The 72,089-nt window shown below is 42.3% G+C and overlaps 1 protein-coding gene across 2 annotated transcripts; it reads left to right on the plus strand.

The window, feature by feature from the left end:
* The first annotated feature begins 211 nt into the window (after window positions 1–211).
* On the plus strand, window positions 212–55,971 carry CTXN3 (cortexin 3). Of its 2 annotated transcripts, XM_030193585.1 has the most exons (3): window positions 212–685; window positions 38,882–38,977; window positions 55,198–55,971. In XM_030193585.1, exons 1-3 carry the CDS (start codon window positions 655–657, stop codon window positions 55,431–55,433), a joined length of 363 nt encoding a protein of 120 aa, XP_030049445.1. In that variant the 5' UTR covers window positions 212–654; the 3' UTR covers window positions 55,434–55,971. The 2 variants fall into 2 exon arrangements, with proteins under 2 accessions (XP_030049445.1, XP_030049446.1); XM_030193586.1 differs by lacking the exon at window positions 55,198–55,971 and having other exon boundaries at window positions 38,882–39,596.
* Window positions 55,972–72,089: the final 16,118 nt, after the last annotated feature.

Raw genomic sequence — 72,089 nt, forward strand, 5'->3', positions numbered from 1 at the left:
GTTATTTATTATTTGGATTGAGTGGGAAAAGGGGCTGGGTTAGGGTGTCACGGTTGCCTATGTTAAAAACAATAACAAATTGGCTGGTGGATGTTTCTTTGATTGGAACAAATCTTTTGAATGAAGGCAGCCTCATATCACCTTCCCACTCCAGACCTCAGAAAGCTCTTGTGTATTAGCCAAGGCTGCTGAAATTCACACAGTGTGATCAGTTTGGTGGCAGGATAATAGGTGCTAATTGCCATCAAACGTGTGACAGCTGTCAATACTTGGAAATGGAGAGAGAGAGAGCGCCTGCCCTTGGAGCATGAAGAGGATTTGTATGCACTGTGACTCCTCTGCTCTACGACCACTAGACAAGCTGCTTAGGGTCCTGCTTTCCCTTCCACAGAGCAGCATCCGCTGAAGAGTTGCCGAAGCAAAGAACAGAAATGATGTCTCCCTTCTAAGGACCTGCAGTGCTGTCTGCTAATTACTCCTCACGTACAAATAGAGGCTGGACGGAAACTTGTTTTTCAGTCTTAACATGCTGTGCCAGTAAAGAGCAGACCTATGGCTTCGTACCGCTTGCCTTTATAGTGTAGACGCAGGGTGTGGAGGAATGTCAGTGGATGAGAATGAACGGATATCTATTGCAATCTGCTACACCAGATCATGGATCAAGTTTCTTCTCATCTAAATCGAGGTACTTGCGTCCCTATGTTCATGCTTTTGCAAACTTCATTATGTGCATGCATAGAAATTATCAAGGGGTGAAATGCTTTTAACAGTTTTATTTGTAATAAATTAGATGCACTGATGTTAGGAGTTGTAGTTACACACACCCTGGATCTCATTTCAGGAGGCAGATAGTAATCCAAAGTGCACTAAATATCAGTTGGATATTTTGAAGGAAGCACATGGATTAATGGCTACGTTAAAACCATTTATAACATGCAAAACAAGGAACTGAAACTATGCTTTGCTAGCTTGAACTAGTGGGGAGGAAATCCTGAGTCAGCTCGTTAGAAATAAAATTAGATAAAACAACCCACACACAGGTAGTAGGGGAAAACCATACTCTCATTAGGATAATGAATGCTTAAAGATGCAAGCCTTGCCTTGAGCCGTCATTATGTCACAACAGGAAAAACTATGGTAACATTAAGAAGAAATGATGGCTTTTTATTTCACTCATACAGAAAGTTGTTATTTTCAGGGGGGGGTTGTAGGAAATGAATCGTGCAACCAAAGTACTATGACCTACAGAGACATCCTAGGGAAAATAATATACCATATACATATAGGAAATGATCATGAGATTGTGTGCATTTGACTTTTTTTTCCCTAGGAAAACGATGTACAAGGGGTGGCTAGAGTTGGGTGTGTTTTTTTTTTTTTAAACACTATTTGTAAATGCAAGGTTAGATTCATTACAAGTAAACTCAGCTCTTATTCACTTGTTAACATAGTCTTATTACTGGTCTAGCTACTTGCTCACTTCCTTCCTTTTGTTTCCTGTGCCCCACCCAACCTCAGTCCAGAAGAAATATCTGGGTTAGGGATGTGTGTGCCAGTGGGAAATAAATCTGACAGCCAACCTGGAGCGCAGGCTCATAATCCTTTAAGATAATCAGAGCTGATTCTCAACATTTCGCAGATCAATTCAGATAAACTAACCATTTTCTGCTTAGCTTAACTGTCTTTATTTGACTGCCTCAAGGGAATATTCAGATGTACATTGCATGTCTGCAGTAGCCATATTTGAATGTTTGAACAGCTGCATACACCAGGAACAAATCCTAATAGGCTTGGATTAAAAAAAAAAAAAAAGCATTTTGGCCAGATTCAAAGTGAGTTGAAGCTCTCTTATTTGGCCAAAAGAGATTCATCAATAGCCACAGTCTGGACATAACTCCGGAGATAGGAGTATCTCACCTGCTAAGTTACCAATACTCCCTCCCCCCACAAACTTTTAACACTGTTAATATTATATATGAAAGCAATAACAACTATAACACGGGCTTATCGTTTATTTATTTTACTATACCATCACTTATTGCTTGGCAAATCAGAACAGTTTGCATGTCAATACAATAAAATATACATACATTAAAACTATTTAGAACTCCAGTGGAGGAGTGGTGGACTTTGGTCCTGGGGAACTGGGTTCGATTCCCACTGCAGGCACAGGCAGCTCCTTAACTCTCCATTGCCCCAGGTACAAATAAGTACCTAAGCCGCATTGAGCCTGCCATGAGTGAGAAAGCGTGGGGTACAAATAATTAAAAAAAAATAGGATAGAAGACAGACAAAACTTTCACAATAAAAGATTAGATCAATCAACTTAAACAACAAACATGCATCAAATAATGACATCAACAATTAAAAACTACTAAAGACCTGTGTAGTCAGCCAGTCAAAACCTGTTACTGATGATAACTGATTGGTAGTGTGTTTTAAGTGCTACCTGATATGATTCCTCCAGTCTAAAAGGCTTAGACAATGAATTCCATAATGCCAGGGATAAAAAAAAAATAGAAAGCTGATGAGCGAGTGGATTCCCGATTCCCATCTTGCCCTAGAAGGCGGGGGCAAGACCAGTCTATTATTGGTTAAATGAATGGACAGTATGGGCAGATGTGTAAGGGATGGTCAAGGCTGCAATCTAGGATGGGGTGGCAGTATGAAGTGCTTTTTGGGTTAGTGTAAGGAATTTAAATGTGGTATTACAATTAGGCTGCAGCTCCATTTATTTATAAACATTTAACATGTAAATAACAACAAAATTTTGACCCGAGCTACATAATGAAGTTGACATCACCCCCTCTGCTTGCCCTGATAGCTAAGCAGCACTCAACAGAGATACATGGTCCGACAGTAGGCCTTCTCCCGAGTGAACAGTTCGCACCCGACTAACTAGCTCACCAATCCAGAAAGCACTGAAAAAGGCAAGGGAAAAGTCAGCTCTCAGAAGTGTGGCCTCAAGTCAGAATAGATGATAGCAGAATGTATTGTAAGAAGGGTGGACAGCAAATCATATGTAATGGGGTATCTTGTTTCCAGGAGAGTATTATGACATCCCCCCCCCCCCCCCCCCCCCACCCTGCAAACATTCGGCGTACTAGGAAACTGATAAAGGGGTTTCCTTGGCTCATTGCCTTGCAGAAGAAGCCAAAACCAGCAACATGTCTCCGGACAGCCCTTTTTGAATAACCTTACTCCTTGGCATATAACACACATTCAGCCTTACACTTCTGTATGCCTGAATGTGTTATATGCTAAGGAGTAAGGTTTTGCACAATGACCCTTGAACTGCAGAATGCAACCACTGTTGTATCCTGCCGTATAAGCTGCCCATGTAGCAGGCACCACAGAAAACAGCATATTCCAGATCGTTGGTTCCCCAGGTTCCATAGATGGTCTGGCATAGGAAAACCACTCCAGTTTGCCTTGGGTTCGAAAAAGACCAAACTGAAAACAAGAAAGTTCATCTGCAATTTTATTATCCACTCCCAGAACATGTGTAGCCCTAATGCTTAGATTAATCCTCAGACAACACATACCAAGCTCTCTTATGAGCGAATTCACTAATAGGCATTTGGTAGACTGTTTATTAACCAACTCCACCACACCCTTATTGTCACACCAAAATAGTACTTGCGTATCGTGCAAGCGATCAGGCCACAACTCACATGCCACAATGAATGGGAACAATTCAAGATTCATCACTAAATCTGAATCAGTCTACGAAGCAGACCAAGTCAGAGCGCACCATGAACCTTGACAATAAAGGCCAAATCCCAAACCACCTGCTGTATTGGAATAAAGATCTAAATCAACTTCACCTTGAATGGGCAGTGACTCATTGAAAGAATGCAAGAATTCAAACCAGATTCTAAGGTCTCGTCAAACACCAGAAGACAAGTGCACAAACTATTGATGTCGCTTGATACGCGACATGGACACTGACAACCACCTAGAAAAATCTCTACCCATTGGGATCACCCTGCATGCAAAGTTCAAGCTCAAATAAGGGATTGAACTGTGTGGAGCATGGACGTCTTGGCACCTGTTCAATTAGGTTGGTAAGATGTGTAATCTTGCACTCCAGGAGATGCGTAACCATCTATGCAAAATCAATTTCAATGCCCAAAATGTAGTTATAAGAATTGGACCTTCCGTTTTGTCTGCTGTTAAGGGGAGCCAAAAGTGATGTGCAACTGCCAAGAAGGTGGGCATTAACTGAAGACATTCATTATTGTCTGAGGGATCCACAAACAAGAAATCATTCAAATAGTGTACCATCATATCGAAACTAGCTAACTGGGCTGTTACCTAATCCAAAACAAACTGAAAAGTTCAAAATATGCACAAGAGATGGAGAAGCCCATGATCTGCACTTATCAAAGTAATAGGCCCCCCTCAAAACAAATTCCTAACAGCAGAAAGGAAAATGGATGAACTGGAAGCAATCTAAATGTAGATTCCACATTAACCATCACCATCAGTACCCCTAGGCCACATCTGCTAGTCAACATAAGGTGCATGATGTACATTGCATGGTACAAAACTATTTAGGAATTGAGTCGTTAACTGACTATCCCACCGGATGGGATAAGTTGTGAATAAATCTGAATTTACCTGGGTCTTTCTTAGGAATAACAGCTAAAGGCAACAGCATCAAGACCAGAAACGCCTATGTACAAAGGGGCCAGTGATTCTCCCGAGGCAAAATTCCTCAGCTAGCTTACAAACAACTACCCCTCTCATCCACCTAGTAGATGGTGAATTATGCACCACACTGTTGATGGGGAAATCCTTGAAAAGGAATGACAAAACCTCACTAAAACCTATTTCAATGATGTCCTCCTCATTTACCAAATAGAGGCGTAACCAGGGGCACATCGCCATGGGTGTGGGCGCCTTCTGGAAAATGGAATCATTTTCCAACAGGGGCAGCCCCAGCCATAGTAACATATAGTAACGTAGTAGATGATGGCAGATAAAGACCTGTATAGTCCATCCAGTTTGCCCAAGAAGATAAACTCATAGGTATGATGTGATACCACATACCTCTACTTGAACTTGATTTGCCCTTGCCATTTTCAGGGCACAGACTGTAGAAGTCTGTCCAGCACTGACCTTGTTCTCCAGTTACTGAAGCTGAATCTGTCCAGCCATGATGAGGGTACAGACTGTAGAAATTTACCCATCATGGGATTTGCTTCCCAATTTCTTCTGCTTCTGTTGCCATCTAACTAAGACTAAGTGCCATCTAATTAAGGCTAAACTTGTTTGGTTCCATGACTTCTATACAGGATATTTATGGTTATCCTACGCATTTTTGAATGTTGTTACTATTTTCATCTCCACCACCTCCTGCAGGAAGGTATTCCAGGTATCTACCACCCTCTCCATGAAAAAGTACTTCCTGATATTTATTCCTGAGTCGTTCCCCTCCCCCCCCCTGCAACCTCAATTCATGTCCTCTTGTTCTATCACCTTCCCGTCTCTGGAACAGGTTTGTTTGTAAATTAATACCTTTCAAATATTTGAATGTCTGTATCATATCACCCTTGTCTCTCCTTTCCTCCAGGGTATACATGCTCAGGTCATCAAATTTCTCCTTGTAGGTCCTGCAACGCAAACCCTATATTATTTTTGTTGCTTTTCTCTGAAGTGCTTCAAGTCTTTTTACATCCTTAGCAAGATACAGCCTCCAAAACTGAACACAATACTCCAAGTGGGGCCTCACCAATGACTTGTACAGGGGCATCAACACCTCTGCTGGTTATATCTCTCTCTATGCAGCCTAGTATCCTTCTGACTATGCCACTGCCTTGTTGCATTGTTTTGTCATCTTTAGATCCTCAGACACCATCACCTCTCCTGAGCTGTACTTATCAATCTCTCTCATCCTAACTGGTACATCTCCTTTGGATTTCTGCACCCCAAATGCAACACTCTGCACTTCCTGGCATGAAATTTAAACTCAGTTCAATTAAGAAACCAATATATTCTTCACATATAAAATCTTAAGAAATAACTAATTTAAAAAATATATTTAAAATGTTATGTTTGGCGCTCAGTGTGATCAAAAGTGATCAGAGTGTATTACACTGGAAGAAGAGCTTCAACTACATTCAGTATACTCAAGTCAAAACCATTATCACACCAGTATGCCCATCCCTACATGCCTAACTAAATTGTCCATAATTTGATAACTCTAGGGACAACTCTTCAGTCTTTATTCAAAAAGTGCTCAGTCAAACCTTAGTCTATAAGAACCAAATCACAAAACATGAGTTATCACACTGTGGGTTTTTGAGATACAAGTTATGTGTCAGTTTTCCCCAGTGATTAATGCAGTATACCCCTTGATTTAGTTTGGTCATTCTCTGTCCATGACATCCCCCCTCTTAAAATTTTTTTTTTTTTAAATAGCATGCGCTTAGGGCAAGCAAGTAGGCAAAATATCACAAAACATTTTAATGAGTGTTGTGGTAGCCTGTTTTCCCTGCACTTAGGGGTCCTTTTACTAAGCCATGGTAAAAAGTGGCCTGCACCAATGTAAGCGTGTGAAATTGGCACGTGCTGGGCCATTTTTTACCGCAGCTTGGAAAGAGGTCTTTTTTTAATAGTGCAGTGAATGGCCATGCGCTAAAGTGAAAAGTAGTGCGTGGCTATTTACTGCCTGAGCGCTTAACACCAACTATTGGTTGGCGGTAAGGCGGTAATCGGGCAGCGGGTGGCAATGTGGCTGCGCTGCCGATTACCGCTAGGAACGCCCCCGCAGTAGAAAATAGAAAAATATTTTCCACCATGGGAAGCAGAGCATGCCAACTTCAAAACTACCACAGGGTGCCCACATTACCCCTGTGGTAGAGTTGATTTGGCACACACTACCTGTACATTAGCCCTACTGTGGCTTAGTAAACGGGCCCCTTAGCGTGCTTTGAGGCTTAATGCCTTTTAGTAGAAGGTCCCCATAATGAGGACTTAATTCCCATTCTCATTATCTTTTTCAAGTTATTATATAACATTGTTATGACGATATATGGAGGATCAATCACATTGAACACATTTTGCACAAATATATGGCCTAATGATGAAAGGATGTTGGATGGCTTATGTATGAAAAATTCTTTTTGGCTGAGCATGTTGAAGACCATTTACTCACTTATCTGTAAAAGGTCTCTTTGACTTTAACATATATATATATAGCCTTGATATTTGGGTATACAAGTGAAAGATGTATATTTACCTCCAGCTAACAGGGTGCTCCTGGAAATGATACAGTAGCGTGGTAATATAGGACATGACAACCAAAAAAGACCAATCTCGGGATCTGTGTATGGTGCCCAGATTTGGGCATCTAAATTTAGATGTGATCCCAAGATGCAGGTGCAACTTAATTGGCTAATGAGCCATTAACAAGCAATAATTGGCCAGCAGTAACCAATTATTTACGCTAATTGGCCCCAATTAGAATTTGCGCACGCATCTGGCTGCATGTTATTCTATAACACTGACCACTCAAATCCCATTGCATGCAACTTAAAAGGAGGCGTGGCCATGGGAAGAGCATGGTCGTGTCAGCATTCTGAAAAGTTATGCATATTGTTATGGAATAATGGGTCAGTGTGCCTAACATGGGTGCCATCATTTATACCATGTTTCAGCAGGCTTAAGTGTGGTGCCCAACGTTAGGGTACGAGAATCAGCGCTAAGCATAATTCTATAAAGGGTGAGTGCCCTATATAGAATTGCATTTATCGTCAATCTTTTCTGGTGTCCATTTTTGAGCACCATTTATAGAATCCAGCCCCAAGTGTCATGGAACAATGGTAATTTTGTTCTGCTCTTATATTGATGCTTATTTGCCATGGTGTGTTTAATATTGTTTGTTTGATTTTGTGTTTTCTTTTATGTTGTGTGTTTTGAAAAACCTTCAATAAAAATATGAAAAAAAAATATACAGTATATATCTTCAATGGTGCTACATGAAGAATCTGTGCTGCTGAATATGTATGGAATGCAGTGAATACTGCCACTGCTATACAGGGCCAGTCTTAGCAATTGCAGGGCCCTGTGCAAACCAGTTTGGTGCCTCACCTCTCTCCTGCCCAGGACTTAAGTTTTCAAATGAGGTGTCAGAGATTTATTTATTTAAACAGAATTATTTAATCCCCGACTTCTATTATAATCCTAGTGATTTACAACCTTCGGATACCCCGGACCAAAAAGGCAATAAAATGGCACTCTCTCTCTAAGAAGCACAAAACCAAAGGGTGAGGGGGAATGAGAGTGGGAGATGTAAGGGCTGGTTGGCAATGCAGTGAGAGGAGTATAGTGTGTCAGTGTTGAGAAGCACAATCACCAAGGGGGAGAGGAAGAAGAGAGGGGGGATGGAGATGGAAAGGGAAAAGAAGCTTTAACTTTTGGACAGCCACTAGTTGCAAAGCAAACTCAGTTAAACACAGGGCTCCCCTAGGAGCATGGGGCCCTGTGTGGCTGCCCCTGTCATTCATGCTTAAGGCTGGCCCTGCTGCTATACATTTATTCAGCAGGCCTAAACCAGTCGTGTACATTTCACCCAAGCACCCAAGCAGGGGAGGGGAACCCAATCAAGAAGGGAGACCCTTGACCTTGAACGGCTGCGGCAAAGGCTGGGCGTGGCAAACATAACTTTTCAAAACGTTGCCATGGCTCCTCCCTAAATGACAGCACTCTCTGCTGTGCCCTTGGCAGACAGAGAAGTATTAATTTACATATAAAAATTTTATATCCATTTTTACGGAAAAACATTCATTCAAAATGGTTATTTCCTCACAATTAGAAGTAAAACAATATAGGGATGTTATCAGTGGAGTACCACAGGGATTGGTCCTAGGGTCGGCTCTTTTTAACATCTTTGTGAGTGATATTGCAGAAGGGCTGTCTGGTAAGGTTTGTCTCTTTCTTGATGATACCAAACTGGTGAGGCCCCATTTACAGTACTGTGTGCAATTTTGGAGACTGCACCTACGGAAGGATATAAACAGGATGGAGTCAGTCCAGAAGGTGGCTACAAAATTGGTAAGCAGTCTTGGACATAAAACATATAGGGACAAGCTCAGGAACCTCAACATATATACGCTGGAAGAGAGGAGATATGATAGAGACATTTAAATATCTCAGGGGCATTAATGTACAGGAAGTGAGCCTTTTTCAGATGAAGGAAAAACTCTGAGGGGGCATATGATGAAGTTAAGAGGAAATAGGCTTAAGAAGAATCTAAGAAAGTATTCATTCATGGAGAGGGTGGTGGAAGCGTGGAATGGCCTTCTGGTAGAGGTCGTGGAGATGAGGACTGTGTTGGAATTTAAAGAAGTGTGGGATAAGCACGCGAGATCCCTTAGGAAAAGGAAGAGTTAGTGGTTACAGAGGATGGGCAGACTAGATGGGCCATTTCGCCTTTATCTGCCGTCATGTTTCTATAAAAACAAATAAGAAAAAGAACATTTAATTAAGACAATCACAGGCCTTGGTAAACAGTATAGGTTTAAATTCCTTTCTAAAGGACATTATAGAGTGTTGCTTTCAGTTCCATTGGTAACTGATTCCAGCATCCAGGTCCTACTTCTCTGAAAATCCACTTTCTCCACCTCATATAGGAACATAATCACCAAAGTCTCACTAGAACATCTGAGATCCTATACAGGTAATGGCACCGGATCTCAGAAGGTAAAGAGCAGACATTTTCCCTGATGATTGTTAATAGAGCTGTAATTGGAGAGAAACTCAATAATTAGATACTCCCATTGTATGCTGAAGTTTGAGCTGCCACCTTGCTATCAATAAACTGACAAAAACTTCAGTTTTAGGCTGGCGATTTTGGGACAGTCCTGGAATTCTGACCATTCATTTGTAAACCACATCAATACTAATTGTCAAAAAGCATAAATCAAATCCCATCCTGGTGCATTATGGGACCTGCAATACTGATTTCAATGGATAGAATCATGGACTACAAATACTATACTGCTTTGGGAAGTAAGTTCAAAAGAAGGACTGGCCAAAAAATCTCCAGCTTGGAACTGGGAAACTTGGCATCTCTGAAACTACAGAACACACTGTGAGCCCCCCAGTCTGGAAGAATACTGTTTAAGGGTTTCCCATTGACAGAACTGCCAAGTTACCCATTTCCAGAAGGGAGACTTTTTGGCTAGTCCTAGTTTTAACCTTAAATTCAAAAGCAGTGTGGGATTTGTAGTCCCTGGCTTGACCCATTGAAGCCAGTGCTGCAGGTCCCATAATGTATCAGGATTTATGGTTTATGGTTTATTTTATTTGATAAACCACCTTTCCTTACACAAATAACAAGGCAGTGTACAATAAAAGAAATAAACAAGAAAAGAACACCATTAATTTTAGAGAGACAGAAGGTATAGCAGAATGGAGAATAGATTCAAATAGTGCTCTAAGGAAAAGGGGGAAGGGAAAAAGTAGTAGTAGTACTAAACCATTGCGGCATCGCCAGTGGCTGACTGGACATTTGAAGGTTATTTCAAATAGACAAGTTTTCAAATGAGATCTAAAGCTAGGATAGGAAGTTCAAACCAGAGAAAGGGTGGGAGGAAATTCCAGAGCGAAGGGGCGTTACAGAAGAGAGCTCTGGTTTAAGTAGGTTCGTAATGAGCCTGATGAACTGAGGGAATCTGGAGTTGCTGGTCATTGATGGAGCGAAGGGCCTGGGTGGGGAGTAAGGATGAATAAGGGGAAAAAGGTAGGATGGGAATTCAGAATGTAATATCTTATGAATGAGAATTTTAAACTGGATACAAGGCGATATGTGCAACCAATGGTGATGAATAAAAGACTCATGTGAAAGAATATGGATAGCTGTATTTTGGATTGTTTGCAGCCTTTGCAGAGTTGATACTGAGGGAAGCCAGAGTAGACAACATTACAGTAATCTAGTTAAAAGTGCATAGAGAATGGTCTTCTGTGGAGATTCATCTATGTAAGAGCGAATCACTAGAATTGCCTCAGACAGAAGAAACAGACCGTAACAAGGGCAGATATTTGTTGGTTAAAGGAAAGCTCTTGATCTAGAATAATAACAAGGTACCTAAAATAAGGGGGAAGGAGGAGGTGCTGAGCAGTTGCCTGTAATCCAGCAGACTGTTGTTTTGGAGGGATTGATAGTAGAGAGCTGCACAGCTTCCGTCCCCGCGGGAATCCCGCGGAACCCGCGGGATTCCCGCGGGGACGGAGGCAGTTCCTGCGGGGTTCCCGCGGGGATGGAAGCAGTTCTGCGGGGTTCCCGTGGGGACGGAGGCAGTTCCTGTGGGGTTCCCACGGGGATGGAACCAGTTCTGTGGGCTTCCCGTGGAAGTGTAAGCTGCACCTGCACCAGCCTCTCATCTACCGAATACCAATTTATTTGAGTGCTGTCTCCTCCTCCTCCTCTTTGCTTTAACAGCATAAATGTGGAAAGTCTTCCATTAAGGAGGTGGTAGAGTCACAAATGATGACGGAATTCAAAAAGGCGTGGGATGAACACAGAGGATCTCTAATTAGAAAATGGAAGTTATATAAAAGCTAACCTTAAATGGCTGCATGTGTGTGGATATGTCAAGTGACACTTAGATGGCGACTCTGGCTGTGATGAACTAGAGCTGATACCTGGCAGACTTGTATGGTCTGTGTCTCATACATGGCAATCTGGTGTAGGATGGGCTGGAAAGGGCTTAGACAGCAACTTCAGTGGCTGGAACATGAGGACAGTTCTGGACAGAGTTTTATGGTCTGTGTCCTCCAAATGAGAAGATGAATAGGCTGGAGTGGGCTTCGATGGCAACTCCAGCAGTTGGAACATAAGGATGGGGCCAGATAGACTTCTGTGGTTTTTGTTCCAGAAACACGAAAGAAAGACCATAATCAAGTATATAATATCACACTCGTTGATTTAATGATGAATTGATCATGAGTGTGACTATTGGGCAGAGTGGATGGACCGTTCAGGTCTATTTGCTGTCACTTACTATGTTACTATTAATCCTCTTTGCTCCCAGGCTGGTGCACAGACCTCAGCTCTGAGACAGGCACGAGAATCAAATGTCACCTGACCTACTGGCGCGTGCATGTGGCGGCCTCTCAGCACACACTGCCAGTGAATCAGAGACAAATCTTACATGTGCGCACCAGAGTGTTCCAAGTTCCAACTTCCATTCCTTCCTTGCCTACAGTGCTGTGGCTCAAATCTAGAAAGAGACTGAGGGAGCTGACTGGAACTTTCTTTTATGTACTATTAAATTCTTACGGGGATGGGTGGGGATGGGTTAAATTCTTGCGGGGATGGGTGGGGATGGGTTGGGATGGTTTAAATCTTTGCGGGGATGGGTGGGGATGGGTAAGATTCCAGTGGGGATGGGTGGGGACGGGTAAGATTCCAGCAGGGACGGGCGGGGATGGGTAAGATTTCTGTCCCCGTGCAACTCTCTAATTGATAGTGATATTGCTCCTAGAGCAGTGTTTAAAGTAGATAAATAAGGGGAGAGAGTACTGGTCTTGTAGAAAAGAAGATTGTCATCAGCATGTATACCAAGGTCTTGTACCAGAGTAGTGAGATGGCTTAGAAAAATATTAAATAGAAGAAGAAGAGCAAGCATGGAGACCTGTGGGATACCACAGCTGAGTGGAAAAGGTTCAGAGTGGGAGGAAGAGTGAACAACACTGAAGGTGCAGTTATTGAGGAAGAATGTGAACCAGGAGCAGACAGTGCCAGAGGTGCCTAGGACACGAAGCCTAAGAAACAAGCTGGCAGGAATCCAGGATTGGCCTAAAATCTCCCTCCTAGAACTCGGTAACTTGGAAGCTCTTGGTTTGAGATGCCTTCACCTGCTCCAAATATATTTCTAAATATATGCAGTCTGGCTGAAAAGTCTCTCTCCTGGATCTGGGTAACTTGGCAGTTCTGTAGTAATGGGCTGAAGACCAGGGATGTTGGGCAAGTCTGCTGCAATTTTAATGTGGCATTAATTTGCATGCATATTATTTTGAGCATACCATAGCAATTTTTCTGAGCTAGTTTTGCGGTAGAGTTTCACTCTACCATGAACCTTTGAGCATCAGCCCCTCAGTCAGTGCCTCCTAGCTCTGCCCATCATCACATACAGTTATTGCATTTGCTGCCAGCTCTTTTTCAGGTTTCCTTCATTCCCTCTTACATTCCTGCTCTTTCTCAACACCACTCCCACCCCAGGACACTCACTATTTCTACTGGCTCTCTCCAAGATCTGGTGTTAAGAGACTTTACTTTGGTTGCTCTTTAGCTCCAGCAAGATTTAATAGAACTTCTTTTCTCTTCCTATACTTCCTACTCCTCAGCAGGTAGTGGTAGTAGACAGTTTTCTCATTCCTGTGTTCCCTTGAACAGTCCTGTAGCTTTTTAGGCTCTAAAGCTGGTTCCAATTCCAGTGCTAGTCAACGACCTTTCTATTGTAGAGTAGAAGATGCTACAGCTTGGAGGTTAGAAGTAACTAGTCCCCTTGCATAGATGTTGAGGGAAAGACCTGGAGCTCTGAGCCAAACCCTGAACTCATTGCTCTTAGGTGCACATCCTTCAGATTTTTTTTATTTAAATTAGGTAGCCCTTTGACTGCCAATTGCTTTTATTGGTGATTGACATAGGGGCCTTTTTACCAAATGGCAGTAAAAGGGGTCCTGCTGTGGCATTGGTGTGCAGGTTTGCTATGTATCGAAGCCTCCTTTTACCACCGCCGATAAAAAGCTTTTTTTTTCTTTAAATAAAAGGGAATGGCTATGGTGAGTTCAGCACTTACTGTGCAGCCATTTCCTGGGGGAGATCTTACTGCCTACTATTTAGGAGGTGGTAGGGGCTCTTGTAGTAGCCCAGCAGGAACCAGACAGTGCATGGCTCTGCCCGATTTACCACCAGGCACGCCCCCTGTGCTAGAAAACATAAAAGTATTTTCTAGTACTGTAATCATTGCGTGCCAGAAGCTGGACCTACCGCCGGGATCCTGAGCGAACCCAGTAGTAGGGCCAATTTGGCATGTGGTAACATGGTGGTATGGCTACTGTTGCTTCGTGAAAGGGCCCCATAGTGAATGCTTTATGTTAATACTAGTAAAAAAGGCCCGTTTCTGACACAAATGAAACGGGCGCTAGCAAGGTTTTCCTCGGAGTGTGTATGTTTGAGAGAGTGTATGTGAGAGTGACTGTGTGTGAGAGAGTGAATGTGTGAGAGAGAGTGAGTCTGGGTGTGAGTGTGTCTGTGAGAGAGAGAGTGTGTGTGTGAGAATGAGAGTGTGTGCAAGTGCGTATGTGAGACACAGTGTGAGAGAGAGTGTTTCACATAGATACAGTGTGTGTGACAGACTCTCTGTGAGACTGAGTGTATGAGACCAAGAGCGTGTGTGAGTGTCTGTGTGACACATAGAGAGTGAATGTGATACAGTGTGAGACATACAGTGTGTGAGAGTGAGAGAGAGAAAGACAGACATTGTGAGAGAGAGAGTGGTTGTGTGAAAGAGATACCTCTTTCCCCTCTCTGGTGTCAGGCCCCCCCTCTCTGGTGTCTGAGCCTTACTGTGCAGGACACTGAGCGCTGGCTGTGCTTCAAGGAACTGACCAATCCTATTTAATAAAATGCACCTCCAACATTCTGAAGCCGAGAAACCTCGTGTGGTTGGTCACTTCTGATTCTGACGAACCCGGAAGTACGTGATGTCAAATCAGGAGATGGATACAGACAGCAGAAATGCCTCAGCCATGCAGTCAGCTTCAGAATGTTGGCGGTGCGTTTTATTATATATGATGATGTGCTTAATGATCAACCTGATTTATGCTCTTGTAAATGCTTTCACATGTTGCTTTTTACAGTACCATTACTGTAGTAAAGATGTTTATTGTTGAACATTTTTCCCTGGATTCTATATATGGCACCAAAATTGTGGCACAGAGCAAAGATGCATGTGCAAATAAATTGTTTAAGAAGCCATTAACTAGAAATTAATTGGTATTAACAATCAATTATTGCAGTTAATTGGCAGTAATTGGAATTTGTACACGCATATGTCTGCGTGCTATTGTATAAGACCAGGCACCTAAACCCCCTAGCATACAACTCAAAAGGGGGCATAGACAGGGGAGGGGCAGGGATGTTCTGAAAAGTTGTGGAGGTTGTATAGAATAGCAATATTTCCATGCCCAAATGCAATGAGTGGGGTGCTGGCATTTACACCAGGTTTCAGCTGGTGTAAATACTGATACCGATCTTTGGGCACGGGAATCTAAGCAACATTCTATAAACAACCATGAGGAAGTTAACCCTGCCACTGCTGGTAGAGGCAGAGGGAGTCCAGCTTCCTGAGTGTTCCACTAGCAGGGTCTAAATAAATGTACACTAGTCTCTGCTTATATAACCCTATTTCACCAGCTGAGCATCAAACAGATTACGTTAGCAAATTTTAGGATTGTAGGGAGGTCAGGGCTGGGAACCATAGCACAATAATCCACTTACTCAGCACTCACCTGGACCCACCCAACCATTAGGCAAGACTAGGTGGTCACCTAGGGCAGCAGCTTTTTGGGAGCAGCAGATGCAGTCAAAATAAGAAGTCCTGACCACCCTTCCCCCAAATTCAAAGAATTATCAGCACATATTCTAACCTGTATTTTTTATAGGATTATTGTATAATGATGATGATTGTTGACTTTATCAAAATTTTGGGGTGGGCTGCAGGCTAGGGGCCTGAAAATTAATGGGTGGGGGGAGTGTAAGGCTGAAAGTTTGCATAGGGTACCCACTAACCTTGTACCACCTCTGGAACTCTCCTTTTATACAATAAGTCAGTCCAGCCCAGAATCTGAATTCTGAAATGAGGATTTACTAAACTTGGATTCTTCAGGGAAAAGAGCAATGCATAAAGGCAATTATATTTAGGTAGAAGTAGAAAAAAGTAATTTCCAACATTTAGTCTCTACTAAGATTCCTTATAAACCATCTCCCCCCCCCCCCCCCCCCATTTCTTCAGGCTTGTCCTTCCAGCTCTTCTTTTTTCCTGGGATGGATGTGATGGTGGTTGGTTTCCTGTTCCAGGTATAACCTGTGACCAGTGCATCAGATTTATAGGCTCTTTTGCTGCTCCCATTCCTTCAGTGTCCAGGTTCACTGCCAGGGCTAGCCAAAGACCTTCTTTCCTTTAGTGGGTTGGTATAATGGCCAGAGAAGCAGGCTAGATATTTATTACATACCTCTACAGTTTCCCTCTAAAAGGTGTCTTCTCCTGAGTCATACCACTGTCAATCACTGGCAGGAGGGCCATCCTGTTTTTCCAGATCTGTTAGGGTAAGCAAAATGTCAAAATTCCATGATCTTGGTAGAGCAACTAGAAGCCTCTGCAGATGCTTAACAGGCAGAACCCTATGGCCTCTATACTTGAACCCTACAATAAACAACGTCCGTTTCTGCTTTTACTCCAACTAGAGAAGGAAAACTCCACAATCTGTTAATACTCAATTCTTTATAAGCTCAAGAGGATCAGGCCCCCTCACAATGTCATTTATTATGTTGTAACACTTATTGTTACTCAGAAACATAGTGATAGGCAGGATCTAAATGAAATACATTAAATGAAGTTAAATGTGGCTGTGCTTGGCAGGCAATTCATTGCAATGGCAGTGACTAGCTGAGGATCATGGCCAGGAGCCAGTCTAGGAACCAGGGAACAGGGACAGTAAACAGAGAAGGGGCCTAGCTGGATACCACACCGTAGATCTCTTCTTATGGCTTGGAACAGGAGATCATTGTCCGGCTGGCAGTAACATATCAGCAACTGGCAGCAACAGCTGGCTCTAGTTGCTATGGAAACACCCTACCCTTCTTTGTTGTGTTAGGTAATAAAGCTGTCACTAATACCTACCACCACATTTTAATTTATGTTATTTAATCTAGGATTAGTAGGAGGAGAAAGTCCAGTCTGCCCTTGTCAACTCTCTTTATAGGTCTGTCCTTTTCTCTGCAGGGACTGCTTTAGGATCACCCCTCCTTTCCTCATGCTTGCAGAATTTGGGGGGGAAGAAGGAAGCAACAGGAAAATGGGGTTGGATTAGGGAATAAAGTGACTGTTCTCTGCTCCAGGCTCCCCTCACTTTCGCTGCAGGCTTCTGGAGCAGAACCCCCCTGCTGCTCTGGGGTCTGAAAGGAAGTGGTGGAAATGCATTCCAGGCCGTTCCCCCCAGAAATGAAGTCCTGTATGTGCTCAAAGTGTTTCTAAGGTTTTGTATTACTTCACAGAGTGCTTGGCAGTGGACAGATTTTGTCTTGCTGTTATTGTTATAATGCCAGAATTTCAATATATAAAAAGAGAACCTCACAGTGTCCATAAACAGATTGTTTCAAAAATACTGTAATAATTTAAAGCTGTTATAGAACTGACATGGATCACATTGAAATTTCACTGTTCCCTTTGGGGAAATCCTCCTCTTCAACTTGTAACCATCACACATATAGTTTTTAAATATGTAAACATTTTTTTAATATAATTTATTTTTTCAAAAATAAAATTGCCAAAATGAATGTGACTCATGTATTAATATGAATATAGTAATGTATTTGTATGGAGAATCAGAAAAGACTTGCCCAGATCCCAACATGGACCACATTTCACCAAAAGGCTGCTTCAGGAAACCCGATCACAAACAAGGCAAACTCTCAAGGTAAGTGATGGAGTGGAGGAGTGGCCTAGTGGTTAGAGCACTGGTCTTGAAATCCAGAGGTGGCTGGTTCAAATCCCACTGCTGCTCCTTATGATCTTGGGCAAGTCACTTAACCCTCCATTTACTACTACTTAACATTTTTCAGGTACAAACTTAGGTTGTGAGCTCTCCTGGGACAGAGAAATATCCAGTGTACATGAATGTAACTCACCTTGAGCTACTACTGAAAAAGGTGTGAGCAAAATCTAAATAAATAAGTACTGAAAGACAAAAACTCAAAATGTAAGAAATATATCAAATTGTACATAATATATATCAAAAAATAAAAATGCACGTTCACCACACTCACAACAACATATCAGAAAATGCATTTTAAAGCATGCTTCAAGGCACCAAGGATGTCAAAGCAAAAAAAAAGGGGGTGGGGGGGATACCTCACTATAAATCCATTTTAAAACTTTCAAAAATAATAGAACACCATTCTCCAGACTCAGCTTCAAACTGGCACTATCAGTACCTAGAACCATTTGAAAACAAAACAAACTAATGATGAAACGAGTAGCAATTGAGTAACCCAGTCATCAGACAGTCAAATGATTCTGTACAACCAATCAGATAGCCTCTATGACTCTCTCCCAGCCTCTGATTAGTAAACTTTAAAACCCAGCTGATTGTTAAAAAAACGTCATAAATGAAGTTGATAAACAAAAATATTGGAAGGGAAAAACCATTGCTAGAGGTCAATTTGAAGAAGTCATTTACAAAAAGCCCACCACTCCACCTCTCGATTCAAACCTGATGGCTTCGGTGAATTCATTGCTGCTCCCTTTTCCATAGTAAAGTAGGTGACCTCCTCTAGGTAACTTAGGAGTCTCCACTACTATAAAACGTAAATTCATTAGATCATGCTTCTCCGCAATCTAATGTTGTACTAACGGGGCTTCGATATGTCCATTTCAAATTTGACTTAGATGTTCATTAATGAGTCCTTATTGGTCTGACCGATTTGTCCAATATACAGTTTAGGGCATGGACATTTAATGATGTAAATTAGAGAATGACACGGGGACAAAGTTTGTCTCCGCCCCGACCCATCCCTGCAGGTTCTGTCCCCATCCCTGCCCCGTCCTCATCTGCAGAAGCCTCGAACAATTATGACTTTATATTTAAATCTTTTTATTAAAAGGAACAATATGCTGTGTAACTATTGTGTATAAATTACAAATAGAAAACAATAATAACCCTCCTCACCAACCCTCCTTCCAACCCCAATAATAGCTGGTTTCTACTACCCCAAGGAATCCTAATCCACCCTGTTAAAATGTCCAGGGGTACAAAATACAACCCATTCTGTATGCCCTAGATGGGAGAAATATGCCCTATGAAGCACTGTTATGATTTTTAAATCTGTGGATGACTAAGAAGTCATCAACAATCTCAGGATTCAGTCTAGCTTTCCTGTCTTCCATAGTCCTTCCTGCAGCAGAAGATGTCTCGTTAGAAGATGTGCTGGTAGCAGGATGTACAGGATCCCCCATGCAAATTTTGCTAGTTGTGGCCAGCATGTTTGCTTGTTTTTCAAAAAAATCAAAATATTGTTGTCTGCATCACTTAAACATAAATAACAGTCCAGTTCATTAACAGGCTTCAAAGTAGAAAATGATAGAGGGACACAATTTGTCCCCATCCTCGTGGGCTCTGTCCCTGTCCCGTCCTCGCGAGATCTATCCCCACCCCGTCCCCGCAAGATCTGACCCCATCCCCATCGCGGGTTCCCGTCCCCGTGTCATTCTGTAAACAAATAAGTACCTGTATATGTAAGCCGCATTGATCCTGCCATGAGTGGGAAAGTGCGGGGTACAAATGTAACAAAAAAAATAAAAATAATGTAAATCCCACTGCTGGTATTACAATCTGAAAAATATCATAAGTGATGTACACGTCAGTTAGTCAGGTGGTATATCACATCAATGAATAATGATAATCTGCATACAGTGCAATGACATGTTGTGTAGCCTACGATTGATACCTTTTGTTGAACCTCCTGAAAGGATGATCACATCAGGTATTGATGCAAATTGCGACCCCGAAAAAAATCACAAATCAGGGACTCTGTTGCAAAGCATCATGTTACTGCAGTACATGTCAATACTGTTTGATAATCCTCTTGATACAGAAAGCATGTTGTGAATATTGCAATATACATACCAAGGACGAACTTGTAAGATGTGCAGATGGTTGCAGCAATAACATCCTATGAGTGTACAACTTGTATGCATGTTTTATGATCCATGACAGTTCCTCTCAATATATGAGTACATATTGGATTTCAGGATAGTTCTATAACAGCTTTAAATTGTTATAGTATTTTAGAAACCATCTGTTTATGGATACTGTGGGTTTTTCTTTTGAGATTTAATTTCTTTCCTACAGTGCACTTTAACAATGTAGATACCCCTTTGATTTTTGGTTGTTACCAGAATTTGAATAGTTATTGTTTTTTATATGGGTAGCAGTTCTGCTTTTCCTGTGGGATGTCATTTCGTAAAACTGTGGAGATATATGCCCATTGCTTGCACAGAATTGTAATCATGATTTCCACACTAACTTAATACTTGATGGCAGACAAAGATCAGCATGGCCCACCCAGTCTGCTCAGTAAGGTGTTTAAGGTTCTAAGCACGCTCTGCCACACCCTTCTGTGCCCTAACACCACATCCTCATGCAAGCGCTGAACCAGCTGCTTTGGATCATGTGGCAACACTATTGCTATAATCACAAACAAAACCGTCACTAGTATCATGTTCAGTAACAATTATTTTTATAGAAATGCATTCAATCAACTCAAAAAAAAAGGGAGAGGAAAAAGCCTCAGAAAATGCAGGACATTTTACTTCAATAACTTATTAAATGAACCTGCTGCATCAATCATCGGCATAAAAAACCTCATTCCCAATTGAGAGTTAACATAAATTTTTTATTTGTAATTTTTATCTACATTTTTTAAAGATTTTTTTTAAAGCAAAATCCACTTCATATCCATCAAGAATGTGACTACTTAGCTTTAATGCAGCATGCTAATCACCCCAAACACTATTTGCTACTACACGATACATACTTCAGTGCACTACGAATGCGGAAGGTCAGATATAGTTTCTTTCAGCATTGGTTTGCATGTTTATGTTTATATATGCTGGCTCTTTGACATCTTTCAGGGATATGCAACTGGTATGTGTGAATGTAGCACCGTGAGAACTGGATATCCAGAACACAATAGTGTAATTAATATACCACATATACATAGACATTGCTATAGCTTAGCCTAATAATGCCTTTTTCACAGGAACAAGGTTTGGGTTATCTGGCAACCTTTTTTTCAGGTCACACCTGAAATTGCTTAAGAGACTCCTTGCAAAAGGCCTCTCAAACTTCTGAGATTTCTCTTTCAAAGGTGACACTGGATATGTTAGATGAACATAGCTGCTCACGCCTGTAATTTTCCCAAGGATGCCTGTGGGATGGAGGCATAAATGAGGCAGCACACACATCCTCCTTCTCAGTCCTTAAATGCTGTTCTGGACCACTAAAAAGTTAGTCCAACTTCATATTTTATTTCATATGCCACCTATAAAAAGATATCTAAGTGGTTTAGAAAATTATAAAATAACGAGGGAGGGAACAGAATAAAATCAAGGACAGAAAAAAAACAAGAATATACAGAAGAGACATGAGAACAAAAAGGGAAGACCAAAAGGTGAGGTTACAATTTTTACAAGAGGAGCAGATAAATACAGAGGAGGCAGTTGAAAGTAGACTCCAGCATAGGCCACTAAGCTAGGAGGGAGTTGGGAAAGGCTAAGTAGATAGCTCAGTTGTTTGAATAAATCTGGAGATGTCTTACCGTATACAACAGATAAAGTGGAACAGATAGTACCTGCCTGTTCTTTTCCCATAATGTAGCAGTTATATATTACATGCAGGGCTAGATTTAATATTGGGGTGCCAATAAGTAGGACTGGAGATGAGGGGAGGGATCCTTCCTTGGGAGATCAAACTTAAGGGAGGCCATTTTGAGACTGGAAAGCAAGGATGGGGGTGTTGAGCCAGAGTGTCACGGTGGTGCTTTTTTGAAGTGGCACCAATGAAGGCCTCTTTATGGTTTGGGTACTTGGCATCTTCAACATGTGAAAAGCAATTCTATAACCTAGATGCTGACATTTCAGTGCACATTAACCCCCAAATTATATAAAGTTGTGCATCCAAGTTATGGAATAAGGTCAGTTAAGCATGTAAATTAATTTAACAATGAGCTATTTGGTGTTAATGAGCAATAATAAGTTACAATCAACCTTAATTTACACTAATTGGCACCAATTAGCAGCTATGTGTTCAACTGCCTTTAGTCAATATTCTATAAATCGCATGCCCAAAATCTATTGCATGAAACCGCAAGGGTGTGTGGCCCTGGGAAGGGCATGGGCTGGTCAGGGGCATGCCTGGCAGTTACTTGTGCAAATGATAGAATACTAGTATTTACAGCAACCTTTGACTGGTGTTACTGCTCACACCGAAAGTTAAGCGAATAAAAGCAGACTTATGCTTTTATTCTATAAAGACAATTTTCATCCCCTAATAGGCTGATGCTCAAAACTACGGTGTGAAAATACCGCCCAAACACAGCTGCAAAAGAAGTTCCCAATGCTCAACGCTAATGGCATGCAAATTTTATGCTCTGTTAGCACTGAGCATTGGGAAGTAAGGAGGGGTGGGGGGAACTGCCTAGCACATGCACACAAGAGGGCGCCCTGCATGGCCAGGGGGAGGAGGCACCAGTGCGGCAGCCCCAAATTGAAGGGAAAAACAGGTATGCGGGCTTCACTCATCAGTTCTTGGACCCTTTTCTGTTTGACTCCAACATAATTGTCAAATCTCCTGTCTCACCCCCCCCCCCCCCCCCACCACCCCACCTTTTTAGCCACCACTGAGAATTCTGCAAAAAGATTGTTTTGGATGGATCTGGAATGTCTGTCTAATACTGAACCTTTTGTTCTTCTTACCTCAGCTGACACTAACAAGTCCTTTAGTCATGGCAATATGAATCTCAAGGTACCCCAGACACCCTAATGCCACTTCCGAGCTGGAGTAGGGTTTAAGGCGATGAGTGCCCTTGTGAGGCAGTTTTCTGATCAATGGGCAGGAATTGGAGATTACCTTATTCTATATAATAATTCTCACCTCCAACGTTCTGACTTGCCTGGGACCGTGGCTCATTCCGAGTTGGTCTGCTAGGCTCCGTAGATCAGGCTAACATCACCGTAGCCATTATGATGTCAACTTCAGAACCTGGGGGGGGGGGGGGGGGGGAAACATGCCTCACAGCTGATCCAAGTCCAGAGTAGGGTCGCTGGACATGGGTGGCTGGAGGGGGGGCAGGGGAGAGAGGATGGTCGCTGGACATGGGTGGCTGCAGGGGGGGCAGGGAAGAGAGGAGGGTCGCTGGACATGGGTGGCTGCAGGGGGGCAGGGGGTCGCTGGACATGGGTGGCTGGAGTGTGACAGGGGAGAGAGGAGGGTCACTGGATATGGGTGGCAGGAGGGGGGGCAGGGGAGAGAGGAGGTTTGCTGGACATGGGTGGCTGCAGTAGGCGTGGGGGGAGAGGAGGGTCATTGGACATGGGTGGCTGCAAGGGGAGAGGAGGGTTGCTGGAAGTGGGTGGCTGCAGAGGAGCCGAGGAAAACCTTGCTAGCGCCCGTTTCATTTGCGTCAGAAACTGGCCTTTTTTACTAGTATATATATATATATTTCTGCCTGTATTTGTATGTCATTTGCATTGTTCTTTCCCGTGCTCATTGTCTCCTGCGGTAGGGTCTTTCGAGCATCGTGCACCGGTAAACACGGGTGCTAGTTTGGTGCTAATGGCTTCTAGTGCCTGTGTTTACTTCTGAGAATCGGGGCCTAAGTGCATAAATATTTAGAATACTAAATATATGTGTGCACATACCTGAATAAGTGCTAGCACTGTTCAGCAATATCCCTTATATTTACAAGGGGGGCATGAGCATGGGCAGGACATAGGTGTGTCTCCCACTTGCTGTATGTTATGTGCATCCCTGTCACACATAGGTTCACACAAGGCCGCCGAGAGACACAGCAGGGCTTGGGGTAGGACTGTCGGCCAGCTGCCCCCTACCTGGGCCACTGCGCCGTGCTCGCCCTCCCCCACTCGGGCTGCCCCACATTTGGGCCGCCACCCCCACCCCTGCCTGCCCCCTTACCTTCTTGTGTCTGATTGCTCCTCCTTCAGTCTGTCATCTTCTGCTTCTGTGTGCTGGGACCCAGACGATTGCATTAATGTGATATTATTGTGTTAATACAGTCATCTGGGCCCTGGCACACAGGAGCAGGGGAGAGAGACAGACCCAAAAGTAGGCAGGCAGGAAGATGCTTGCCAGCACCGCACCCCCCCCCCCCCCCCCCCCACACACACACACCTCAGCAGCCCTGGGTTTGCACACTTAAGCCAGCTCTATGGCTGGTGTAACTGCAAGCACCTAAATGTTAGGCACATCATTACCGGATTACATTAATATTCTATAACAGGACCTATAGGTGCTCAGGTCCCATTATAAAACAGTCTCCTACTGAATGCCCTTGGGGCGCCTAAATGGAGGTGTCCAGTTATACAATTGCTTCTTGGTGCCCTAGCTAATTGTCTGTTGTCTATGCCTAAATACAGGCCTGATGACATTCCTGAAACTGACCTTGTCCCTGTTGCTGCCTGCTGGGATCAGGGAAACTAATGCCAATGGCAGCTAAGCCCAAACAGCTGCAGGCCACTTCTTAGAGTACCGTAACATTTACTGTATGAATCTCTACAAGATTACCCCAGAAAGAGAAGCACAGGCTTCATATGACAGAATTTGTTTGTTCTTCATAGAATGTTTCTTTCCTCTGGAATCAGCTGTTCCATGATGAATTGAGGAATGGGAATGTTGAGCTCTTCTGGCTTCTTCTAAGTAATTGCATCTCTTTGTAGTCAAAATTGTCTTAGCATTCAAGCCATAACGTTAGATTCACCTTGTGTTATATAGCCTAATTGCTGTTGAAAGATAGGTGAGGAATCCCCAATTCCCACAAATAATAAAAAAAGACAAGATATGAAAAATTTTCAAAGCAACTGTTTTATTTATTTATTTTTATTTATTGCATTTGTACCCCACATTATCCCACCTTTTTGCAGGCTCAATGTGGCTTACAGGGTGTTGAGGATAATACATTGTGATATGTGTTATTTTTATGCTCTCATTTAAACTAAACTGTACTTGTATACCACATTAACCAAATCAGTTCTATGCAGTTTACACAAAAGTAGCAAGATCAGGCATACCTGGGAAGAGTATATATAAGTTAATCACACCCATTAAAAACTATGTCTAACATTCAAAACTCATCACAAAATATACATTAATTGTATTATTAAAACTTTCCTGGTAGCTTTAAAATACCACTTTAGTTTAATACAAAATGATCAAAGCAGAACATTACTCAGCAGTACAGAAACATCACAAATAACCATTGGGCCCTTTTACTAAGCTGCGTAGGCGCCTACACGCGTCAATTTTGAGTTACCGCTGGCTACAGCATGGCCCTTGCAGTAATTTCATTATTGATGCGAGTCCGCTATCCAGCTTATAATCGAAAGTCAAAAACGCCTATATTGCGACCTAAATCGGGAGATATGCGTTTACCTCCCCAAAACGAATAACGCGGTATAATCGAAAGCCAAACTTGGACGTTTTCAACTGCACTCCATCGCGGAAGCGTACAAAGTTGACGGGGGCATGTCGAAGGCATGGTGAAGGCGGAACTGGGGCGTGGTTATCGGCCGATCAGAGATGGGCGCCTTTCGCCGATAATGGAAAAGAAATATGCGTTTTTAGCGAGAATTTAGGGCACTTTTCCTGGACCCTGTTTTTCCACAAATAAGGCCCCAAAAAGTGCCCTAAATTACCAGATAACCACTGGAGGGAATCGGGGATGACCTCCCCTGACTCCCCCAGTGGTCACAAACCCCCTCCCACCACAAAATATGCCGCTTCACAACTGTTTATTTTCACCCTCAAATGTCATACCCACCTCCCTGGCAGCAGTATGCAGGTCACTGGAGCAGTTATTAGGGGGTGCAGTGGACTTCAGGCAGGTGGACCCAGTCCCATCCCTCCCCTACCTGTTACAATTGTGCTGCTTAATGCTTATTAGTCGTCCAACCCCCCAAACCCACTGTACCCACATGTAGGTGCCCCCCTTCACCCCTTAGGGCTATAGTAATGGTGTAGACTTGTGGGCAGTGGGTTTTGAGGGGGATTTGGGGGGCTCAACACACAAGGGAAGGGTGCTATGCACCTGGGAGCTGTTTTACCTTTTTTTTTTTTTTTGTAAAAGTGCCCCCTAGGGTGCCCGGTTGGTGTCCTGGCATGTGAGGGGGACCAGTGCACTACGACTCCTGGCCCCTCCCACGAACAAATGCCTTGGATTTATTCGTTTTTGAGCTGGGCGCTTTCATTTTCCATTATCGCTGAAAAACAAAAACGCCCAGCTCACAAATTGTTGAATAAAACATGGACGTCTATTTTTTTCGAAAATACGGTTCAGTCCGCCCCTTCACGGACCCGTTCTTGGAGATAAACGCCCATGGAGATAGACATTTTCTTTCAATTATGCCCCTCTAAGTGTGCTTGAAAATATTTTTATTTTCTGGCGCATGGGCAGTAATCGGCATTTTACGTGCATAGACCATTACTGCTCGGTTACCGCATGAGACCTTACCACTAGGTCAATGGCTGGGCGGTAAGGTCTGAGACCCAAAATGGATGCGCGGCAATTTTCATTTTGCTGCACCTCCATTTTCGGCAAAAATTTTTAAAAAGGCTTTTTTTTACAGGTGCACTGAAAAATGATTCTGTGCACGCCCAAAACACGTTTACATCACCGCAGGCCAATTTTTAGCGCACCTTTGTAAGAGGGCCCCCATGTTTCTAAGAATAATAGGAAGATTGTTCCAGAATTTAAGCCCTGTAAAAGAAAATGAGGATTGAAAAATTATTTTATACTTCACCATCCTAGAAGACAGAAGATGTAGAAACAAAAAATTTTGTAGTTGTATCCAAATGGCAGATGACGTTTAATGTGAGCAAGTGCAATGTGATGCCTGTGGGAAAGAGGAACCCAAACTATAGCTACGTGATGCAAGGTTCCACAGTAGGAGTCACTGACTAGGAAAGGGATCTAGGCGTCATCGTTGATGACATGTTGAAACCCTCTGCTCAGTGTGCGGCGGCCGCTAAGAAAGCAAATATTCTGTGTTACCTATTACTATGTAAGCCGCATTGAGCCTGCTTTTAGTGGGAAAGTGCGGGATACAAATATAATAAATAAAATAAAAAACTTTAAAAAAACAAAAATGAGGACGTTATAATGCCTTTGTATCGCTCCATGGTACAACCATCTTTTGTTTTGATAATACGGTTGGGGACGCCTAAATCTCAACATTTAGGTTTACCTTAGAGATGGTCGTCCCCAGTTTTCGATGTTAATGGAAACCGAGGACGCCCATCTCAAAAACGACAAAATCCAAGTCATTTGGTCATGGGAGGAGCCAGCATTCATAGTGAACTGGTCCCCCTGACATGCCAGGACACCAACCGGGCACCCTAGGGGGCACTGCAGTGGACTAACTGATGCACTAACTTAATGGAAAAAGGCATGCAGTGGTCACTAACCACCTCCCACCCTGAAAAAAACAACTTTAAAAACTTTTGTCTTTTTTTTTTTTTTTTTAGAGTATGGGTGAAGGACCTCCTTTGCTATGCCTCTGTCCCTGCAACGGCAGTTGAGGACATCCTTCACTATTTATTTATTTAGATTTTGCTCACACCTTTTTCAGTAGTAGCTCAAGATGAGTTACATTCAGGTACACTGGATATTTCTATGCCTCCATCCCTGCAACGGCAGTTGAGGATGCCCTTCGATATGCCTCCATCCCTGTGACAGCAGTTGAAGATGTCCAAAATATGGATGTTTGTGAGAAGGATGTCCATGCCTGGATGTGTCTGTGAAAAGGACAGCCATGCCTTATAGGCTTCTGACACCCCCTTAATTTATTTGGGTTTTGGATCACAAGTAGCAACAGTGGGATTTGAACTGGCTACCTCTGGCTTGCAAGACCAGTATTTTAACCACTAGACCACTTCTCCACTCCATGCCACTCCACTCCCTTGAAATTTGGCCATCCCTGTGGGGGGCAGTTAAGGACATCTAAAATGTTTGAAAGAAGAAGTCCATGCCTTTGTTATGCCTCAGCTGACACACACATACCTCCCCCCCCCAGGGACTTGCATACTGCCCCCCCCCCCACAGGGATGGTCAAATTTCAAGGGAATGGAGAAGCAGAGGAGTGGCCTAGTGATTAGAGCACTAGTCTTGCAATCCAGAGGTGGCTGGTTCAAGTCTCACTGTTGCTACTTGTGATCCAAAATCCAGATAAATAAAGGGGGTGTCCCAGGCATGGACATCCTTCTCATAAACATCCACATTTTGGACATTGTCATATTGAAGGACGTCCTTAACTGCTGTTGCAGGGACGGAGGCATAGAAATATCCAGTGTACCTGAATGTAACTCACCTTGAGCTTCTACTGAAAAAGGTGTGAGCAAAATCTAAATAAATAAACAGCGAAGGACGTCCTCAACTGCCGGAGGCATAGCGAAGGAGGTCCTTCACCCATACACTTTAAAAACTTTTTTTTTTTTTTTTTTTTTTTAAGTTGTTTTTCTCGGGGTGGGAGGTGGTTAGTGACCACTGGGGGAATCAGGGGAGGTCATCCCCAATTCCCTCTGGTTGGCCAAGTGTTCGTCAGGGACGGCCTTCTTTTTTCTATTATCACTTGAGGACGCCCATCTGTCAGCTACGCCCTAGACCTGCCTTCACTACGCCTCCGACATGCCCCCGGGAACTTTGGTCATCCCCACGACAGGAAGCAGTTGGGGACACCCAAAATCGGCTTTCGATTTTGCTGATTTGGGCGACCCTGAGAGAAGGACGCGCATCTCCTGATTTGTGTCGAAAGATGGGTGCCCTTCATATTATTAAGCACACACAGACGTTCGAGGCAGTAATCGGATTTGGTGGCACTCCCCCTTGACAAAGTGAACATGAAACGGGGACCTGTCGTGGTTTAAGAGCGCACCAACCTGCCTAAGATAAGTGCAGTGTGCATTATCGCATTAAGGGTGTTGTAAAAGTCACTAGTTATATACTATTTTGTTAGCAGATTTAGGATGGTGGAGGCTGAGTCAATGATTAAGAAATGAACACAAATAAGTGATTCACCTGTTGAGTGAAAGAAATACTATCATGAAGTATATATGAGACTCTACCTCACCTTAGTTAACAGCCCTTATGGTTATTATATTTGCATCTATACACTCTGTGCATATTTTTTGTTATTTCTAGGATAAGCAGCATAAAATGTATTGTACTGTTCTGGGATCTTGCCGGGTACTTTTAACCTAGATTGGCCACTGTGGAAACAGGATGCTGGGCTTGATGGACCTTTGGTCTGTCCCAGTATGGCAATACTTATGCTGGCTATTCCTAAATATCTATCTATAGATATATGAAACAGTTTAATGTTTAAAAGTCTTTATTTCTATATTTTATTTATGTATTTCTAGTTTAAAAGTATTTATTATATGTATGTATTTCCAGCTAGGCATTTTTACAGGATCATTCTGAGAGGAGTGGTGTTGGGATGATTATGATTATTGGGTATAATTATCAAAATCTCAGGGGAGGGGGCACAAAGCTGAAGGTTCACCTAGGTGCTTAATACATTTGAACCAGTCTACCCATAATGCTCCAGGATTTAGCGTTCTCCTGGCTGCTGGGCAAACCTATGGGCCGATGCTCATCCCAGAGCACCCTTTATAGATTAGCGCTGATTTTTGCTGGCGCCTATTTTTCAGCGCCATGTGCTGAATCCGGACCTAGGTGCTGTATTAACAGCTATTGTAGCTTAGTAAATAGGTTTCTGTTTCTCTTCCCTTAAAAATGGGAGACACTCTTTCTGATAGCCTGTCAAATCAAGGTTTATGATTGTTGCCTATGGAGCACAGATGGACAGCAGATTTATGCCCAGCTAAATAACTGAGGCATTTACAATACATCTTTCTATACTGGGCTCTTTTCACAGGCATCATTCTAAGAAAAAAGAAGCGACATCACTCATTCTACAATTAATACTTACTTTCTTTGTTATTTCCACCACATCAAAGTACTTGCTGTCTAAATGGAAATGTGCTAGGGATGGTGTACATCACACAGTACTTTTCATTCAGTTAGCCATTAGACATTAAAATTGACTGATGTGTTCAAATTATCCTACTCTTAAGGCCACTCACTGAATGTGTTGGAATGTATTGTATTTTACATGCATTGCCTGTCACCTATTATTTCTCTGTGATTACTCTGTGACCTCTGATGTGAATTACTTAGAGAGGTCACACAGCTATGCAACTTCCTGTGGGGGTTAGACACAGTAGATGCAGCACATGCAGCACATGGAGCACATGGAGCTCATGATCTCTCCTAACCTGAGAGGATCTATGGTGGTGTGAGCATCCATTACCATCTAAGCACATGGAAGGAGCTGATAAGACAAATGTATAGTAATATGTATATATAAGCCTGTCTGATTATAATCTAACTACAAACTGTGAGTAAACAGATGTTTTGTTACTTCAACTTTAAAGTGACTCAGCAGTGAATTATTCAGGGGTGAATGAGAGAGAGATGAAGAAAGAAATTAACATTTCTAAAGCTGAAGCTGTGTGTACTAAAATCTGCTAATTATTTACTACAAATAATCCAACAAAAGGGTTATGGGCCCAGGGCTCAGGAATTGAAAAAGAAGAGAAATATTACCAGGCAAAAAAAAAAAAAAAAAAAAAAGCCACATTTTTCTCTTAAGTTTTAAAGGAAAGATTCAGTCTGTCTCTCTCTCCCCCCACACAGCAGACAGAAGGCTAAGAAAATGGCTGAGGGAGGAAATTCACCATTTTTCTATTCTCTCAAGGTGCCTAGATTAACTGAGTTTAATTATCAGCAGTGGGAATTAAGATTCATATGTCTCCTTCGAGCAAAAGGATTAAATATATGCTTAGACCAAGACAGAACAGCTGAAAATATGGCTGAATGGGACAATGCAAACTATTATGTGAAGTGCATGCTTTTGGAAGCTCTCTCAGAGAAACAAGCCATATTAGTGGAGGGAAAAGATACACCAAAGGACATTTTATATAAACTGAGAACTATGTATGCAACTACATATGCAAAGCAGCAACCAATTTGGCTGGCAGAGTTGAATGAAACCAAATTAAGGGATAAAAGTAAATGTAATGATCACATTATGCATCTTATGTCTTCATTTCAAAAGTTAGAACTTTCTGGAATTCCCATGTGTGATGCATTGAAAAGAGCATTTCTTTTTACCTCACTATCAAAGAAGTTTGATGTTTTTAGGTCTGTAAATGAGGCCATTGAAGGGCAATCTTTTGAACAGACAACATCAAAACTAAGGCAGGAATGCATAATAAATGATTCTGAGGAGATGTGTTCTCAAAGCAAGTCAGAGAGAAATGAAACAAATTTCTTGGCAAAGAACAGAGGAAGGCGGAGCTATGGGAAAACTCCACCCAAGGGCAAGCTGATTTGCTACTCATGTGGAAAGGAGGGACATGTATCTAAATGGTGTAAGGAAACACAAAACACTCCCTCTAGCTCACCTAAGCCAATGGAACTAAAGAATTTTCAAACCAGGAAATGTATGAAGGACAAAGATAAACACAAGGGCTTTCTAATGGCAGAAAAATCTTTGACTATGGTAAATAATAATTCAAATGAAAGTACTTGGATTTTGGATTCGGGGAGCACATGCCATTTAACCAATTGTAAAGATTTCTTTCAGGAAATGTGTCCAGAGGAAGGTATTCTTAAAACTGCAAACGCAGGGACTGCTAAGATCCAAGCAAAAGGGATTGGATTCTTAAAATGCAAAGTGTCTAATGAAGTTAAAGAAATTCCTGTAAGTGATGTCTTGTATATTCCCCAAGCAGTTTGCAATATGCTTAGTGTATCTACATTAGATAAGAAGGGATTTGTGATTCATTTTGAAAATAGTAAGTGCACAATCTCTAAAAATGATGAAGTGTATGCTGAAGCTTTTATGCATAATGATGTTTATAAGCTGAACATTTCAGGTGAAGCCTCACATATGGCGCAAGTAAGGAAGAATGATGGTAAATGTAGTCTGGAAATCTGGCATCGCCGCCTGGGACATCGTGATTCTAAGGTGATCCAGGATCTTTACAGTAAGCAACTGGCCACCGGCATTCAGATAAGTGCAGATGCTGGTAATATGGAGAAATGCATAGACTGTGTTACTCAAAATGGTGTGAGACCCTCATTTCCTGCATACACAGGAAATAGGAGTAATAAAGTGCTGGACTTAATACACAGTGACTTATGTGGACCGTTTAATATCCCATCATTGGGAAATAACAGATTTGTGCTAATATTCTTGGATGATTTCTCTAGATATTGTGTGGCCTATTTGCTGAAAGAGAAAAGTCAAGTCACAGACATGCTGAAGAAATACGTAGCCATGGTGAGCAATAAATTTGAAAGAAAACCAAAGGTTCTTCAGACCGACAATGGTGGTGAGTTCATTTCACAAAGCATGCGCACATTTCTAGAACAAGAAGGCATTCAACATATCACAACAGTAGCTTATACACCAGAGCAAAATTCTGTTGCAGAGAGAAAATTTAGGTCAATTGTGGAAATGACCAGATGTATGCTGTCAGATAGCAATCTCCCTAAAAGACTATGGGGGGAAGCCATTCTCACAGCAGTGTACCTACAAAACAGAATGCCAACTAAAGGCGCTGAGCGCACACCACATGAGACATGGCATGGTAGGAAGCCAAACCTGTCACACATAAGAACATTTGGAAGTACAGCATATGCTCATATACCAAAGCAAAGAAGGCATAAGCTGGATTCCACAACAGAAAGGGGCATTTTAGTTGGCTATGCTCCAGGACACAAAGGATATAGAATTTTGAATCTGAAAACTGGCATTGTTGGCATAAGACATGTTACATATTTTGATGAAAACAAAAGGGTTGATAAAGGCTGGATTATCCCAGATGAGCCTTATCATCCAGAATATGAAACTAGAACCATAATAGACATGCCAGTGTATATAAATGCCATACCAAGGCAGATGTCTGAAAGCAACTCATCTGTATCTAACGAGGAACAGGCAGAGGAAGCAGACACAGAAAGAATCATTGAAGAAGACAGTACAGTTGGAGAAGGGGAATCAATTGGAGAAGGACTCTCAGATATAGAGGATGCAGAAAGGTCAGACCAACCTGTAGTCAGACGCTCATCCAGGGAAAACAAAGGTGTTCCACCCCCAAGACTGTCTTACCTAACAAAGTCAGCAGAAGCTCAAGAGCCCTTAACATGGGATGAGATTGAGAAAATGCCAGCAGAAGAAGCTGCTGAATGGCATAAAGCTGCACAAGAAGAAATTGATGCATTGGATAAAAATAATACTTGGATTCTTACAAAATTACCTCCTGGCAAGAAAGCTATAGGATGCAAATGGGTATTCAAGTTAAAAAGGAATGCACAAGGAAAAGTGGAAAGGTATAAAGCCAGATTAGTCGCAAAGGGATATCTTCAAAAATATGGAGAAGATTTTGATGAAGTGTTTGCACCTGTAGTGAAACACACGACAATCAGAACACTTCTGAGCATTGCAGTCTCAAAAGGCATGCAAGTCAACCACATTGATGTGAAAACAGCGTTTCTTCACGGAGATATAACTGAAGACTTGTACATGGAACAGCCAACAGGTTTCATAAATATAAAACAAAGACAGCTAGTGTGTAAATTAAACAAAGGTCTTTATGGATTAAAGCAAAGTGCAGAATGTTGGAATGAAAAATTGCATGAAATATTGACAAATTTAGGATTTAAGCAAGGTGAAGCAGATAAATGTTTGTACACTAGGTGCACAAATGGACAATATGCATACATTTTAGCTTTTGTTGATGATCTGCTCATTGCAAGCAAAAGTGAGCAAGAGTACAAGGACATTGTAAAATGTTTAAACCTCAATGTTGAGATAAAAGAACTTGGTAATGTGTCATACTATCTTGGTATAGAAATTGAGAAACAAAATGATGGTTCTTATCTTCTAAGCCAGAAGCAGAAAATAAATGAGCTTATTGAAAGTTTAGGTATGCAAGATGCCCAAGTTGTAAGCACTCCCATGATCACTGATTTTCTGAAGGATGAAACAGTAAGAGAACCTTTACCAGATAACATCCAATATAGATCAGCCATAGGTAAGCTTTTATATTTAGCTACCACATACAGGGCTGATATAGCAAATGCAGTAGGAATTTTGAGCAGAAGGGTCAGCTCACCTACCAAATCAGATTGGACTGCAGTTAAAAGGATGGTAAGGTATTTAAAGGGTACCATTGATTGTAAATTAAAGATTTCAGCCAATAGTAATCCAAAACTAATATGTTACTGTGATTCAGATTGGGCAGGGGATCATTCTGATTATAAATCCACAAGTGGATATGTGTTTATGTATGGAAATGTACAAATTTCATGGGCCAGTCATAAACAAAGTATTGTGAGTTTGTCTTCTACAGAAGCTGAATATGTGGCTGTATCGGAAGCGTGCAGAGAACTGATGTGGATTGAAAAACTTTTGCTGGATTTTGGTATAGCTGAACAGAGACCAATCCAGATAATGGAAGATAATCAGAGCTGCATCCGACTGTCACAGAATGACAAGGTTCAGTCACGCACCAAGCACATCGCAACGAAATACCACAACGTGCGAGAGTTGGCGAAAGAAGGGGTCATCAGTCTACACTATTGTCACACCAGTGAGATGACAGCTGACATCATGACCAAACCGTTACCCAGAGAACATTTTGTGAATCTGCGTATAAAGCTTGGACTTTGTATGAATAAATAATTGCATGACAGTTATGCATGAGAAGGGGTTTGTTGGAATGTATTGTATTTTACATGCATTGCCTGTCACCTATTATTTCTCTGTGATTACTCTGTGACCTCTGATGTGAATTACTTAGAGAGGTCACACAGCTATGCAACTTCCTGTGGGGGTTAGACACAGTAGATGCAGCACATGCAGCACATGGAGCACATGGAGCTCATGATCTCTCCTAACCTGAGAGGATCTATGGTGGTGTGAGCATCCATTACCATCTAAGCACATGGAAGGAGCTGATAAGACAAATGTATAGTAATATGTATATATAAGCCTGTCTGATTATAATCTAACTACAAACTGTGAGTAAACAGATGTTTTGTTACTTCAACTTTAAAGTGACTCAGCAGTGAATTATTCAGGGGTGAATGAGAGAGAGATGAAGAAAGAAATTAACATTTCTAAAGCTGAAGCTGTGTGTACTAAAATCTGCTAATTATTTACTACAAATAATCCAACAGAATGTAGGTTCCAAAATGGTGTGTTGTATATATGTTTTTGTTACATTTGTACCCCGCGCTTTCCCACTCATGGCAAGCTCAATGCAGCTTACATGGGGCAATGGAGGGTTAAGTGACTTGCCCAGAGTCACAAGGAGCTGCCTGTGCCTGAAGTGGGAATCAAACTCAGTTCCTCAGGACTAAAGTCCACCACCCTAACCACTAGGCCACTCCTCCACTCAATTAATTAGTCTACTGCCCTCTATGTTTTATAATGAAACTAGTAAAAAAGGCCAGTTTCTGACACAAATGAAACGGGCGCTAGCAAGGTTTTCCTCGGAGTGTGTATGTTTGAGAGAGTGACTGTGTGTGTGAGAGAGAGTGAATGTGCGAGTGTGTGTGTGTGTGTGTGTGTGAGAGAGAGTGAGTCTGGGTGTGAGTATGTCTGTGTGAGAGAGTGTGTGTGTGTGAGAATGAGAGTGTGTGCAAGTGCGTATGTGAGACAGTGTGAGAGAGAGAGTGTGTTTCACACAGATACAGTGTGTGTGAGACACAGACTCTCTGTGAGACTGAGTGTATGAGATCAAGAGAGTGTGTGAGTGACTGTGTGACACATAGTGAATGTGATACAGTGTGAGACATAGAGTGTGTGAGAGACTGTGTGTGAGAGAGAGAAAGACATTGACTGTGAGAGAGTGTGTGTGTGACAGAGATACCTCCCCCCCTCTGGTGTCAGGCCCCCCCTCCCTCCCTCTCTGGTGTCTGAGCGTTACTGTGCAGGACGCTGAGCTCTGGCTGTGCTTCAAAGAACTGACCAATCCTATTTAATAGAATGCACCTCCAACATTCTGAAGCCGAGAAACCTCTTGTGGTTGGTCACTTCTGCTTGTGACGAACTTGGAAGTACATGATGTCAATTCAGGAGATGGATACAGAGAGCAGGAATGCCTCAGCCATGCAGTCAGCTTCAGAATGTTGGAGGTGCGTTTTATTATATAATATTATATAAATTGAACCACTATATAAATTCAGCACACAAATGCAAAACAAGCTAAGTAATTATTTTTGAACTTTCACAAGCATACACCGTGCCAGACAGACACATGTGAAGCTCTATTTTGCTTACAAGGTCTAGGTAGGAGTTGGAATATTAGCACATAGGCACCGCCATACTAGGAAAAGACCAAGGGTCCATCAAGCCCAGCATCCTGTCTCTGACAGCGGCCAATCCAGGCCCCAAGAACCCGGCAACCCCCCCCCCCCCCCAACAGACTGGATGGGTCATATGGCCTTTATCTGCCATCATGTTTCTAGAAGTAGAACCATAGATAGTTTGAAACATAGGCAAAATACCATACACAAAAACCGTTTGACTACAGGGAGCCAATGTAATTTTGCCATAAATAGTGAAACACTAGTAAACTTATGTAGCCTAAATATTAACCTCAGTGCAGTTTTCTGAATATGTTGGAGCTTTTTAAGATGTTTAAGACTTAGCCTTAGATAAAGTACATTGCCGTCGTTGAGATGAGGTAATATCAACATCTGGGTCATCCAGAGCATACCCCTTTGAATCTGTGCATCCCATGACAATTATATGTATAAATAACCATATTCTAAAATCAGCATTTATACATGCATAGAATCTGCAGACTTCTAACATGGCCTCCATGAAAAAATAGTCTCTGCTCCATAAAGCTTACAACCTATTCAAAACTCACTGAGAAGACAAGTAGAAGCTTAATTATGTTTCCCGAGGCTGGCATTTTATGATCCTGTTCAGCTTGAACAATTGCTTATAGATAAATGAACTATGTAAATGTGAAAGTCAGTTTTAGGTGAGGATTTAGTTTATTAGGCCCTGTATAATGGCAGGTTTCGTATTGTGTGGATTGTTTCCCCATATTCTTTCCTTATCTTTTTTCCCTTGGATTAAGCTCTCTCGCTAATCCCTATTGATGTAGGCTTGTTCCATTTGAATTGTTTTCCTGTCGGAGTAAATATACATAATATACGCATAAATAATTCCAAAATAAAAGCAACAAAGGCATGAGTGGGGAGAGCCAGACCCAGTGTTCACAATTTAAAAGAAGCTTCAAAGGTGAGATTTTAGGGTATTTGGTTGAAGAAAGGGACTACCTCATTTAACAATGTAAAAGTGCAAGAAATCCCATTTAAAATCTGGCTAACAGTTTACATTGTCAGGGTCTTACACATGGAGCAAGTATTTTATCTCAGTTTATACATGTCAAAGGTAATTCTATAAATTGGTGTCTAAATTTAGGCATCAATAGTGCACCTAGTTTATAGACTATGGACCTGATTCAGTGGGCCTTTTACTAAGGTGTGCGAGCATTTTTAGCACATACTAAAAATAAGAGTGCGCTAAATGCTAGAGACATCCATATATTCCTATGGGTCCTCTAGCATTTAGCGTGAGCTAAAAACGCTACCGCGCCTTTGTAAAAAAATGAGTGCCGAAAAAATAGGCACTAAATGCTATTCTATAAAGGCCGATTGCCCCTCTTAACTTTAAGTGCCAGACTTATGCCTGCTGACACCTGGCAACAAGTTTTTGGAATGCCCCTGACCTTTTGAGTTACGCACGGAGTTTGACTCTATGCCTTATAGAATAGTGTGCAGCCAGATGCATGTGCCAGGGGCATAGCCTGACCCCAAAGTGGGTGGGCACAAGAACCCCACCCCGCCCAGAATCTCTCCTTCCTTCCTCCCCCCCCAGGTGACCATGCATCTCTCAACTCTTCCCCGCCTGCCCCTCCCTCTGTCCTTTTTAAAGCCTTCATTTCTTTATCATCAGTGAGCAGCAACTCATGTCCACTGCACACGTTAGCCCCAAACCTTCCCTCTTACCTGGTCCCACCTATGCGGAAACAGGAAGTTGTTTCAGCAGGAAAGGTCAGGGCGCAAGCAGCGGGTATGAGTCATTGCTCACTGCTGGCAAGGAAATGTAGACTTTAGAAGCTATGGGAGGGGGGGGTTGGTGGGTGGAGTTGAGATGCCAGAATGCCTGCGGGGGGAGAAGAGGTGCTGGGAGTCATCAGCTAGCGAGGTTTCAGGAACCCTGTGAGTCATATTAGAGAGGTTCCACTCTGGGGTGGGCCTAAGCTCAAAGTGAATGGGCCTGTATATACTTGGGACCACCCATGGCTACACCACTGGTGTGAACAAATTTTTATGGGTGCCAATTAACATCAATAATTGGTTGTTAGCACCCAATTACTGATGGTTAAGAGCTTGTTGACCATTTGTGCACACAACTCAATGGCACAGGCAAATTTGAGCACCATATATAGAATCTATGGGTATGTAGATGTTTGGCACAGTTACACGCGCAAGCGCTAGACACTATTCTATAAACATGGGTGTGCTGCCAAGCCATGGGTGCAAGGCGTACCCACTTATGCCAGCACCTAACCTTTGGCACACCAATGTAGTTCTGTGCTAATCTTCTATATACTGTATATCAAACTTTTCTGGAAGTCTCTTGTTCTGAAATAACATTTTTCTTCCTTCTTCCTACCCCCCAACCCTCATTCCCTGTAGGTATCAAAGTTCAACCCAATAATGACTGCAACAAACAGATGATGAGGAAAAGGAAATTTTGTCTTTACTCCTTTCAGTTTTCCTGGATGATGGATGGTGAGCCTTTTACCTCCAACTTTTTGGCGTCAAGGGACAACTCTGATTCCAATATGACCCTGGAACAAAAAATAACATTTATCTTTGTGATCCTCTTGTTCATTGTTTTGGGCATTCTCGTTGTCAGGTGCTTCAGGATTCTTCTGGATCCTTACAGGAGCATGCCAACCTCCACATGGGCTGATGGACTTGAAGGGCTGGAAAAGGGGCAGTTTGATTATGCCTTGGCGTAGCAGCCTAAGGACCGAGCTTTACGTTCTAGGAGAACCCCCTGCAATACAGTTCCACTACTCCTTTTCAGACTCCACAGCAGCCTGGAAAGAAGAAGAGGGGTGAGGGTAATCCTGCAGCAAAACCCCTCCACTCCTGTTGCTCCTCATCTTCTCTAGATCCACTGCCTTTTTGTTTACAAGTTAAGCCCTGCTTAAGGGTACAAGAATATATAGAATTGAGAGGGGTTTTTTTTATTATTGTTTTCAACCTTGATTCATTCCTTTGGTTGCTCAGAAAAAAAATCTGAATGAACAAGAAACAAGATTTAGAAATTATACCCAAAATTTAAAAACTATGGGCCCTGTTTGCTAAGGTGCGTTAACATTTTTAGCGCGTGCTAAAATTTAGGGCATGCTAAACACTAGAGACACCCATATAGTTCTATGGGTGTCTCTAGCATTTAGTGCACGCTAATCATTAGCACACGCTAAAAACGCTAGCATGCCTATAGCGTGGCTTAGTAAACAGCGCCCCGTCAACTATGTGTAACATTAAGGGGGAGCATTATCAACATGGACTACCATAAGACATGTTATTTTACTGTTAACTCCAGTTATTAGTAACTAGATCTCATTGCATAAAAAGGAACCTGTGCTAACATAGGAAAATACACATCTTAAAGGTAGCCCATGCTGATAACTATGCCCCTGAATGTGAAAAACTTGAGTGTGGCAGCTGCCGATCATAGAGAAATAAAGAAAGAATATAACCATGCTGCATTTTCAGCATAAACTTTAGTCTGCACAAAGGAACATTTAAAATGATGCTTTCATTTGAGATTGCCAGAGCGTCAATACTTATTTTGTAAGTATTGTTTTTATAAGCAATTACACTCATGTGAACTCAAAATAAATCTGAGATGTGTGTTTGTACATTTGCACAAACTAAATAAACGCATCATAAGAGAGCTGCAAGATCTTTCTTTTTCTTTCTGTAAATACGAAGGCATTTAGACTTTGAAAGCCTTCAAGTAATGCCTTAATTTGTAGTCACTCAATTATATTTTATTGCTATAAGCAAAACCTGCTGCCTCCTAATTCGTAGCAGCAAATTAATAACAGAGGGTGTCTAGTTCTTTCTGTTTACTGTTACTTTGACTTCATATTAGTGTAAATTATGTGCCACGCTGTGTATTGGTGAGAGCTCAAAATTAGAGAGCTGCACAGGAATAGGGTTAGTGGGAATCCCCTCTGGGTCCATGGTACTCCTGTGGGGATGGATGCAGGTCCTGTGAAGATCCTGTAGGGATGGACATAGGTCCTGCAGGGTTCCCACAGAAGTGTAGCGCCAGGCCAGGCCTTGTGCCATGGTAGTTATAACAGCACTAAAAAAAATTAATGGATATGGTTGATAGCATTGAAATAATAAGCACTGAGAGGGAAATTATCGACATGGACTACTGTTGAATTGTTTTACCATGTTGGGTTATAGGTACAGGGGATGGGCGGAGATGGAGGAGATTACTTACAGGGATGGGCGGAGATGGGTTAGAGTCCAGTGGGGACGGACGGGGATGGGTGAAATTTCTGTCCTTGTGCAACTCTCTACTCTAAATCCAGCCTAGGAGCTGCTCTACCCTTGACAGCTTGCAACATAAAAGTGAAATGATTGCCTTTCAAAATATTATTACATGGGACTGTAGTTAACTTCATTTGGAAGTACTGTACCTTTTTTCTAAAAATAACTATAAAATTTCAACATTACGAGTGAATTTATTTGTGTTTCAACATTCCTTTTTTTCTTTTAAAAATGTTATCTTACTATTTTAACTTTCAATTAGATACAATGTAGTTTAACCTTCAGAAGGAAGGCGTGAACTGGGATGGAAATGTTCTAATACTGCAGATCCTGCTTCATTTCTGATGTCATCTATGTGTTCCTGCTACAAGGGATCCACTGTGCTTGTCTCTATGGCATTCTGAGGAGGGGGATGGGAGGCCATCCTGCTTATAATCGAAAGAGAAAAACGCCTATATTGCGACCCAAATTGGGAGATGTGCGTCTTTCTCCCGTGGGCGCCCAAATCGGTATAACCGAAAGCCGATTTTGGGCGTTTCCAACTGCAATCCGTCGCAGAAACGGGTAAAGTTGATGGGGGCGTGTCGGAGGCGTGGTGAAGGCGGAACTGGGGCTGATAATCGAAAAAAAAAAGCATTTTTACCGCGATTTTGGGTCACTTTTTTTTTTTACCCTTTTTTTCACGAACAAGTCCCAAGAAAGTGCCCCAACTGCCCAAATGACCACTGGAAGGAATCGGGGATGACCTCCCCTGACTCCCCCAGTGGTCACTACCCCCCTCCCACCAAAAAAAACCCACTTTACAAATTTATTTCCAGCCTGTATGCCAGCCTCAAATGCCATACCCACCTCCATGACAGCAGAATGTGTTCTATCCTCTGACAGCCTTTCCCTGGTTCTGATGTGGCTCTCGGGTGAGTGTGACATTTTTTCTGTTAAGGGCACTGCAGAGTCACATCAGCAATGCATTGTGGTGGGTGTAGGGTATTGGGCTCCGTGATTCCACTAGCTTGTGCCACATGCTCACGATGTTGGTATTTGGTAGGCTCTACTCCCATGGTACTTTTCCCCCTGCTTACTGGGTCAGAGTGTGCCCTGTTTTGTTTCCGGTAGTCCATGAGGTAGTGGCCATTTTTGTAAGCCAGTTTTAGATCCCTTTCACGTGTTAGCCACGTTACAGAACTTAGTTCTTACCTTGAATGTGGCTGAAAGAGGGTATTGTACAGCATTCTGCCAGCTCTGACCTATTGCTAATCTCAGTACCAGCGATACTCGTTGCCAGTGGGGCACAACCTCTGATCTGCAGTTAACTGTGAGTAAGCGTGCTTATTCCAATAAAGGACGTTTTCGGAGAGATTAGTCTTCAGGTGTCAACTGGTGTGCCAATGTTATATAGCAGCAACAAGTCCTAGAGGCCTGCGTGTATGCAGGTCCCTGGAGCACTTTTAGTGGGTACCGCAGTGCACTTCAGCCAGGTGGACCCAGGCCCACCCCCCCTACCTGTAACCAGGGGCGTATCTGCGTGGGGCCACAGGGGCCTGGGCCCCTGCAGATTTCGCCCTGGACCCCCCTACCGCCGCCAACCCTCCCCCGCCGTTACTGACGCCTACCTTCGCTGGCGGGGGACCCCAACCCCCGCCAGCCGAGGTCTGCTTCCTCCTGCCGCTGCAGGCTGCCTTTAAAAGAATTCCTTCAGCTGGCGGGGGACCCCCAACCCCCGCCAGCCAAGCCGAGGTCCTTTCATTTCTTCCACTGCAGTCTGCAAAGCTGGCGCCGAAAGTTTCTTCTGAGTCTGACGTCCTGCACGTACAACGCCAGCTGAAGGAATTCTTTTAAAGGCAGCCGGCAGCCGGCAGCGGCAGGAGGAAGTGGACCTCGGCTGGCGGGGGTTGGGGTCCCCCGCCAGTGAAGGTAGGCGACAGCAACGGTGGGGGGAGGTTGGCAATGGCAGCGGCTGGGGGGAGGGGATCGGCAATGGCGGCGGTGGGGGGGGGGGGCTATAATGTGCCCCCTCACTCTGGCCCTGGCCCCCCCTACCACCGCAGTTCAGATATGCCCCTGCCTGTAACACTTGTGCTGGTAAATGGGAGGCCTCCAAAACCCACTGTACCCACATGTAGGTGCCCCCTTCACCTCTAAGAGCTATGGTAGTGTTGTACATTTGTGGGTAGTGGGTTTTGGGGGAGGGGGGTTGGGTGCTCAGCACCCGTAGTAAGGGAGCTATGCATGTGGGAGCGTTGTCTGAAGTCCACCGCACTGACCTCTAGGGTGCCCAGTTGGTGTCCTGGCATGTCAGGGGGGCTAGTGTACTACGAATCCTGGCCCCTCCCACGACCAAAGGCTCGGATTAGGACGTTTTTGAGCTGGGCATTTTTAGTTTCCATTATCGCTAAAAAAAACCAAACGCCCAGCTCAAAAACATCCATTTTTTCGAAAATACGGTCCTGCCTCTTCACGTACCCGTTTTCGGACATAGACGCCCATGGAGATAGGCGTTCACGTTCGATTATGCCGCTCCATGGCTCCCAGGCACTGCCATGAGGAGATACACCTGAGGAACAGTGGGTGGCACAGAAAACAATAGTAAGTGTGAAATCATTGAGCCATTCACAGGCTCAAGGCCCTGCCGCATACCCTCCCTGCTGTTCCATTTGAGATGTGAACATCACGGGTGACAAAACAAGCACTGGACCCGCTGCACAGCCAGCTGTGCTCTCCAATGTTCAGCTGGCATTGGGACACTTGGGAGGAGGAAAAGGGGGTCAGAGGGGGTGTGTGTATGAGGGGGAGGTACACATGTAAACACTGGCCCTCAATCACTGCAGACCCATGGTACACCACTGATGTGTCCCAATGGTTTCTGTAATTACAGACCTGCTTGCTGTCCATTTCTAGTGTGAGGCCGAGCCATGTTTCTACCAACCTGTCTATCATGAAATAACCTCCCAAGGTAAAGCCATGCTGCTCCACATAATGGAGATATAATCCATCAATCCCTGCTATGCTGATATAAATTACCTCATATTCTGCAGGATTCATGGGCATGTTGCAAGTTTTGATATGTTTGCAATTGCTACTAAGATGATCAGGATAGCGTAATTGCAGAAGGAATCCACAAACAATTTAAAAAACACTAAGAAGTGACATATTTTGTTTATATTCTCTTATGAAGTTTTGAACCCCCCCCCCCCCTAGGGGAGTACAAGAAGTGATATGCATCTTAAGAAATGGTTGAGATTGGGTTTGAGGAAGACTCAAGGGATTCTCTAATACAGTGGAGGCAGTGCATGCAAATCTCTCTCATGAATATTCATTGTGGGTATTCTGAAAACTTGACTGACTGGGGTGCCTCCATGACCAGGTTTGGGGACCACTGCCCTAATAATTAAGCTTGTGCAGCATATCCATGCTGCAAGTTCTTTATAGGACCAGTCAGATATCTTTCCACAGGAGGCTGATGAGAGAGTTTGTATAAAGCAGTGGATGTTTTTAAAATAATCTAATAGCCCGTTTCACCTCTAGAAGTTTGATCCTTCACTAGGTAAATGGTGGTCAAATGATGAGGTACCCTGAATGTCAACTGTTGTGAAAGAAGACAGCTGCTATTTGATGTGTTTGGAAATACTCAGAAGGTTTTTCAGGAGGGTCTGAATGAAAACCTTGGGAATGTGCAGAAGGCAGAGTTCACTTACCATTCAATGATCAAGCTGCTTTCAGCACCTGCTCCCATTCCCAAGTGGTTATTCACACAGCTAGATATGCAACTGGTATTCACCTTCCTGAGGGCCTCTTCTACTAAGCCGCATAGGCGCCTATGCGTGTCCAATGCACGCCAAATTGGAATTACCGACCGGTTACCATGTGGCTCCTGCGGCAATTTCAATTTTGGCACGTGTCCGCTACGCGCATTTGAAAAATAATCTTTATTTTCTGCTGCGCATAGCGGACATGCGCCAAGTGGCATCTGACGCCTGTACGTCATTACCGCCCAAATTCTTTACTGCTAGGTCTATGGCGGCTAGCGGTAAGGTCTCAGACCCAAAATGGACGCGCGGCAATTTTGATTTTGCTGCACGTCCATTTTCGGCAAAAAAAAGAGGCATTTCAATGAGGATATCCTGTTTCCTGATGGGTTCATCGTAACTGTTGTTGTAATCTGCCTTGAGAAGCCTGGTGTTATAAAGACTGGAAGTAAAAATACTCTCCTTTCATTGGGGCACATAGAATCACATCTTCACATCATCTGTTTTAAACAAATGAATTATTCTGTTTTGAGCACATTTCAGGGACAAATGGTTCTCATAAGTCAAAATAATAAAACTAAATATTTTCTGTCAAACAGATCTCTCATTTGTGGAAACATAATTAAATGGGCTCTAAGCCCCTAATGCAGTCCACTGGTTTTCTTATATTTTGTACTTGTGGTGGCTTATACTGTGCTAAAACTTGAAATACGGTGAGACAGAATAATAGAATTCGGTAACATCCAAAACTTATTTTTTATGTTTTAATCATCTTTATTCAAAGCACATGTTGGTTGATAACCTTTATACAGAACAAGAAAAAACAGTGAACCATCCAACATGGCACAATAAAAATCTTTACAGAGAACATACCCAAGAACCCTTCTCCTCCAGTACTTCCTTATTTATTTATTTATTTATTGCATTTGTATCCCACATTTTCCCACCTTTCCCTTCCTATAAGCCCACCTGACTGTTTCCACTCAACAAAATAACAACAGATGTAAAGACCAGTAGGACCCAAGTAGTACAAAACAAGTAAAGTCCTAAACAATAGAGTTTATACCAAATTGTTTAACCACCCTTAAGTTTTGCCTTTGGGTTTAACAAGCAATACGATGTGCATGTAAGGTCTAGAAAAATGACTTTAAACAATCTATGTTTAAGGCATAAGCCTTAAATATGTAATACTTGGTAGCAATAATGAAAGTGATGAAATATTCACATAGCAGGCAGCCAATAGATTTAATTTCCACTGAAAATATTTAGCTTTATATGAACATAAATATTCTGCTCCAACTGTTCTACTGCTGCTTTCCCTTAGCCATCATTATTCCTGGGACTCATCTATACAAAAACACACAGCCGGGAGACAAAGATTACCCCCTCCCCTCAAATAAAAACATGCCTTTTACAACCAAACAGACTTGAAAAAAGAAAAAATATTTACGACAGAACTGGAAAATGTTGGCATATTTTGTCTGACTCTGGACTTCTGCAAGAAGATAGCTCTGCCCTGATTATTCAATATCTATCTTTTAAATAGTAGCAATACACAATATTGAGGGGTCCTTTTACCAAGCTGAGGGAAAAAGAGCTCTGTACTAGCGGCAGGGTCCGTTTTTCCCGTGTGCCAGGGTCCTTTTTAACACAGTGGGTAAAAAAGTCCCCAGACACACATGGCCATTTGGTGGTGGTAGCTGGGCACTGCACGGCGATGCCTGATTACCATTACCGCCGGGTTGCCACCATGCAAGCCATTTCCAGGAATTTCCTTTTCCTCCAGAAATGGTGCGCACTTGGGGCCAGTGGTAGTCCCTGAAGAGTGAGCGGTAAGCCCCTAAGTGCATTTTTATAATATACCACTGCATTCCACAAAACAAAAGAAGCTCCCACAAACCATTTTTCTCTTTTGATCTAGGCACAGGAAAAAGAAAAGATTTGACATGCACCCAGGTTTCAACATAATTCATGTTTAATGTGGGATATAAATGTTATAAATAAGTAAACATATAAATAGATAGAAACTCTGAATGTTGAGCACCTGATTCTCATGACACATGCTAGGGTGTCCCTATAACCAGCCCCTCCAAATGACACACTGATTACGATTTATAACAAATTACTACTCTACCTATGAAAAGTTATTCCGCTAAGATTTATTTATTGCATTTGTACCACACATTTTCCATCCTAGTGGTAAGTTCAATGTGGCTTACGCTTTACTAAAGAACAGTTTACATGTTCCAAGGGAAAAGCAGATTACATGTTCAGTGTTGTGCAGTGCAGATGTGCCAGGTTCAGTTCGAGTTCAGATCAGTTTCAAGATTCGTGATTATAGAGGTGTTGTCCTACTATTTGCTTGGCTAATTGGGTCATTGGGGGAGGGGGAAGTTATTTTGTAGAAGTGGGCTTTAGGGTGTTTTCTGAATTGTAGGTAGTTGTTCATGTGTTTTAAGTCTCTCGGGATTTCCGGGTTTTGATACAGATGTAAGTGAAGCTTGTTTCATATGTGCTTTTTTATTTCAGGCCTTGGGCATCTGGGGAAGTCAAGTGTGAGGTATGATCTTGCATTCTTGGTTGTATTGTGTTGTGCGGTTGTATTATTAGGTCAGTCATGTAGGCCGGGGAGAGGCCAAAATTTATTCTGTAGGCTAGCATATAGATCTTGAAGGATATGTGAGTTTTGACAGGTAGCCAGTATAGGCTTTGAAGTAGAGGTTGTGCACTTTTGAAATGTTTTTGCCGTATATAAGTCTTGCTGCTGTGTTTTATGCAGTTTGTAGGGTTTTTTAAATGTTTGTTCTTTGCATCCTGTGTAAATTCCACTACAGTAATCTGCATAGGTAAGGACCATGGTTTGGATGAGAGTGCAAAAAAACATTCTGTGGAAGATAAATTTTTTTCATTTAAGTTTCAACATTATATGGAACATTTTCTTTGTAGTGTTGGCAATCTGTTTGTCGAATGATAGTTTTCGATTTATGGTGATACCTAGAATCTTCAGGTGGTCTGCTTTAGGAAGAATTGTACCCATAATATTGATGGATGGTGATGTGGGTATTAGGCATTGTGTTTTTTTCCCCTGTTTAGTTTCAGTTTGAAAGCTGATGCCTAGGCTTCCAAGGTGTTTATGCTGTCTGTGATTTTGGTAGCAATTTCAGATTCAAACCAGAACCTTACACAGAAAGAACTCGCTACCATGGTTCAACGAAGACCTGAAAAAACTTAAAACACAAGTTAGAAGGCTAGAACGAGCATGGAACAATCAGAAAAACGACTCCACACACGAGGCCTGGAAACAACTACATAGAAAATACAAATTCACCATAAGACAAACTAAAAGATCATATTACAAAACCATAATCGGACCAAACTACAAGGACATACATAAACTCTTCCAACTAGTGAACAAACTAATAGACACCACACCGGTCACTTCCAACCACACAGATGCACCAACAGCAGACAGCCTTGCGAAATACTTCAATGAGAAAATCATAAAACTACGACTTCAGATACCTAGCAGCACCACCGACCATGCTACAATCCTTGACTGCCTAGACCCAGACCCTGGAATATACCCAGCAGACAGAACCTGGGCAAACTTCGAGATACTATCAGAAGGCACTGTCTCCCAAACGCTTAATAGATTTGCTAAATCCCACTGTAAATTAGACATATGTCCTAACAGCCTTATAACATCGGCTCCTCAACAATATATAACAGACCTCACGGAACATCTGAACTATATGCTACAAAATGGTCTCTTCCCAAAGGAGAAAGGACATATTCTGCTCACCCCCATACCCAATGACGCAAAGAAAAATGCTAGATAACTAACTAACTACAGACCAGTGGCATCTATTCCCCTAATAACCAAACTAATGGAAGGAATGGTAACCAAACAACTCACCGACTATTTAAATAAGTTCTCAATACTCCATGATTCCCAATCAGGATTTCGTTCTAACCACAGTACTGAAACAGTACTAGTTACTCTCATGTCCAAATTTAGACAACTGGCAAAAACATACTACTTCTACAATTTGATATGTCCAGTGCTTTCGATATGGTAGATCACAGTATTCTACTACATCTCCTTGAATACTTTGGAATCGGAGGTAACGTTCTGAATTGGTTCAAGGGATTCCTAACCACAAGATCTTACCAAGTGACATCTAACTCGACTACATCTGCTACATGGACACCTGAATGTGGAGTCCCACAGGGATCCCCCCTCTTGCCGACTCTATTCAACTTAATGATGATACCCCTGGCTAAACTACTATCTAACCAACACCTCAACCCATACAAATACGCAGACGACGTAATGATCTACATCCCATTCAAACAAGATTTACAGGAAATCTCCAGCGACATCAACCAGAGTCTTAATATCATGCATTCATGGGCGGATACGTTCAAACTGAAACTTAATGCAGAAAAAACCCAATGCTTAATACTTACCTCTCAACACAATACGAGCAAATTCACCGCCATAAACACACCAAATTTGACACTCCCTATCTCAGACACCCTAAAAATTCTTGGAGTGACCATCGACCGTCATCTAACACTTGAGAGTCATGCAAAAAACACAACCAAAAAGATGTTCCACTCAATGTGGAAATTAAAAAGAGTAAAGCATTTTTTCCCAATGACAGTCTTCCGTAACCTGGTACAATCAATGGTGCTCAGTCACCTAGACTACTGTAATGCACTCTATGCCGGATGTAAAGAACAGACAATCAAGAAACTTCAAACAGCCCAGAACACCGCAGCCAGACTTATATTCGGAAAAGCAAAATATGGAAGTGCTAAACCGATACAAGAAAGGTTACACTGGCTCCCACTCAAAGAACGCATCACGTTTAAGATTTGCACTCTAGTTCATAAAATCATCCATGGAGATGCCCCGGCATATATGTAAGACCTGATAGACTTACCGACTAGGAATGCCAAAAGATCAGCCCGTACATTCCTCAACCTTCATCTCCCAAGCTGCAAAGGTCTAAAATACAAACTTTTTTTTTTTTTTGGTTACATTTGTACCCTGTGCTTTCCCACTCATGGCAGGCTCAATGCAGCTTACATGGGGCAACGGAGGGTTAAGCGATTTGCCCAGAGTCACAAGGAGCTGCCTGTGCCTGAAGTGGGAATCAAACTCAGTTCCTCAGGACCAAAGTCCACCACCCTAACCACTAGGCCACTCCAAAATGCAATACAAAATACAAACTTTACCTACCTGAGTGCCAAACTATGGCATGCACTGCCGCACAACCTGAGAAGATCCACGAGCCAACAAACTTCCGAATATCATTGAAGACCCATCTCTTCAACAAGGCATACCACACAGAACAACAAATATAAATGCACGCGTCTCCTTTCCCCTTACATAGACCTATTTTTAAAATTGCTGCTTGCTCTAAACTTCTACTATGTTACTCAAAATCTCTATGCAAAATATGTAATTATTTTATAATATCTGCTTGTTTTTAACTTTTACCATGTTACTCTAATTCTCTATGTAACAATAAGCAACTATGTTCTAATCCACTACCACCAAGAAAGACACATTGCAAGCCACTTTGAACCTGGGAAAATGTGGGATACAAATGCAATAAATAAATAAATTAAAAATATACCTTTTTTGAAAGGGATGAATATGGATATATCATCAGTGTATATTTATTTGTTACATTTGTATCCCACATTTTCCCACCTATTTGTAGGCTTAATGTGGCTTACATAGTACCGGAGAGGCCTTTGCAGGCTACGGTGTGAACAAATACAGGGTGATGTTGTGGTAAGATCAAGTTCGTGTGGAACAGCCACATTAGGGAATCGGATAACAGAAGAGTTGTGTTATGTCCATTACGTGCTTTAGTTTTGTTGTGTTGCAGAGATTAGGCATTTAAATTGGATCGGTAGGGTATGCCTTTTTAAACAGGTTGGTTTTTAGTGATTTCCGGAAGTTTAGGTGGTCGTACGTTGTTTTCAAGGCTTTTGGTAATGCGTTCCACAGTTGTGTGTTTATGTAGGAAAAACTAGATGCGTAAGTTATTTTGTATTTAAGTCCTTTGAAGCTTGGGTAGTACAGATTTAGATAAGATCGTGTTGATTCGGATGTATTTCTAATTGGTAAGTCGATCAAGTCTGTCATGTAACTCGGGGCTTCTCCGTAGATGATTTTGTGAGCCAGGGTGCAGATTTTGAAGGCGATGCGTTCTTTGATTGGGAGCCAGTGTAGTTTTTCGCAGAGGGGTTTTGCGCTTTCAAATCGCGTTTTACCAAATATAAGCCTAGCTGCCATGTTTTGAGCGGTCTGAAGTTTCTTTAAGGTTTGTTCTTTACATCCCACATAAATTCCATTGCAGTAATCTAAGTGGCTTAGTACCATTGATTGTATCAGGTTGCGAAATGTTTCCCTTGGGAAGAATTGCTTCACGTGTTTGAGTTTTCACATTGAGTGGAACATTTTCTTTGTTGTGGATGCCACTTGGCTCTCTAGTGTTACGTTACGGTCCATTGTAACGCCGAGAATTTTCAAGCTGTCTGAGATAGGAAGGGTGTGATCTGGGGTGTTGATACTTGTGGGGATGTCCGCGCTGTGTTGGGATGAGAGGATGAGACAATGAGTTTTTTCTTTATTGAGTTTTAGTTGAAATGCATTTGCCCATGAATCCATGATGTTCAGGCCGAGCTTGATTTCGTTGGTGATTTCTGTCAGTTTGGTTTTGTAAGGAATGTATATTGTGACATGGTTTGCATATATGAAAGGGTTAAGGCCATGGTTGGATAAGGACTTGGCAAGTGGGATCATCATTAAGTTGAATAGGATCGGTGATAGCAGTGATCCTCGCGGTACTCATAGTCTGCTTTCCATGGTGATGATATGTTTGAATTTGATCTGGTGGTCAAAAATCCTCTGAACCATTCAACTACCTTACCTCCTAGTTCTGTTTTGTCGAGGATTCTTTGTAGGATAATGTGATTGAACACGTTGAATTCACTGGACATGTCGAACTGAAGTAGAAGGATGTTTTTCCTAGTTGAAATTTCTTGTTTGAATTTGGCTAAGATTGTGATTAGTACCGTTTCTGTGCTGTGGTGGGGCCTCAAACTTGATTGGGATTCATGTATTATTAAAAATTTATTGAGATAGTCAGTTAGTTGGTTGGCAACGATTCTTTCCATTATTTTAGTCATCAGGGGTATGGCAGCTATTGGTCTGTAGTTAGCCGTATCTTTAATATTTTTTTTGGTGTCCTTTGGAATTGGTGTGAGTAGTATGTTGCCTTTTTCACTTGGGAATCTGCCTTCTTAGAACATGAAGTTTAGGTGGGAGGTGAGTTGATCTGTGAAGCATTTAGGAGGGGTTTTCATAATGTAGTTGGGACATGTGTCAAGGATGCAGTGTGTGCTTGAGAACTTTTTTTTATCGCCTGTGTAACTGTTTCGTTGGTGAGTTTTGTGAAGGTAGTCTGCTGGTGTTTCTTCTCGGGGGGGGGGGGGGGGGGGGGCTCAAGTACATCTAGTAGATTTTCGAGCTTGGTATTAGCCTGTGGTAGACTCTTTCTTAAGTTGAGGATTTTCTCTTTGAAGTATTTGGCCAGTTCTTGTGCTGGTGGGGGAATCATCTTTTCCTGTTGTAAGGGGTTTGGTATTTAGTAGGGTGTTTACAAGTTTATAAAGTTTCTTTGTGTCTTTGTAATCTGAATCTACCTGTTCTTTGTAGAATTTTCTCTTGGCATGAGTGCTAGGGGGCATGTCACAGACACTGTTTCCTCTAAGCTGAGTGTTAGCTCTCCAACTGAATTGTTGTCAGTGTGGGTGCTGCTTCGAAATTGTGTTTTCATTTGCTAGGAACAGGCAGATTCCCTGGAGTCCTGCAGAGCCTGCCTGTCCCCACTTTTGAAAATGTGACTGTGAAACAGTACCCCCCTCCCACTGGCGAGGCTATAGGTAGAGTTAGAGGGAACAGTGGTCACACAGGGCCCACTTACAGCTCCAAGAGCGGGGGTCCATCTTGAGGAGGTGGGAAGTGTTGGGGGCTTTTGATGCAGACGGTGATCTTAGGTGACATGCTGCAGTTCACCTCAGATCATCCTCTGTTCTGACCCAGGACAAAGTTTTGGGTCCTCTATGCCTCCTCACACTTGGCAGTAAGGTCCTGGTGTTGTGTTCAGGTCTTCACTCTTCAGCACATTTATCTCTATCTGTTATGAATTAGTCTACCAACTCACTTGAAAATGATCAACGAACTAAATAACTTCCGCAAAGCTCTGAAAACCTATCTCTTTAACAAGGCCTATCACGAGAACCCATAATTAACGAGAACACAACACCTAAACTCCTTTAGTCAGAATGTCTTACTCTACAACTGCTTGACCAGATCCTCTTGTTTTCTTTTATCTCTTTGTAACACCAACTGTATTCTTTTCCCTGTTATGGTGATGCCATAACAGATCTTTGTAAGCCACATTGAGCCTGCAAATATGTGGGAAAATGTGGGTACAAGTGCAATAAATAAACTAAATAAATAAATAAATAATTTTTTTCAATGTGTTGTACGCTCAAAGGTTTTGCACAGGGTAAGCTGATGTACAAAACCCCTTTCTGTTTCATGGCCACAAAACTGTGTGCCAATGTTGAACTAACCCTGTGCAAAGCCTCAGTGGACTTTATCTATTTTTATTTATTGGATTTACTAAACTACCTATTCTGATGCACAGACCTCAGGTTTTGAGGAGGGCCTGAGCCTAAGGTGTTAGGGCACAAAGTTTTGTCCTGCTCCCCACCACACCACAGCACACATGCCTGAGCTAGCAGGAGCCCCTCTCTTCGGTCATCATAGCCTGCCTGGCGCTTTTTGTGGGCTGCAAGCAGGGTTGCCATATAAAAAAAAAAATCCCACACAAAACCGCCCAAAAACCGCACACACCCCACCCCCGACATCATCAACCCCACCCCTTCCGTCATCAACCCCGCCCCTGCCATCAGCCCCGCCCCCACATCATCGCCCCGCCCAATACGTCAACAAACCCCGCCCAAAATGTCACAAACCCCGCCTCTGTCGCCATTAGCCCCACCCACGCCAGCTGATAAACCGCCCCAAAACCCGCACAGAAAAAACAAAACGAGCCCAAAAAACCGCAACCCGCCGCGGGCTAAAGTTTCCCGCGGCGGGTTGCAGAAAACCGCCCAATTGGGCGGGAAAACTGCCCATCTGGCAACCGTGGCTGCAAGCACAAGCAACCATGCACTACCCAAGGCCCCGCCCTCCACTCCTGCACAGATTGGTTTTCATAAAACTGAATATAAACATGTGACAGGAAAGAGGCCCACCTCCTGCGCATGCTCAATTGTGCACATGAGTTGGGGTCGGTCCTTCCTCGTGCATGCTCATTTTCACAAAATAATAATAATAATAAAGCATGTATGGGGTGGGGTGGGCCCAGTGGTGTGCTGGAGCAGGCTCTCACAGGCTCTTGAGAGCCATTTGTTAAGTTTTTAAGAATTTTGGGAGCCGGTTCTCCATGGCTACTTTAACAAATGGATCCCAAAATGTGGGCTTGGGTCCCTCCTGAATTCTCTTTTACTTTGCTGGCGAGAGAGAGCCCCCTGTTAACAATTTACCAGCACACCCCTGGGTGGGCCTGACCAGGAAAAGCAGCAGTGTTCAAGTTCTGTTGGAGGAAAGTTTCTGCTGGTGAAGCTTGGGGATCTGCCAGCCAAAGCAGAAAGCTACACCTCAATTTTGGGGGCCTGAACCCAAATTGCGGAGCCCAGGCCCCTTCCCATCCCGTGGCTAAGCGGTGTACAATGTAAAAGAATAAGACAAAAACAAAGGAAGGGACGTCAGATAGCAGAACGGAAAGTTTTCAGTCGCGCAAAGGCTGACTGCTCACCTGTCCTGACCACCCCCAAACCTAACTGACACACAGCTCCCCAAAGGTACGCTTAAACAAATACATTTTTCAATAGTGTCAGGAATTTTGAAAAGGAAAATTCTGGGCTAGAAAGAAAAAAGTGCTATGACGTGTGGATTCGTAGTGTGCGTCGATCCCAAATTATGAATGTCCCTGTCTTTATTGTAACCGGATTCCTAACTTCTTCTACCTCCACAACGAACAGAACTGGAGTAGAGATAATGACAAAGCTAGAAGCATGAGTAATAGGTTGTTCATACGGACCTGCTGGAGATAAAGCTATTTTTAGCTTTTCCTATCGGTAGTTTGCAGCGTGCTCTAATAATGGAGAAACTTGCAGCTATTTCCTTTTCCATGAATCTGCACTTTTGTTTCTAAATTGCACCAATATTATGGTACTGAAAGAGGTCTGCTGGATGATTATGTCACAGTCTGTGAGCTTTAAATGCGTGTGTGTTTTTATTCTAAAACTGTACTACATGTTACTGCTACACAGCACACAGGTGCCGCAAAGCTTGTACAGAGGGTAACGGTAACCCTTATAGTTTATAATCCTCACATGCCCCACCAAAGCTCCCTTCAAGCTCATCCAAACTGTATGGTGGAAGACACGTAGGTTCTTAAATCTGTAATCCTTTTGTTTGCAAGTTGTGCAATCCATTCTCGCCCTTGCCCACCCCCGCATTCTCATCTGAGCTGGTGAAAACCGAGGGAGTGGTTCTGTGTGTAACTGAATCTTCTCTCTCTTTAGAAATCGGCCACTCTGCAGACAGCAGCTATTTCCTCATACTGCTACACCGCCGGCACATCCTGGTCGGTGGCATTTCACAGGATCGGATGACTGATTTTCCGCCCCTGCCCAGTCTTGAATCGCACCACACACAGACGCAAGGGGTTTTTATCTATGCAATAGCTGGAGTCTCGTGGGAGGATTCTATCAAGGGCAAGGCAAAGGCAGGAAATGGGATCATCCAAGTCATTTTTTAATTAGGATTTGAAGCTATGCTTTTTTTCAACTGCTGTTTTGCTGTTTCTGTAGCATCCTAGCCTAATTCTGTAATGCTTTTTGACATGTTTTTATGTCTGCATTTTGCAAAATAAATGATTTCAGGTGGTGAATCTTGCAGGTGCACTTAACCCTTCTGTTATTTTTTTGAGTAAGCTTCTGCCTTGCTCATTTAAGAAATTCTCAAGAATATTGCTATATTACTTGACCACATTGGCCTGTAAGGCTATTTTGCCAACTGTAGATTTCCTCATTGCCACTTTGACGCAATGGCATAATCTTGTTAATGCTATGATGGTGGTGGAATGCCATAGGGTGAGGAAGGCTCAACTGCAGAGGTGGTGGAATTTTCTTCAAATATGGGAGCCAGTTTGGAGTTCAGTACAACACAGAGCACATAGTTGGCTGCTTGGGTTTATGTTTTAGGGACGCTGATGGTCTGGGGATGTTTGTCATGACACCAGTTAATGTTTCTGCCCCAGTTCTTCTCTGTTTTCTTGACAGGGCTGGGGCTGTGTGTTTATGGGGAATGGGTGGACTGTGGGTGGGTTGGTTAAGGGGGGATGATAGGGGGTATTAAAATAAGAAAGTACTTTGTTCTGGCCTTCAGTCTGTACATTCTGCACTGTTATATTTTTGCTATTGTTTATGTTGACAACTGTATTCTTATTTGTCGATAATAAAAATTATTTTAAAACAATTTATTTATTTGTTGCATTTGTATCCCACATTTTCCCACCTCTTTGCAGGCTCAATGTGGCTTACAATTCATCATGAATAGTGAGAATGCATGAGAAAGTATACATCCTATATAATAAACCTCACCCTCAACGTTCTGAGGACACTGACGTCACTGTCAGGTCCTAGGGGCACTTCCTTCCAGTTCGAAGCCTTCGTGGTGGTGAAGCCACCAAAAACACTGTGTTGGGGCCCCGCCCTCGCGTCAAACGTGATGACATCAAGGGCGGAGCTATAGCGTCACTGGCAACACAACAAACGAGGCAGCACATTGAAGGTGGCGTGCCTGCCGAGGTCCAGAACGCCGAAGGGGTGAGTAGGGAGGGGGGGAGGATCGGAAGAAAAACCGTGCTAGTGCCTGTTTCATTTCCACAAGAAACGGGCATGTTTTACTAGTTTAGTAATAACAGAAAGATTTTGGGTAACATAATAATGATAAAACATGGTAGAGTTTTAGCAAGCAATCATAGTAAGAAATATTTAAGAATTATATAGAAGATGTACATTTAGTAATAGTGAGAGAAAGAAAAAAACATGATAGTGGTTTGGCAAGCAAATATTGTAGGGGCAGTTCTGGATCTGTGTGCAGGAGTTCATATTTATTGATCATTGTTGTATGCCTTGTTGAAGAGATGGGTCTTCAGTAGACTTCGGAAGTTGGCTTGTTCATACAATCAAAACAATCATTTTATGTGCACTATCTCCATACATTATCATCAGGAGCAGCTAGTACTTTACCTCTCCTGGTTTCTTCAGGACACCAAACATCTCTACTTCAGTTGAGCAGAAGGAAACTCTTACAACAGGGGAGAAAACTTATCACCAAATGTCCAGGGATGAAGGAATTGTAACTACACTGGAATGATTATAGAACAATGCTGTGACTATTGAGGCTGCAGTTTGTGATTCCTGTATCTCTTGCTCACTGAAAGGCAGTCTGTAAAACTCAGCATGCCAGGCTTAAGCGCTTTATGGCCAGCACAGTGTTGCCCTATGTGATATCATGTGCCATACTGCACTAGTGACAAGCTATCAAAGATAAATTATTGTGATGATGATGATTGTAACTGCAGTGGAAGGAGAACCTACAATTTGGCCAGTTCAATAATAGGAGACCAAGTATTTGACATCATGGAAAAATACTAGTATGTGCAAACCCAAGATACTGGAGTTTAAAAAAAATGTGTGAAAACTGTACGTCCTCTCACCTGTAGGTCTGGTTGTGGTAGTTCTTCTTGGTTAAAGATTAATGTTTCAACCTTTGTAATCCCTCCTCCCTCCCCCCCACTCCCTTTTGTTTAAAAGAGAATTTTGCTTAAAATATCATAAAACCACAGCAAACAGATGAACTTCTATGCATGTACCTGGGTTGAGAAAACAATAATGAAGATGTATATTTTAAAAAGAAGTCCATTATACTTGTGTGTGTGTGTGTGTGTGTGTGTGTGGGGGGGGGGGGGGGGTAATTCTCTAAGTGTGACTAGTAGGAATCTATAACACTTGGATCTGGGACCCATCATTCCTCTGTCTTATACTACTACTTAACATTTCTAGAGCGCTACTAGGGTTATGCAGCGCTGTACAATTTAACAAAGAGAGACAGTCCCTGCTCAAAGAGCTTACAATCTAATAGACAAGTGAACGGTCGGTCCGATAGGGGCAGTCAAATTGGGGCAGTCTGGATTCACTGAACGGTACCCCCTTTTACTCCCTTCCTTTCTTCCCTCCCCCCCACCCCCTCCTCCTGCAATCCTAAAGTCATAAACCACACAATACAACAATGAATATGGTAATAAATTAGGCCACAACTTTGATTTATTTACGGTAACAAGTTTAAATATACCAAATCTTAAACACCACTTTTTCTGAGCTACAAATGAAACATTTAACTATCTGCTAACATTCCACCCTTTCCGCCCTGCCTTGACAGGGCCAGGGCATGGCCCTCCATGCCCAACCCAGTCCAGGTCATGTGACCCTCCTGCACTTAGCTTTACACTGTGCGCTCATCACCTGATGTGCTGAATCCCCATAGTTCAGGTGTTTCCCCCCCCCCCCCCCAGCTGCGACACCTCATCCACTCCCTAACCAAAAACTGATCCCAGCCAACCCCCTAACCACATTTCTCTCGGGGATGGTGGGTAGGTGGGCAAAGCTGCCTCCGAGAAGCAGAAAAAGGACCCTTTTCCCCCCGGAAGGTGGATCCTTTATATACATCCCCCATCAGGCCTGCCCCCCAGAGCTCCTCTCCCAATAATGGGGCAGGACCTTTGCAGGAAACCTAATTCAAAAATAAACCCTTCTTACAGGTCCTTCCCCTTCCTTGTTCCCTCCCCCCCCCCCCCACCACCATTCCCCAGTACTCAGTCCTTCCTTCCCCCTTTCCTGAGGCCTACATGCCCAAGCACAGAGGGGTTTGCCCAGCCCAAGGTTATACTCGCCCGGTGAGACGAGCTCTTGGACTTAAATTTCTATAAAACAAAATTCCTGCTTTCCATTATGGAATACTAATATAGTTGGGTATATATGAGTGCATGCAGAGCCGTACAGCTGCTGTAGATGCTCCTCCTAAATGACACTGATACATGCATAACTTATAACATACAAGGTATCCCCCGAATTCTATGTATGGTGACTAAAGTTCCATGAGCAAATCAGTGCACATAGCCGATTTGCACATGCAACTTAATTGTTTAACAAGCTAATCAGTGCCAATAATTGGCCACTAACAAATAATTATCAGCACTAATTGGCACTAAGTAGAATTTACACATACAACTTTCAAAGCGTACCCTGTAAAGTCATGTGTGTCAATTCTAATGAGTAGATCACAAAGGGGGCATGGCCATGGGAAGGGCATGGGCGGGTCATGGGTGTTCCTGAAATTTATGTGCACTGTTACAGAATATGCCCGACCCACGCCCAAATAATATGTGCACATTTGCACCAGGTTTAGTTGTCATAAATGACTGCACCTAAATTTTAGTCACAGGAACAGCCGCTGCATGTATTGTATAAACCATGCCTAACTTTAGGTGAGGTTTATAGAATAGCTCTAAGTGCAGGTTTTTGTGGCCCCCCACATTTTTTGGCGCCATATGTAGAATTCCCCCCAATGGGCCAAGTTCTGTAAATGGTGTCTAAAATCTAAACACGTCCAATTAATGTGCCTAGTGCTATTCTATATAACGTGCCTCAAGTTAGGTGAGATGTACAGAATAGTGTATAGGACCGGGGAATGCACCTACATTTAGGCACGGCCATTTACGCAACTGAAAACCTGGTGTAAATACCCATGCCTAAATGTAAGCGTGTCCCCCCCCCCCCTAATTCTATAACAACGCACACATAAATTCGAGTAATGCCCTTGACATGTTCACACTCTTCCCATGGCCACACCCCTTTTTCGGCTACATGTGTTAGAACTTTGCGCATGTAAATTCCAATTTTTGCCAATTAGTGATGATAATTGGTTTTATTGGCCAATTATTATCACTGATTGGCTCACTACTCAATTGAGTAGTGTGCGTAAATTGGCCACATGCACAATTTAATGCACGCTACTCGCTGCACCTTATATAGTATCTGGGGGTATATGCGTAACTTTGCACCCCACCCGTACCCCACCAGACCCGGTCCAAGTGTATGCCCACTTGCACATTACATGCTATCAAAGATATGTGCATAAGTACAGAATAGCACATAGGCACATACAGTATCTGGCATTTGCATGCATATGAGCTGATGTTCTAATTATGTGTGTACTTGGTAGAATTATCCCCTGGAAGTACTGTCTCAAGTCTGGGTAAATCTAGCATCACAATTTGAATTTTACTCCAATAATAAGGTCAGCTTCATTTTGTTTCAGAGCTGGTTGAGTTTTCATTTCAGTCTGAATTCATTTGGAGTGGATTGGACAGGATTTATGTGACTAGGCCCAGATTCAAACTGTCCAAAGCAGTCTAAACTAATGTGATCTTCAAATGCTTTCTGATTGCAGACCTGTAAATGTTTACATCTAAACCAGGACAAAAAGTTTTGAACCAGAAAATTGTGGAGATCAAAGGGGAAATGTGAATGGCTTAGATTTATTGGAGGTGATCTGTGTTGGTTTAGATTAGACTCATTTAGTTTATTGGCATTTATTTAACTGCCCTTTAATAACTATTTTCAAAACAAGAAAAAAGCAAAAGAAAGGACAAAACACAGGGTAACAGGAAGGGATTTAGTAAGCAGCAGTTTCCCCCTTTCACCCTCACCTGTTTCAGATTTGATGAATGATTCCTCTCTTTTCAAATAAGATCGAAATGAATCCCCTGGTTTAGGGCAGTGATACCAAAACCAGTCCAGGGTGAACCCCAGCCAGTCTGGTTTTCAGGATATCCATAATGAATATGCATTAGACTTGAATTCCAATTAGACGGTGTATGTAAATCAATTTCAAGAATATTCATTATGGATATCCTGAAAATCTGACTGGCTGTGGTTCTTCCAGGGCAGGTTTAAAACCACTGGTTTAGGAGTTTAATAAGAAAAAGCAACTATTCTCTAGCTATTGTCTGATTAGGAGGACACACAATTGTGATGGAATCTGCAGACAATCAGGATCAGTTTGGCTATCTCACAGGGGTAGTCTAATTTTATTCTTTTTGTTTGTTTGTTTGTTTCAGTAATGCTGGTATTCTTGACCCTCTTACTTTTGCCTTAGCAGTCAATATTATTTATGGAACCTCTATTCCTATGTGGATGTAAATGTAAAGGCACTTACATCACTGTCCATAAGTAAGCTAAATTCCTCATAGTATGGATTGATTAAATTAATTGTCATGCTTTTAAGTCTAATGGAAATTAGTAACCAAGCTCTCCTCCAGTGAAAAGAAGACACACCCAAACATGCCCACCATTACTTATAAGAAATACCTTTCTCTTGTTCCAGAAGTATTCTTAACGTTACCATTAACTTGTAGTCTTCCTATGGCAGAGATTCCCAAACCTGTCCTAGAGGAACCCCAGCCAGTTAGGTTTTCAGGATATCTACAATGAATATGCATGAGATAGATTTGCATACCAAGGAGGCAGTGTATGCAAACTGATCTCATGAATATTCATTGTAGATATCCTGAAAACCTGATTGGCTGGAGTTCCCCCAGGACAGGTTTGGGAATCACTGCACTACGGGTTTCATGCAAGGGAAAATTCATAACCACATGGGGGCAGTTTTGAGAAGACCATCTAGTTACATGTTTTGCATGGACATTGGTACACGTACTGGCAGCTAATTTTCCAAGGGGGGATCAATCTGGGTAGTTCCTTTATGAAAATGAGTTGCCTTCAAGTACATATGTACAAATGATTCTCATACTTTGTGCTTGCAAGTAAACACACATGAACATAATTGCAGGAAAGGCTATATTCTGGAAATAATGTTCTGACCAAAGAAAGGGGAATCCTTACTCTGACAAAATATTCTAAGCACCCAGTCACTGTCAGCAGGACTATCATAGGGCTAAAGAGTAGTCCAGGTAGTCATGAGGTATAGCCATGTGGGAATGACCAGTACCAAGCTTATATTACTCTTACATAAATACATAAGTATTGCCATACTGGGACAGACCAAAGGTCCATCAAGCCCAGCATCCTGTTTCCAACAGTGGCCAATCCAGGTCACAAATACCTGGCAAGATCCCAAAAAGTGCAAAACATTTTATGCTGCTTATCCCAGAAATAAGCAGTGGAGTTTCCCCAAGTCCATTTTAATAATGGTCTATGGACTTTTCCTTTAGGAAGTCGTCCATACCTTTTTAAAACCCCGTTAAGCTAACCACCTTTACCACATTTTCTGGCAATGTATTTTAGAGTTTAATTACACGCTGAGTGAAGAAAAGGTTTCTCCGATTTGTTTTAAATTTACTACTTTGTAGCTTCATAGCATGCCCCCTAGTCCTAGTATTTTTGGAAAGAGTAAACAGACGCTTCACGTCTACCCTTTCCACTCCACTCATTATTTTATAGACCTCTATCTTATCTCCCCTCAGCTGTCTTTTCTCCAAGCTAAAGAGCCCTAGCCGCTTTAGCCTTTTCTCATAGGGAAGTCATCCCATCCCCTTTATCATTTTCGTCGCCCTTCTCTGCACCTTTTCTAATTCCACTATATATAAAAACCATCTTTTCCATCCTCCTCTTTCCTGTACTACTTCCTCCCTAGCTGCGCTTCTAAGCAGTTACTTCTCTTGTGGCAGTGCTGGTGCCTCCTCTTCCTGCTGCAGCCCATATAGTTCAGACAGCTAATGAGTGAACCATGTAGTATTATGAAAGGGAGAGGAGTGGTGAGGTGCTCCTTTTTCTTGGCACTGCCACGTTGGCTTCCAGTGTAATTGCCTAGCTTGTCTGCCTCTAACAGTGGCCATCTGTTGGGTTCCAGTGCAAGAGTGACCAATAAGGTGACATATGTAGATATCCACCTTTGTGTTGTTTCTAGCATAGCTAACAAATCCAGACTTTTGGTTGACTTAGTTTTGCTGCCTGCTGCTTCTTTACTGTCAACCTATTGAGCCGTTGGAAAATAGTAAATCTTAGACATAGTTGGTAAAGTATGTGATGTATATTCAAGCCTTCTAAATATTTCTTAAATATTTCATAACGAGAATAAAGCCAAGATCTTGGAAAGGATCAGAAACTGTAGATTTTAGTTCCTTACAGTAGTCAAATATTCAGTTTTAGTATGGAGCCATAAATTATCCTTAATAAAGACCAATAATTCATGACTGTGTAGAGCTGATACCTGCCTTGACCAAATCCTAAACGTCTTGGTAAAATCAAAAAGTTGGATTAAACCTTTCAAAATAATACTCTCTGTCTTATAGACACTACTCTAGACTTCCTTTAAGTGACATCTCATAGTAACATATAGTAAATGATGGCAGATATAGACCTGTATGGGCCATCCAGTCTGCCCAACAAGATAAATTTATTTTACATGGTATGCGATACTTTATATGTATACCTGAGTTTAATTTGTCCTTGCCATTCTCAGGGCACAGACCGTAGAAGTCTGCCCAGCATTGTTCTTGTACCAAAAAGAAGCTAACGTCGAAGCCCCTTAAAATTGCTTCCCAGTTACCGGCATTTCCACCCAATCTCCACTAAGATTCCATAGATCCATTCCTTCTAAACAGAATTCCTTTGTGTTTATCCTATGCATGTTTGTATTCCATTACTGTTTTCATCTCCACCACCTCCTGCGAGAGGGCATTCCATGTATCTACTACCCTTTCTGTGAAAAAATACTTCCTGACATTACTCCTGAGTCTGTCCCCCCCACCCCCTTCAACCACAATTCATGTCCTCTAGTTCAACCACCTTCCCATCTCCAGAAAAGGTTTGTTTGTGGATTAATACCTTTCAAATATTTGAATGTCTGTATCATATCACCCTTGTCTCTCCTCATACGATTTGCAACGCAAATCCATTAACCATTTTTGTAGATTTTCTTTGCACTGCTTCCAGTCTTATTACATCTTCAGCAAGATACAGCCTCGAAAACTTGGGCAAAAAGCCATCCTTTCAACTGCTCTCTCTCTCCCCCCCCAACTCCTTGATAGATAACTGGCTTGAAAGCTATTACCTTTATATTCACTGGGTTCAATAGGCTGCTCACATCCGATGTTACTTCTTTGACAGTATAGTTGTGGCGTCTTTTGGAGAGATGACAGACCCAGAGCTCTCAATTCATGTGATCACCTCATCACATTAGATAACTGCTTCCACCTGCAATATTACTTCTTTGGTATGCTCTTCTCCAACCACGCTTAAACCACAACCATCCAGTGTATTGGGAAGTGAAAGAGGACACTGATTCAGCTCCATTGTTGAATGGGACAGGAGAATTCCTGCAAGATAGGCTCAAGGCCACTGAGACATCAATGCTAACATTCTGGAAGTCTACTCATTGCTCCAAAACAACCATCAAAGTAACAGACTGGCCTTAAAGGAGAAACAAAAGTATTCTTTGGTCTCTTAGCTAGAGTTGAAGATTCCCAGGGCAAACTTTCATTTTACTCTCTTTCTTCTTCATAAAGAGAAGAAAGGGAAGAGAGATTAACTTGGGTCCAGGAGCTTAAACGAGATAATTCCCTCAGGCAGCTCGTAGCAGCCATCTTGGCAGAAAGCCTCTTTTCCACTCAGCTAAAAGTATGCATATATTGGAATTTGCATATACTTTTAGCTAGAGAGAGAAGGGCAACTTTCAGCTAAACTAATTTACCTGGCTGAATGGCTTTGAAATCTGCCCTCATAATGTCCTTCTGCTGGAAATGAATCCACTTTTAGGAATGACCTCTACCTCATGTCTTATTTTCCAGTCAGCCAGGCTTCCAGTGCACAAAGAGGAACACTATTGTCTCCTAATGACTCCCCTGAGAACATATCCTTTCTCTTTCAATCTCAAACTGACCACTCCTGCTATTGACTTCTTCCCACAGTCATTTCCTTCATGGAAAATTTCTTAAAAGATAAATTTGGCACAGGCAACAATGCTGTGCATAAAAAAACCCTTAGCACTGACAATAGAGAACCCGACAGGAAAGTAAATTCTATAGACTGGATAAGAAAAGCATACACAACTTGCACCATCACACAGATATGATGTGAAAAGTTGAGCCTTGTTTAGAACATTCTTGCTTTGCTTTTTTTTTTTAATTATGTGGAGATGGGAATATGCTATTCTACTCTCATACTGGGTATGAAAGGATATGAATTGATTGTGTTACATGTTGCACATGCAGCGTGTGTATTTTGTGGTGTATATTTTCTATGTGTATAAACCAGAGGTATGGGGCAAGTTGTGGTTATTTGTATTTACATGTATTTTTTGTAGAAATACACAAGGTACAGGTGTGGAGATGTATATTGAAACAGCAGGCTGAGCATTATGGATGGACATCCAGTTGCAGTAATATGGGAAATGTCAATAACATAAACCATGCCATTGCATGTCATTATCAAATGAAAACGAGCAGAGAAAGCACACAAATTCATGTTCAATCATTTGCTGACAATAGTGTGTACTTTTTCAAGATGGTGTACACTATTTGCAAAGAGGGCAGCTATTAAGCATGCGCAAACTATTGAGCGCGTGTGAACCACTGCACATACCCCCAGATGATATATATAGTGAAGAAAGTTGCTTGTGCAAATTTGGCAGTGTGGCCATTTTGCTTGTGCAACTTAATTGTTTAACAAACAAATTGGCGCCAATAATGAGCAATTATCTTCACTAATTAGAATTTACGTGCACAACTTTCTAAGCATAGTATGTAAAGTGGTGCATGCAAATACTAATGCACGGATCTCAGAATGGGGCGTGGCCATAGGAGGAGCATGGGTGGGTCATGGGCATTCCTAGAAACTACACGCTCTATTATAGAATACGCCTGATTTCTACCAGGTTATGGCCCCTGTTTACAATGCTGCGCTAGTGGCTACCGGTGCGGTAATGTCAACATAGCCCATTCATTGCCACATGGCTCTGTAAACGGGGATATAGTTACTGTAAATGGTTGTGCCTAAATTTAGTTGTAGGTCCAGGTGCAAGTAATAGAATAGCACTAAGTGTATTTTTTTCTGCACATTCACTCTTTACACACACCCCCTAAATTCTATATATAGTGCCTAGCTTTATGCACTATTGTATTGGCACGGAAAAGTGTTATAATGGAAGCAAGGCACCAAAATGGCTCAAAAATGGCAGATCTGCACGGAACTACACTTATGTGCCCAGTTACAGAATAGTGCCGAAGTGTTTCTGCATGGATCTGAATATAATCTCAAGTATAACCTTTATGACAAAAGAAATATAAATTATACAACCACAATTATCAAAAGACCCAAGATCCAAGAAATATAAAGGAAATAATATATAATTCAAATTGAGGTGCTTTCTCACTGTTACTATTTCTAGCCAACCTCAGTGGGTTGTAGGACACATACCTGGATCCTCGCCTCTTCTCTGGACACTAAAAATTCAACCAGTTGCTTTGGTTAAAAAAACATATATGACTTATTATCCAAAAATATAACACAAGAACAAGGAAATCTCAAAATAATCTTCAGATCCAATGCCTGAGCTCTATGCCAAAATGCCAGAAACTTACCAAGTTCCTTCTTAGGAATGATGGCCAGCAGGGATAAGGGGATGGCTGAAAAAGACGGGGCTGAGAAGGCACCCACAATCTGACCCAATTCAATTTCTACTCCAAGCTTGGATGAGACAATAGTGAATGGTGAGCCACCTGAGTGCAACCCGAGCCACAAAAGGGAATCGCAAAACCATTAGAAATCCAGAAAATAAAATGCCAGTGGAAACTCTATATGGATACATCTGCAGCCACGCAAATTGGAGAAGGGACCATCTCAAACATCTCATTGCTTTCTGGATTGAGGAGCGGTGGTAGGCAACCTTTTAGGACATTTGAGTTGGCACATATGCTGAAACAATTAGCGAATGAGCAACCTGACTTGTTATACCTCCAACAGAAGTCAGACCCGAGGGGGGCTCAGGCAGCTGCTGGGACACGAAAGGAACAACCAGAGCCCATAGACAAAGGACCTGCCGCTTTTGTAAGTGACAAAGAAGCAGAAGATTTATGCATATAGATTAACCATAAATTAATGACTTGAATCCCCCAAGACATGTAGAAGTTCTCCTCCATCTTGTCTCTAAAGTCCTCATAATTTAGCCAGCACCATATGCATCAAAGATTGTGTTGGCATATCTGAGCAAGAGTCCATACTACATTGGACACGTGTGTTATGACTCCATTTCTGCCCGTCTCTCCAACAGAAGGGCAAGCTGACATGAGATTCACATTCTATATAATTCTTATTATTTATCCTGAAAATGATAATGGACCAGAAACTTTGAATGATAAGGTGGATGTTATTGTGGATGATTAATGTCGAGATTATTGTTTTTCCCAGAGTTCCAGGTATGACTCCTAAAGTTTTCCTCAGAAATATTTCCTTAATTATTATTTCGAAAGGAGTGAAGCCTGTGAAAACTGGGATTGCTTTAATCAGTGGGATATGAGGTAGAGACTTAAGTATATGTATTGTTAAATAATTTCTGTTTTTTAAAAGAGAGAGAATGTAATCAGATGTATTATTTCTAACTAAAATCTGGACAATAAGTATGTTCTCAATGAAATGAATTGACTTTACACCGTATTTGGTCTTGAAGAAGCCAACCAGATGATCAATGTGGCATAATGAATTAGATGAGCAATATCTGGGGATAATCAGGTTAATACCATGTTTTCTTTTTACTGTTTACTGTTTAATTGATCTCCTTGTCTTATCTCACTCTCCCTATTTTTCTTCACTTTATGGTCTAAGAAAGAGAAAGATTGTATATAATCCATATATCTAGTTGGGATTGTTTTCTTCTTATCTTGTATTAATGTGCAGTCATCTCTGTATTACTGTTTGCAAGTGACCCTTGTAAAATGAAAAATTATAAATAAATGATTTAAAAAATTCTTATTATTTACCTTCTCAGTGACTCTTAACCTGTTCATAGCCTGTTTAAAGAGGCCTAGCTTTGCTCATAATTCTCAGTTACTGTTGTAAAGTTATTTTATGGTTCATGACCTGCATGTCCCCATATAAACAGGATCCTTGCTGCTGCCCAAAGCCACTAGAACTCACCAACACCAACTCCAGGCCTTCGGAATTCACAACAGGGAACTGGACCTGTGAAGAAAGACAAGAAGCAGGAGCAGCGACCCTGACCAGACCTGGACCCCACGCCTGACCTCCTTACCCCTCCCAGGCAGCACAAAACCCCATAACCCAGCAAAGGGAAGTCCCAAGTTCCCCAATCCCAACCCAAACCAGGCCTAGGTGGTCCCCAACATGCAGGAGGAGGGCCTGCTGGCCGAGGCCCCCAGCCCTCGCACCACGAGGGAGGAGGAGGGAAATCTCAGGTTGCAGAAGTACCTAACCTCTCCAAGGCCTGTCCCTCGAAATGCTCCTCCACTAAACCCAAAGTTTCCTGAGCCCTTTGCAGGTCTACACCCAGAGGTTTAAAGGCACTCTCCCCCATGGGGAAGAGGCCAGGCCCAACTGTCACTGACATAGCCAGACCCGGCTTGGCAGCTTCAGCAGAGCCTGCTTGTTTTGAAGAATGCGGGGGAACAGATATATTGCCAGCCGAAGGACTCACTCGGTCTGGGAATTCGGTAAAGGAATCCCCTGCCAATAGGGTGATCATGTGATCAGCTGAGTGGCTTTCTTCTGCCATTGTCAGTATCCAACATAAGAGGACACCTCCCAGGAGCAGGAAGAATCATGCTCCCGGAGGCTGCACCCCTTTTAAAACTTCCCATGTGACCCGCCTAGCTGCTTGTGGGACGCCATCTGATTGAGTGAGTCTTCCTGCCGAGCAGCAGCTTTAAAATTTAGCCCGACCAGCAGGCCCAAGTGTGCGCATGCTGCTCCCCTCCAATTGGGTTCTTTTTCCCAAAGCTACTCCCCTTTGCTGGCCTGGGCAAGCAAGGCCGTGGACGAAGTTAGCCATGGTAGCTCAGGCCAACATTGGGTGAAGCTTTCTCCCCTGTTAAGGGTAAATTCATGCTAGCACTGACTCATTAAGTCATGTCTATCCATATATTGTGTAATTTTGTTTTTCAGAAGAGCTTCTACCAGCTTGCCTGGCACCAATGTCAGGCTCACTGGTCTATCATTTTCTAGATCCCCCATAAAGCCCTTTTTAAAAATTGGCAGCATGGTGGCCACTGGCCATCAGTTAGAGAAAGACACAAATATGTTGCAATTTAATGTCCGAGTTCTTTCCAAAACTTAGGGTGTATACAATCCAGTCCAGGTGATTTCCTAAACCTTTAGTTTTTCAATTTGCTTTATTACATTTTCCAGGGTCAATATGATTTGCTGCAGTTCCTCTGAAATGCCACCATCAAAGCCATATTTCCAGTGTGGATGTCTCTCCAACAGCCCTCTCAGTAAAGACCAAATCAAAGAATTAATTTATTTTTTCTGCGATATCCTTATCCTTCCTGAACACCACTTTTACCTCTTGGTCATCTAAAGGTTAAATGGACTGCTTCACAGGCTTCCTGCTCTAAAATACTTGGAAAATATAATGCTATACGTTTTGGAAAGATTTTTTTTTGTTTCAAACTCTCTTGTGGCCTGCCTTATTAATGCTTTACAGCTGAGCTAACTTGTCAGTGCCTGTGTTCTTTTCTATTTTCTTCATTTGGATCCAGCTTCCATCTTTTGAAAGTCACCCTTTTAGCTATGATAGCCTTTTTCACCTCACACTTTAACCTAGCCAGTTGTCGTTTGGCCTTTGTTTGACTGTTTCTAATACATGAAATAAATAGTCTGGAATTCCAAGAGGTATTTTTAAATAGTGCCACTTATTTTGTAGGCGGTAGGGACTTACAAGCTAAACCTGTATGTGCGACAATGGGGATTTGGTAAAGGACTAGGGGGCAAGCAATGAAGCTACAAAGTAATAAATTTAAATAAAATCAGAGAAAATATTTCTTCATTCAACATGTAATTAAATTCAGGAATTCGCTGCCAGAGAATGTAGTAAAAGCAGTTAGCTTAGCGGGGTTTAAAAAAAGGTTTGGCTAGCTTCCTAAAAGAAAAGTCCATAAGTCATTATTAAGGTGGACTTGGGGAAAATCCACTGCTTTTTTCTAGGATAAGCGGCATAAAATGTATTGCATTGTTTTGGGATCTTGCCAGGTACTTGTAACCTGGATTGGCCACTGTTGGAAACAGGATGCTGGGCTTGATGGTTCTTTGGCCTGTCCCAGTACGGCAACACTTACGTTCTTATGCTCTAATGCCCATGCGCTAACTGATTCATTTTCATTTAATTTGATTTGGGCATTTATAGTCTGCTTAACTGTTAAGTTCTAGGTGGAGTACAGTTAACTTATACAACATTGTTTGCTTACATAGAATAGATATACAGATATAAACAATGACTAGTTACATAATCGGATCAAATACAAATTGGCGAACAAGTACAAATTTGGGGAACTAGAGAAAAGTACATGAAAGGTTATGCATGTAAGACTAGAGTGTTTAGAGGCAAACACTCCCACTCTCCACCGCCAGACCTGCCCCCCAGCGCTAAAAAATGTATTTTATTTTTTAGCGCATGGGTAGTGTGCACACATCCAAAAATTACTGCAGGACGCCTCAGTGCACTCTGCAGTAAGCCATTTTTGCTGCGATAAGCACACATTAGTGTTTACCGAAGCTCAGATGAAGTGCCCCTGTCTTAGAGACCCTTTTACTAAGGCTCATAGGCACCTACGTGCGTACAACACACGTCAAATGAGAACTACCGCCCGGCAAAATATTTTTTATTTTCTGGCGTGCGGCGCTAACCAGGCAGTAATCGGCAGTGTGCACGTGCTGACGATTACTGCCCGGTTAACGCATGAGACCTTACCGCTAAGTCAATGGGTGGCAGAAAGGTCTCAGACCCAAAATGGACACGTGACAATTTTTATTTTGCCGCATGTCCATTTTCGGCTTAAAAAAAGGGTTTTTTTTTTTGCATGTGCACTGAAAAACAGACCTTCACGTGTCTAAATCATGCACCTACACTAGCGCAGGCCATTTTTTGGTGCACCTTAGTAAAAGGACCCCTTAGTGACTTTGGCTGATATGTGAGTTATTATTATTTGCAGTATTTTCCTAGAGTTTTGTTCTAGCTTTGTATTTTTTCATTGTTATCCGCATTGAACCAATTTGGTTGGGGAATAGCGGAATATAAGAATTTATGTAACGTTATGTTATTTTTTCGTAGTCTCTGCTTTAAAAATTAAACGCTATAGTGGTAGTTTCCATGGTATCTGTTTCCACTGATTATGACGAATTTGATTACATTATAGTTACTATTGTCAAGTGGGCCCACCCGCACTACACCTTGCACCTTGTCCTGTGTTCCAATGAGGACTAGGTCTAAAGTAATTTCCCCTGCTGTCTGCTCCAGTCCAGGACCAGCTCCTTCATGAAGCAATTTTATGGCATTTCAAAATTTTACCTCCCTAACATGTCCTGAAACTTTTAGTAAATCTAAGGGTAAGGGACAAAAATGCTTGGCCACACATCAGTTACAGTGCTGCCTCATTTATACATCCTTTGAATCACTTATGCAGCGCAACTTCATAGGACAGAAGGGGAAAAAAGATAGTATCAAGACACATAGGAGCAATTCTACAAAGCAGGTGCTAATATTTACACACTTAAGATTTAGTTTTATCTCTGGTTTACATTTGTCTCTTGGCAGTTTGTCTATAATTATGGAGTTCCATTTCTTTTGCTAATTTTATTGTGCATAGCCTCCTCCACTGGATAATATCAAAATTCATCAGCACTTTAACAGTACTATCCTCCACCCCCAGCTGTTATATTAGTCCCAAGAAAAATATCCAAAACCAGTGGTCCAGTTTAGTTCAAGATCCTAAACCTAATCTTCTTGAACATAAATAGTAAGTACTTTGTTCCTTAAAGACACTGTCCAACTACCTATCATTTCCCCATGGACTTTCCAGGTTAGAGCTTCCCAGACCATTAATTCTCTCCTATTTCCAAATTGTGGGTTCGTTCTTTATTCTTCATTCCACTCCCCCCCCCCCCTTCTGCTTTCACTGCTTTCTGGCCCTTCTCTTAAGGGTCTCTAGAATATTAAGTCCTCCCTTCTAATTAGCTCTTCATCTACCTGTGAGCGTATCTCATTCCTCTCCCAATTAGGATAATTGGCTTTGCACCTCCCAGCCTTCTCTAAACGGTTCATTCTTCCCTGGGATGCAGGCTTCCCTGCCTCCACCCTTCAAGGGCATACCTCCTATTTA

This window comes from Microcaecilia unicolor, chromosome 2 (genome assembly GCF_901765095.1).
Source record: "Microcaecilia unicolor chromosome 2, aMicUni1.1, whole genome shotgun sequence".
In the NCBI taxonomy this organism is placed as follows: domain Eukaryota; kingdom Metazoa; phylum Chordata; class Amphibia; order Gymnophiona; family Siphonopidae; genus Microcaecilia; species Microcaecilia unicolor.

Bases quoted from the DNA above. Each gene is read 5' to 3' on its own strand.
- CTXN3 (XM_030193585.1), top strand. From the start codon at position 655: ATGGATCAAGTTTCTTCTCATCTAAATCGAG. The intron at 686-38,881 runs GTACTTGCGTCC...CATTCCCTGTAG, and splicing joins TTCTTCTCATCTAAATCGAG to GTATCAAAGTTCAACCCAAT. The intron at 38,978-55,197 runs GTGAGCCTTTTA...CTCTCTCTTTAG, and splicing joins GTTTTCCTGGATGATGGATG to AAATCGGCCACTCTGCAGAC.